Source organism: Leiobunum rupestre, chromosome 1 (genome assembly GCF_980474605.1).
Source record: "Leiobunum rupestre chromosome 1, qqLeiRupe1.1.hap1, whole genome shotgun sequence".
NCBI classification, from domain to species: Eukaryota; Metazoa; Arthropoda; class Arachnida; order Opiliones; family Sclerosomatidae; genus Leiobunum; species Leiobunum rupestre.
The window spans coordinates 12,543,400-12,615,488 of NC_143384.1; the positions used below are offsets into that span (position 1 = coordinate 12,543,400).

Genomic DNA, 72,089 nt, shown 5'->3' on the forward strand with positions numbered 1-72,089 from the left:
CCGTAGTAGCCTAGAAGCCAGCTCCCCACCCTTTTCTTTAAACCATCCCCGTCCTAGCCTAGAAGCCAGCTCCCCACCCTTTTCTTTAAACCAACCCCGTCCTAGCCTAGAAGCCAGCTCCCCACCCTTTTCTTTAAACCATTCCCGTCCTAGCCTAGAAGCCAGCTCCCCTCCCTTTTCTTTAAACCATCCCCGTCCTAGCCTAGAAGCCAGCTCCAAACCCTTTTCTTTAAACCATCCGCGTCCTAGCCTAGAAGCCAGCTCCCCACCCTTTTCTTTAAACCATCCCCGTCCTAGCCTAGAAGCCAGCTCCAAACCCTTTTCTTTAAACCATCCGCATCCTAGCCTAGAAGCCAGCTCCCCACCCTTTTCTTTAAACCATCCCCGTCCTAGCCTAGAAGCCAGCTCCAAACCCTTTTCTTTAAACCATCCGCGTCCTAGCCTAGAAGCCAGCTCCCCACCCTTTTGTTTAAACCATTCCCGTCCTAGCCTAGAAGCTAGCTCCCCACCGTTTTCTTTAAACAATCCGCGTCCTAGCCTAGAAGCCAGCTCCCCACCCTTTTCTTTAAACCATCCCCGTCCTAGCCTAGAAGCCAGCTCCAAACCCTTTTCTTTAAACCATCCGCATCCTAGCCTAGAAGCCAGCTCCCCACCCTTTTCTTTAAACCATCCCCGTCCTAGCCTAGAAGCCAGCTCCAAACCCTTTTCTTTAAACCATCCGCGTCCTAGCCAAGAAACCAGCTCCCCACCCTTTTCTTTAAACCATTCCCGTAGTAGCCTAGAAGCCAGCTCCCCACCCTTTTCTTTAAACCATCCCCGTCCTAGCCTAGAAGCCAGCTCCCCACCCTTTTCTTTAAACCAATCCCGTCCTAGCCTAGAAGCCAGCTCCCCACCCTTTTCTTTAAACCATTCCCGTCCTAGCCTAGAAGCCAGCTCCCCTCCCTTTTCTTTAAACCATCCCCGTCCTAGCCTAGAAGCCAGCTCCAAACCCTTTTCTTTAAACCATCCGCGTCCTAGCCTAGAAGCCAGCTCCCCACCCTTTTCTTTAAACCATCCCCGTCCTAGCCTAGAAGCCAGCTCCAAACCCTTTTCTTTAAACCATCCGCATCCTAGCCTAGAAGCCAGCTCCCCACCCTTTTCTTTAAACCATCCCCGTCCTAGCCTAGAAGCCAGCTCCAAACCCTTTTCTTTAAACCATCCGCGTCCTAGCCTAGAAGCCAGCTCCCCACCCTTTTGTTTAAACCATTCCCGTCCTAGCCTAGAAGCTAGCTCCCCACCGTTTTCTTTAAACCATCCGCGTCCTAGCCTAGAAGCCAGCTCCCCACCCTTTTCTTTAAACCATCCCCGTCCTAGCCTAGAAGCCAGCTCCAAACCCTTTTCTTTAAACCATCCGCATCCTAGCCTAGAAGCCAGCTCCCCACCCTTTTCTTTAAACCATCCCCGTCCTAGCCTAGAAGCCAGCTCCAAACCCTTTTCTTTAAACCATCCGCATCCTAGCCTAGAAGCCAGCTCCCCACCCTTTTCTTTAAACCATCCCCGTCCTAGCCTAGAAGCCAGCTCCAAACCCTTTTCTTTAAACCATCCGCGTCCTAGCCTAGAAGCCAGCTCCCCACCCTTTTGTTTAAACCATTCCCGTCCTAGCCTAGAAGCTAGCTCCCCACCGTTTTCTTTAAACCATCCGCGTCCTAGCCTAGAAGCCAGCTCCCCACCCTTTTCTTTAAACCATCCCCGTCCTAGCCTATAAGCCAGCTCCCCACCGTTTTCTTTAAACCATCCGCGTCCTAGCCTAGAAGCCAGCTCCCCACCCTTTTCTTTAAACCAACCCCGTACTAGCCTAGAAGCCAGCTCCCCACCCTTTTCTTTAAACCATTCCCGTCCTAGCCTAGAAGCCAGCTCCCCACCCTTTTCTTTAAACCATCCCCGTCCTAGCCTAGAAGCCAGCTCCCCACCCTTTTCTTTAAACCATTCCCGTCCTAGCCTAGAAGCCAGCTCCCCACCGTTTTCTTTAAACCATCCGCGTCCTAGCCTAGAAGCCAGCTCCCCACCCTTTTCTTTAAACCATCCCCGTCCTAGCCTAGAAGCCAGCTCCCCACCCTTTTTTTTAAACCAACCCCGTCCTAGCCTAGAAGCCAGCTCCCCACCGTTTTCTTTAAACCATCCGCGTCCTAGCCTAGAAGCCAGCTCCCCACCCTTTTCTTTAAACCATTCCCGTCCTAGCCTAGAAGCCAGCTCCCCACCCTTTTCTTTAAACCATTCCCGTCCTAGCCTAGAAGCCAGCTCCCCTCCCTTTTCTTTAAACCATCCCCGTCCTAGCCTAGAAGCCAGCTCCCCACCCTTTTCTTTAAACCATCCCCGTCCTAGCCTAGAAGCCAGCTCCAAACCCTTTTCTTTAAACCATCCGCGTCCTAGCCTAGAAGCCAGCTCCCCACCCTTTTCTTTAAACCATCCCCGTCCTAGCCTAGAAGCCAGCTCCCCACCCTTTTCTTTAAACCATCCCCGTCCTAGCCTAGAAGCCAGCTCCCCACCCTTTTCTTTAAACCATTCCCGTCCTAGCCTAGAAGCCAGCTCCCCACCCTTTTCTTTAAACCATCCCCGTCCTAGCCTAGAAGCCAGCTCCCCACCCTTTTCTTTAAACCATTCCCGTCCTAGCCTAGAAGCCAGCTCCCCACCGTTTTCTTTAAACCATCCGCGTCCTAGCCTAGAAGCCAGCTCCCCACCCTTTTCTTTAAACCATTCCCGTCCTAGCCTAGAAGCCAGCTCCCCACCCTTTTCTTTAAACCATCCCCGTCCTAGCCTAGAAGCCAGCTCCCCACCCTTTTCTTTAAACCATTCCCGTCCTAGCCTAGAAGCCAGCTCCCCACCGTTTTCTTTAAACCATCCGCGTCCTAGCCTAGAAGCCAGCTCCAAACCCTTTTCTTTAAACCATCCCCGTCCTAGCCTAGAAGCCAGCTCCCCACCCTTTTTTTTAAACCAACCCCGTCCTAGCCTAGAAGCCAGCTCCCCACCGTTTTCTTTAAACCATCCGCGTCCTAGCCTAGAAGCCAGCTCCCCACCCTTTTCTTTAAACCATTCCCGTCCTAGCCTAGAAGCCAGCTCCCCACCCTTTTCTTTAAATCATCCCCGTCCTAGCCTAGAAGCCAGCTCCCCACCCTTTTCTTTAAACCATTCCCGTCCTAGCCTAGAAGCCAGCTCCCCACCGTTTTCTTTAAACCATCCGCGTCCTAGCCTAGAAGCCAGCTCCAAACCCTTTTCTTTAAACCATCCCCGTCCTAGCCTAGAAGCCAGCTCCCCACCCTTTTTTTAAACCAACCCCGTCCTAGCCTAGAAGCCAGCTCCCCACCGTTTTCTTTAAACCATCCGCGTCCTAGCCTAGAAGCCAGCTCCCCACCCTTTTCTTTAAACCATTCCCGTCCTAGCCTAGAAGCCAGCTCCCCACCCTTTTCTTTAAACCATTCCCGTCCTAGCCTAGAAGCCAGCTCCCCTCCCTTTTCTTTAAACCATCCCCGTCCTAGCCTAGAAGCCAGCTCCCCACCCTTTTCTTTAAACCATCCCCGTCCTAGCCTAGAAGCCAGCTCCAAACCCTTTTCTTTAAACCATCCGCGTCCTAGCCTAGAAGCCAGCTCCCCACCCTTTTCTTTAAACCATCCCCGTCCTAGCCTAGAAGCCAGCTCCAAACCCTTTTCTTTAAACCATCCGCGTCCTAGCCTAGAAGCCAGCTCCCCACCCTTTTGTTTAAACCATTCCCGTCCTAGCCTAGAAGCCAGCTCCCCACCGTTTTCTTTAAACCATCCGCGTCCTAGCCTAGAAGCCAGCTCCCCACCCTTTTCTTTAAACCATCCCCGTCCTAGCCTAGAAGCCAGCTCCCCACCGTTTTCTTTAAACCATCCCCGTCCTAGCCTAGAAGCCAGCTCCACACCCTTTTCTTTAAACCATTCCCGTCCTAGCCTAGAAGCCAGCTCCCCACCCTTTTCTTTAAACCATCCCCGTCCTAGCCTAGAAGCCAGCTCCCCACCCTTTTCTTTAAACCATTCCCGTCCTAGCCTAGAAGCCAGCTCCCCACCGTTTTCTTTAAACCATCCGCGTCCTAGCCTAGAAGCCAGCTCCCCACCCTTTTCTTTAAACCATCCCCGTCCTAGCCTAGAAGCCAGCTCCCCACCCTTTTTTTTAAACCAACCCCGTCCTAGCCTAGAAGCTAGCTCCCCACCGTTTTCTTTAAACCATCCGCGTCCTAGCCTAGAAGCCAGCTCCCCACCCTTTTCTTTAAACCATTCCCGTCCTAGCCTAGAAGCCAGCTCCCCAGCCTTTTCTTTAAACCATCCCCGTCCTAGCCTAGAAGCCAGCTCCCCACCCTTTTCTTTAAACCATCCCCGTCCTAGCCTAGAAGCCAGCTCCCCACCCTTTTCTTTAAACCATTCCCGTCCTAGCCTAGAAGCCAGCTCCCCACCCTTTTCTTTAACACATCCCCGTCCTAGCCTAGAAGCCAGCTCCCCACCCTTTTCTTTAAACCATTCCCGTCCTAGCCTAGAAGCCAGCTCCCCACCGTTTTCTTTAAACCATCCGCGTCCTAGCCTAGAAGCCAGCTCCCCACCCTTTTCTTTAAACCATTTCCGTCCTAGCCTAGAAGCCAGCTCCCCACCCTTTTCTTTAAACCATCCCCGTCCTAGCCTAGAAGCCAGCTTCCCACCCTTTTCTTTAAACCATTCCCGTCCTAGCCTAGAAGCCAGCTCCCCACCGTTTTCTTTAAACCATCCGCGTCCTAGCCTAGAAGCCAGCTCCCCACCCTTTTCTTTAAACCATCCCCGTCCTAGCCTAGAAGCCAGCTCCCCACCCTTTTCTTTAAACCATTCCCGTCCTAGCCTAGAAGCCAGCTCCCCTCCCTTTTCTTTAAACCATCCCCGTCCTAGCCTAGAAGCCAGCTCCCCACCCTTTTCTTTAAACCATCCCCGTCCTAGCCTAGAAGCCAGCTCCAAACCCTTTTCTTTAAACCATCCGCGTCCTAGCCTAGAAGCCAGCTCCCCACCCTTTTCTTTAAACCATCCCCGTCCTAGCCTAGAAGCCAGCTCCAAACCCTTTTCTTTAAACCATCCGCGTCCTAGCCTAGAAGCCAGCTCCCCACCCTTTTGTTTAAACCATTCCCGTCCTAGCCTAGAAGCCAGCTCCCCACCGTTTTCTTTAAACCATCCGCGTCCTAGCCTAGAAGCCAGCTCCCCACCCTTTTCTTTAAACCATCCCCGTCCTAGCCTAGAAGCCAGCTCCCCACCGTTTTCTTTAAACCATCCGCGTCCTAGCCTAGAAGCCAGCTCCCCACCCTTTTCTTTAAACCAACCCCGTCCTAGCCTAGAAGCCAGCTCCCCACCCTTTTCTTTAAACCATTCCCTCCTAGCCTAGAAGCCAGCTCCCCACCCTTTTCTTTAAACCATTCCCGTCCTAGCCTAGAAGCCAGCTCCCCACCCTTTTCTTTAAAGCATCCCCGTCCTAGCCTAGAAGCCAGCTCCCCACCCTTTTCTTTAAACCATTCCCGTCCTAGCCTAGAAGCCAGCTCCCCACCCTTTTCTTTAAACCATTCCCGTCCTAGCCTAGAAGCCAACTCCCCTCCCTTTTCTTTAAACCATCCCCGTCCTAGCCTAGAAGCCAGCTCCAAACCCTTTTCTTTAAACCATCCCCGTCCTAGCCTAGAAGCCAGCTCTAAACCCTTTTCTTTAAACCATCCGCGTCCTAGCCTAGAAGCCAGCTCCCCACCGTTTTCTTTAAACCATCCGCGTCCTAGCCTAGAAGCCAGCTCCCCACCCTTTTCTTTAAACCATTCCCGTCCTAGCCTAGAAGCCAGCTCCCCACCCTTTTCTTTAAACCATCCCCGTCCTAGCCTAGAAGCCAGCTCCCCACCCTTTTCTTTAAACCATTCCCGTCCTAGCCTAGAAGCCAGCTCCCCACCGTTTTCTTTAAACCATCCGCGTCCTAGCCTAGAAGCCAGCTCCAAACCCTTTTCTTTAAACCATCCCCGTCCTAGCCTAGAAGCCAGCTCCCCACCCTTTTTTTTAAACCAACCCCGTCCTAGCCTAGAAGCCAGCTCCCCACCGTTTTCTTTAAACCATCCGCGTCCTAGCCTAGAAGCCAGCTCCCCACCCTTTTCTTTAAACCATTCCCGTCCTAGCCTAGAAGCCAGCTCCCCACCCTTTTCTTTAAACCATTCCCGTCCTAGCCTAGAAGCCAGCTCCCCTCCCTTTTCTTTAAACCATCCCCGTCCTAGCCTAGAAGCCAGCTCCCCACCCTTTTCTTTAAACCATCCCCGTCCTAGCCTAGAAGCCAGCTCCAAACCCTTTTCTTTAAACCATCCGCGTCCTAGCTTAGAAGCCAGCTCCCCACCCTTTTCTTTAAACCATCCCCGTCCTAGCCTAGAAGCCAGCTCCAAACCCTTTTCTTTAAACCATCCGCGTCCTAGCCTAGAAGCCAGCTCCCCACCCTTTTGTTTAAACCATTCCCGTCCTAGCCTAGAAGCCAGCTCCCCACCGTTTTCTTTAAACCATCCGCGTCCTAGCCTAGAAGCCAGCTCCCCACCCTTTTCTTTAAACCATCCCCGTCCTAGCCTAGAAGCCAGCTCCCCACCGTTTTCTTTAAACCATCCCCGTCCTAGCCTAGAAGCCAGCTCCACACCCTTTTCTTTAAACCATTCCCGTCCTAGCCTAGAAGCCAGCTCCCCACCCTTTTCTTTAAACCATCCCCGTCCTAGCCTAGAAGCCAGCTCCCCACCCTTTTCTTTAAACCATTCCCGTCCTAGCCTAGAAGCCAGCTCCCCACCGTTTTCTTTAAACCATCCGCGTCCTAGCCTAGAAGCCAGCTCCCCACCCTTTTCTTTAAACCATCCCCGTCCTAGCCTAGAAGCCAGCTCCCCACCCTTTTTTTTTAAACCAACCCCGTCCTAGCCTAGAAGCTAGCTCCCCACCGTTTTCTTTAAATCATCCGCGTCCTAGCCTAGAAGCCAGCTCCCCACCCTTTTCTTTAAACCATTCCCGTCCTAGCCTAGAAGCCAGCTCCCCACCCTTTTTTTTAAACCAACCCCGTCCTAGCCTAGAAGCCAGCTCCCCACCGTTTTCTTTAAACCATCCGCGTCCTAGCCTAGAAGCCAGCTCCCCACCCTTTTCTTTAAACCATTCCCGTCCTAGCCTAGAAGCCAGCTCCCCACCCTTTTCTTTAAACCATTCCCGTCCTAGCCTAGAAGCCAGCTCCCCTCCCTTTTCTTTAAACCATCCCCGTCCTAGCCTAGAAGCCAGCTCCCCACCCTTTTCTTTAAACCATCCCCGTCCTAGCCTAGAAGCCAGCTCCAAACCCTTTTCTTTAAACCATCCGCGTCCTAGCCTAGAAGCCAGCTCCCCACCCTTTTCTTTAAACCATCCCCGTCCTAGCCTAGAAGCCAGCTCCAAACCCTTTTCTTTAAACCATCCGCGTCCTAGCATAGAAGCCAGCTCCCCACCCTTTTGTTTAAACCATTCCCGTCCTAGCCTAGAAGCCAGCTCCCCACCGTTTTCTTTAAACCATCCGCGTCCTAGCCTAGAAGCCAGCTCCCCACCCTTTTCTTTAAACCATCCCCGTCCTAGCCTAGAAGCCAGCTCCCCACCGTTTTCTTTAAACCATCCCCGTCCTAGCCTAGAAGCCAGCTCCACACCCTTTTCTTTAAACCATTCCCGTCCTAGCCTAGAAGCCAGCTACCCACCCTTTTCTTTAAACCATCCCCGTCCTAGCCTAGAAGCCAGCTCCCCACCCTTTTCTTTAAACCATTCCCGTCCTAGCCTAGAAGCCAGCTCCCCACCGTTTTCTTTAAACCATCCGCGTCCTAGCCTAGAAGCCAGCTCCCCACCCTTTTCTTTAAACCATCCCCGTCCTAGCCTAGAAGCCAGCTCCCCACCCTTTTTTTTAAACCAACCCCGTCCTAGCCTAGAAGCTAGCTCCCCACCGTTTTCTTTAAACCATCCGCGTCCTAGCCTAGAAGCCAGCTCCCCACCCTTTTCTTTAAACCATTCCCGTCCTAGCCTAGAAGCCAGCTCCCCACCCTTTTCTTTAAACCATCCCCGTCCTAGCCTAGAAGCCAGCTCCCCACCCTTTTCTTTAAACCATCCCCGTCCTAGCCTAGAAGCCAGCTCCCCACCCTTTTCTTTAAACCATTCCCGTCCTAGCTTAGAAGCCAGCTCCCCACCCTTTTCTTTAAACCATCCCCGTCCTAGCCTAGAAGCCAGCTCCCCACCCTTTTCTTTAAACCATTCCCGTCCTAGCCTAGAAGCCAGCTCCCCACCCTTTTCTTTAAACCATCCCCGTCCTAGCCTAGAAGCCAGCTCCCCACCCTTTTCTTTAAACCATTCCCGTCCTAGCCTAGAAGCCAGCTCCCCACCGTTTTCTTTAAACCATCCGCGTCCTAGCCTAGAAGCCAGCTCCCCACCCTTTTCTTTAAACCATTCCCGTCCTAGCCTAGAAGCCAGCTCCCCATTCTTTTCTTTAAACCATCCCCGTCCTAGCCTAGAAGCCAGCTCCCCACCCTTTTCTTTAAACCATTCCCGTCCTAGCCTAGAAGCCAGCTCCCCACCCTTTTCTTTAAACCATTCCCGTCCTAGCCTAGAAGCCAGCTCCCCACCCTTTTCTTTAAACCAACCCCGTCCTAGCCTAGAAGCCAGCTCCCCACCCTTTTCTTTAAACCATTCCCTCCTAGCCTAGAAGCCAGCTCCCCACCCTTTTCTTTAAACCATTCCCGTCCTAGCCTAGAAGCCAGCTCCCCACCCTTTTCTTTAAAGCATCCCCGTCCTAGCCTAGAAGCCAGCTCCCCACCCTTTTCTTTAAACCATTCCCGTCCTAGCCTAGAAGCCAGCTCCCCACCCTTTTCTTTAAACCATTCCCGTCCTAGCCTAGAAGCCAACTCCCCTCCCTTTTCTTTAAACCATCCCCGTCCTAGCCTAGAAGCCAGCTCCAAACCCTTTTCTTTAAACCATCCCCGTCCTAGCCTAGAAGCCAGCTCTAAACCCTTTTCTTTAAACCATCCGCGTCCTAGCCTAGAAGCCAGCTCCCCACCCTTTTCTTTAAACTATCCCCGTCCTAGCCTAGAAGCCAGCTCCCCACCCTTTTCTTTAAACTATCCCCGTCCTAGCCTAGAAGCTAGCTCCCCTCCCTTTTCTTTAAACCAACCCCGTCCTAGCCTAGAAGCCAGCTCCCCACCCTTTTCTTTAAACCAACCCCGTCCTAGCCTAGAAGCCAGCTCCCCACCCTTTTCTTTAAACCATCCCCGTCCGAGCCTAGAAGCCAGCTCCCCACCCTTTTCTTAAAACCAACCCCGTCCTAGCCTAGAAGCCAGCTCCCCACCCTTTTCTTTAAACCATTCCCGTCCTAGCCTAGAAGCCAGCTCCCCTCCCTTTTCTTTAAACCATCCCCGTCCTAGCCTAGAAGCCAGCTCCAAACCCTTTTCTTTAAACCATCCGCGTCGTAGCCTAGAAGCCAGCTCCCCACCCTTTTCTTTAAACCATCCCCGTCCTAGCCTAGAAGCCAGCTCCAAACCCTTTTCTTTAAACCATCCGCCTCCTAGCCTAGAAGCCAGCTCCCCACCCTTTTCTTTAAACCATCCCCGTCCTAGCCTAGAAGCCAGCTCCAAACCCTTTTCTTTAAACCATCCCCTCCTAGCCTAGAAGCCAGCTCCCCAACCTTTTCTTTAAACCATTCCCGTCCTAGCCTAGAAGCCAGCTCCCCACCCTTTTCTTTAAAGCATCCCCGTCCTAGCCTAGAAGCCAGCTCCCCACCCTTTTCTTTAAACCATTCCCGTCCTAGCCTAGAAGCCAGCTCCCCACCCTTTTCTTTAAACCATTCCCGTCCTAGCCTAGAAGCCAGCTCCCCACCCTTTTCTTTAAACCATTCCCGTCCTAGCCTAGAAGCCAGCTCCCCACCGTTTTCTTTAAACCATCCGCGTCCTAGCCTAGAAGCCAGCTCCCCACCATTTTCTTTAAACCAACCCCGTCCTAGCCTAGAAGCCAGCTCCCCACCGTTTTCTTTAAACCATCCGCGTCCTAGCCTAGAAGCCAGCTCCCCACCCTTTTCTTTAAACCATTCCCGTCCTAGCCTAGAAGCCAGCTCCCCACCCTTTTCTTTAAACCATTCCCGTCCTAGCCTAGAAGCCAGCTCCCCTCCCTTTTCTTTAAACCATCCCCGTCCTAGCCTAGAAGCCAGCTCCAAACCCTTTTCTTTAAACCATCCGCGTCCTAGCCTAGAAGCCAGCTCCCCACCCTATTCTTTAAACCATCCCCGTCCTAGCCTAGAAGCCAGCTCCCCACCGTTTTCTTTAAACCATCCGCGTCCTAGCCTAGAAGCCAGCTCCCCACCATTTTCTTTAAACCAACCCCGTCCTAGCCTAGAAGCCAGCTCCCCACCGTTTTCTTTAAACCATCCGCGTCCTAGCCTAGAAGCCAGCTCCCCACCCTTTTCTTTAAACCATTCCCGTCCTAGCCTAGAAACCAGCTCCCCACCCTTTTCTTTAAACCATTCCCGTCCTAGCCTAGAAGCCAGCTCCCCTCCCTTTTCTTTAAACCATCCCCGTCCTAGCCTAGAAGCCAGCTCCAAACCCTTTTCTTTAAACCATCCGCGTCCTAGCCTAGAAGCCAGCTCCCCACCCTTTTCTTTAAACCATCCCCGTCCTAGCCTAGAAGCCAGCTCCCCACCCTTTTCTTTAAACTATCCCCGTCCTAGCCTAGAAGCCAGCTCCCCTCCCTTTTCTTTAAACCAACCCCGTCCTAGCCTAGAAGCCAGCTCCCCACCCTTTTCTTTAAACCAACCCCGTCCTAGCCTAGAAGCCAGCTCCCCACCCTTTTCTTTAAAACATCCCCGTCCGAGCCTAGAAGCCAGCTCCCCACCCTTTTCTTTAAACCAACCCCGTCCTAGCCTAGAAGCCAACTTCCAACCCTTTTCTTTAAACCATTCCCGTCCTATCCTAGAAGCCAGCTCCCCTCCCTTTTCTTTAAACCATCCCCGTCCTAGCCTAGAAGGCAGCTCCAAACCCTTTTCTTTAAACCATCCGCGTCGTAGCCTAGAAGCCAGCTCCCCACCCTTTTCTTTAAACCATCCCCGTGCTAGCCTAGAAGCCAGCTCCAAACCCTTTTCTTTAAACCATCCGCGTCCTAGCCTAGAAGCCAGCTCCCCACCCTTTTCTTTAAACCATCCCCGTCCTAGCCTAGAAGCCAGCTCCAAACCCTTTTCTTTAAACCATCCGCGTCCTAGCCTAGAAGCCAGCTCCCCACCCTTTTCTTTAAACCATTCCCGTCCTTGCCTAGAAGCCAGCTCCCCACCGTTTTCTTTAAACCATCCGCGTCCTAGCCTAGAAGCCAGCTCCCCACCCTTTTCTTTAAACCATCCCCGTCCTAGCCTAGAAGCCAGCTCCCAACCGTTTTCTTTAAACCATCCGCGTCCTAGCCTAGAAGCCAGCTCCCCACCCTTTTCTTTAAACCAACCCCGTCCTAGCCTAGAAGCCAGCTCCCCACCCTTTTCTTTAAACCATTCCCGTCCTAGCCTAGAAGCCAGCTCCCCTCCCTTTTCTTTAAACCATTCCCGTCCTAGCCTAGAAGCCAGCTCCCCACCCTTTTCTTTAAACCTTTCCCGTCCTAGCCTAGAAGCCAGCTCCCCACCCTTTTCTTTAAACCATTCCCGTCCTAGCCTAGAAGCCAGCTCCCCTCCCTTTTTTTTAAACCATCCCCGTCCTAGCCTAGAAGCCAGCTCCCCACCCTTTTCTTTAAACCAACCCCGTCCTAGCCTAGAAGCCAGCTCCCCACCCTTTTCTTTAAACCATTCCCGTCCTAGCCTAGATGCCAGCTCCCCTCCCTTTTCTTTAAACCATCCCCGTCCTAGCCTAGAAGCCAGCTCCCCACCCTTTTCTTTAAACCAACCCCGTCCTAGCCTAGAAGCCAGCTCCCCACCCTTTTCTTTAAACCATCCCCGTCCTAGCCTAGAAGCAAGCTCTTCTCCCTTTTCTTTAAACCATCCCCGTCCTAGCCTAGAAGCCAGCTCCCCACCCTTTTCTTTAAACCATTCCCGTCCTAGCCTAGAAGCCAGCTCCCTTCCCTTTTCTTTAAACCATCCCCGTCCTAGCCTAGAAGCCAGCTCCCCACCCTTTTCTTTAAACCAACCCCGTCCTAGCCTAGAAGCCAGCTCCCCACCCTTTTCTTTAAACCGTCCCCGTCCTAGCCTAGAAGCAAGCTCCCCTCCCTTTTCTTTAAACCATCCCCGTCCTAGCCTAGAAGCCAGCTCCTTACCCTTTTCTTTAAACCATCCCCGTCCTAGCCTAGAACCCAGCTCGTTGGAGAAGAATGAAACTTAAATTAACCTCATTTTCTGAATACGAAGCCTTCAATATACGATGTTTTTTCAGAAATTTGCTCCGATCCCGTTCCATTACGACGAGATTTCGTAAATTTGCTCTTATTCCATTCCGTTCCTCTACTTTCTTATAAATTAGCTCCGATTCCGTTCTAGCGCCACGGAACGGAACGGAGTCCGCGGCAACGGAATAATTTCCGCTCTGTTGCAGCTCTCTGAACTTAACGACCTTGCATTTATCATTGCCAAACGTGAGCCCATAGTTTGTAGCATACTCCTAACAGATGTTCAAGAGGCTTTGAATTTCATCAAGAGTCTCTGAGATGGTGTTCGAGTCTTAGGCTAAGCCTTGCCCTGGGATAGCGTAGTCGGTACAGGACGGGTGCTTTAGGCGAAAACAGCGGTTTGACTTGGAGAGGGCACGATTAAGAGGCTCCAGCTACAGATCAAAGTAGGAGCAGAGAGAGGGAATCCCTGCTTCTGAGCTACCATAGACCGTAAAAATGCCGTTGAAATAGATCAAAACCAGCTGTTGTTGCCTAATGGCACGTAGGTGATCAACGAATTACGAAGGAAAGCCAAGATACAGGAGGGTGTTCCATAAAATATATCGATTATCGTAATCTCACAGTAGATTAAAAGCAAACTACTTTTCACTTTCTCATTGAAACTTTTTGTCGGCAACCTACCAGTGAAAAATGCGATTTTTTTAAACCATAAAAAGTTGACCCAATTTTCGTGTCATCGAAAACCCCCTGAAAATTCCGTACTTCTTCAATACAAAGTTTTTGCGAAAACCTCTTCCTCTTCTTTCGATTAATATCAAACACGCTTTATATTTTATGCATTTTTGTTTGATAACGTACCTGTTACAACTATAAGGGTTAAAAGGACCCTCGTTCTTCATAAATTTTAGTGTCAGCTAAAATTAACTTTCAAAAGCTCTAGTCTTATTTGAGAGTGACTAGATTCTTCAAAGATGTCACGTCATACACAAATCAAATTTAAAAAACTTGCCATTTATTCTTATAAAATAATAAAGTCTTTTTTTGTTTTGTAAGCTTACCGAGCGAACGTTTATTGCTCGATTGCAGTGCAATTAATCTAGGCATTGCTCGCTTCGCTTTAAATAAACTGCAACAATGGGAATCATAAATACCTCATAAACACATCAAACCAAATCGTATCTTCACCCTAACAATAGCGTAAATGTTTGTTAAATTAGCGGGAAAAGTATCAACTGGTTGAAAGGAAGAGAAAGTGTCAGTCATGTTAGCTAACAACTATTGAAGGGTGACTCAGAAAACCATTTATGCAATAGCAATGTTGATCATCCATCTGTTTTCATAAAATTCAGTTGGACTAATAATACTACCTTAGGCCCCAGTCATTTGGTGACTTTAAACTCCATAAATTCAGGTGTCCGAGTTACACGCAGAAAGTTCTTTATGGTCAGCTTCTTTACTGCGAGTGGTAAATGCTAACCACCCCGCCACCCAACCCCTTTAAAGCGAAATCATCCCAAATGCTCTAGTTTAAGATTTTTTTTTTATTATCAGTCAGGATATCACAAAAGAATATAATTAATCACCATAATCTTAGTGAAGTTTGTATCTATTCTCTGATTTTAAATTCAGTCCTTTTTCAATATTTCAGCACCGTTTTGCTACTTTTGGAAGGATTTGTCTTTTAACTATTATGTTTATCCTAATATTGAAAGCGGCCTCTAACGATACTGAAGGTAAGGTATTTTTGAATTTAAATTGAAAAAAAGACGATTTGCTATTTTATTCTTATTTCATATAAATTTAAAAAGGTTATCAAAACCAACGAATTTTGTTCTATAATTAAGCAATAATATTCTATCTAATGAAATAATTGAATATGTTCTAAATAACACTGGACCGTGGACAAAAGGAAAAAAGGTTGGACCATTTTGTTCAGTTAAGCTTATATTGAATTCTTTTAAAATATTAAATGGTGACTTACTATTTTTGCGAAGGGCCTAAAATAAAATTCAATAAGCGATTTAGTGAACCTTAATAAAAAGTCAACCGCAAAGAAGCTATTTCACAATAATTGCTATATGGATTTAATTTCCATTAAAACAACCTCATTCCCTGAAATTAGTGAATTTGACCGTAACCTTATTATTAACCAAGTCATCGTCATTTAAACTAATTTGCTAGGAGCTCTTATAAGTGATGCTCTGACGTCACTTGTTACGCTTTAAAATAACCTTTTCAGACAAAGCTTATAAACCCGTATTCGCCTTTATTAATATGTGAGTAAAAATTTTACAGAACGAGAATGACTCAACTGAGCGAGCGGATTGTAACCCGGCCTCCTGTTTAAGACATTAAAGTTGCTAGATAACTTTGGCCTACGGTGTTGCCTTGAGTAGTAGCATAGTGATAAAACAATAACATATAAAGCTTACTATATAAACAAATATTTCGCTTTATCGCCTAGTGTTAAAAAGTTGTCGTTCGCAATCTTCCATACAAACCAAATAAAATTCTAAATAATGTATTAAAAAATGAATTAAACTCGGTACTAAATGGTGTCTTAAAAGGGCATTATTATACCACTCTTTGATGCTGTCAGGAATCCAAACCTCTAATTGGAAAGCTTATCCTGGCGTATCGCGTATGGTAAGATGACTCTGAAGGCTTTGGCCCCGCCTACGATAAAAAAAATCCCATTTGCGTGCTCTCCCCTCTCCCGTTGTTGTTTTTGTAAGTTAACATCGTGACGTCGAAAAAACCGTGAACCACATCGACACGAAAATCTGCCGCGATAAGCATTCCAAGTAGATTCCTGATGCTGTTTTATATATAAGACGTAATGTTAAATATTGACAAACTTTTATAAGTACAGTATATAAAATCAAATTATTTTATCTATCGGTTTATCAACTAATAAATTACTTTTATTTTTTTTAATAGGAAATAGTTCTCTAAAAAGTGAATCCAAAGATTGTAAAGATGTCATAAAGGAGATGCAAGTTAGTAATAATTTTAATCATTCCATATTAAAACTAAAAACCCACTGAAGTGGAAGTTTTATTTTAGAAAGAATTAGGCGATGGAATTCCCAAGGAATGCACGGTAAGCTAATTTTTAAATATTAGAAGATCAAAGATTTTAAACAAGGTTTCCCAATAGCCTATTCCTTTTATATTTTTCCGAAATTTATTTTTCGGTTAAAAAACGGGGCAAAAAAACGTATACTATGAATATTGATATAATTCAAGATTCATTCATATCGTAACACTAGTTGACAATGAACTTTGACTAAGATACCTTACCAGAGATAATTTACCCTGAAAATGTCGATTACGCAGCAAAAGATCTAAGTTATTACGCATGATATCTTGAACATTTTCATTTTTAACCTTTGGTTTTTGGTGTTTTTGTTTGGCACCAGGTGCCACCACGGGCACGTATTCTACGATCTTAAAATATCAAATTCTTAACAAAAATAGCTTTTCAGTTATTAGCTTTAGATCATTTTTAGTGGATACTTGGTATATAAAATATATTTATATTTCATTTTGTTTTACAGAATCTTAATACAGAATGTGTAAAGGTATTAGTATTACATTTATATTTGATAAAAAATAAGTAAAATAAGTAAAAATTCATATTCTAGGTCGAATTTCTTGATCTTCATAGTAAAACATGTATTGTAAGTAATCATTTTATTATTGCATAATAAAAGCTTATTTTGGTTAACGGTAATAGGAAGTTGAGGGGGTGAGGCCAGGGACGCCATTTGCAGGGTTTTAGGAGGGGGTAGAGCAATGGCCGGGGCTGGGAAAACAGATTTCCTTAAAGGGCAATAATATACCCAAAAAACTTCCTTGGTGTTGGCTTGTGTTAATTATTCCGCGTTTGAATTGGGGTATTTCAATGTTTGTATCATCATAATTATGTATATTTTGTTGTATATATATTTTAAGCCGAGTTTCAGGCACATTTAGATTATATATTTGAAAATGTACCGTGAGCGGAGCGTAACGCGTGACATGAAAAAAAAGGTAGATGGAGAAGGCGCGCTCGCTCACGTGAAAATTAATATAAAAAGGGATATGTTAACCGAAAAATATATTTAAATGTTAGGCTAGAGAAGTTGTCTTGGAGCCGAAAGGTCCGTCTTATTCCCCCGTATAGAACATAATTGTATTTCGTTTAATAAATAGTTTTGTGTTTCACTTTTAAAGTTCGTAATAGCAATTCCACAATAATTCGCGCTATATAAACAAACCCGTTAGTTTTTCAGTCGGCTGACGCGGTTTAAGCTGTAGTCGCTCTCTCAAATTGATAAATCCCGATCCAATCGCGGAAGGAATCCACAGCTTGCGTGGCATGAAGGGCATGCGACCACCTTTCTAGGCCTCCTGAAGAAATAACTTTAACTAGTCGCTTGAAGTGACTTAGGACTAAGGTGTCGGAGGTATTAGGTTAGCTGATAATTTATGATTAATATTACTAAATCTTTAATACCTCGCTTAACTCAGTTACGTTCAATCTCACATTAAACATTAAATGAGTAAATTACATTACGAGTGAAATTTCGACTTTTACCTTAAAACAAAGTGTGAAATTGTAGATCCAGTAAAAAACGATATTTAATTGAAGCATTATTTGTAAACATTGTTATTTGGGTGAACGAGATGTTTGCTGGTAGTAACTATTGGCAACATAAGACAAGATTTGAGATTGAAAAGAATAACAATGCACATGGTAAAATTTTAAAAAAGCTGCTACTTCATGACTTAGAAAAAACTTTATTTTATTCGGAGCTTTCTTCAGCGAGTGACTGTTACAAGTGATTCCTTAACACGAATACAAAACCAAAAATATTTCTACCATTGGGCAATGAGCTTTAACCCTACTCTCGGACTTTCATCGCGTGTTGCAATACCGTGCCAGACGATCGGTCGCCTTTCTGGGTTCTCCGCGAAAATACTATAAGACGCTACCGTTAGGTAACCCAGAAAAAAAACGTATTTACAAGAATCGTTCAAAAATTATACAATGCTTAAACTTACACAATTACATATATGTAAAAAACAACAAACATTAGTAATTAATTATATTTATAACAGTTACCTTATGGGCTAAAATAAAGTTTTTTCTAAGTCATGAAGTAGCAGCTTTTTTAAAATTTAACAATTTATAATAAACCATGGCTAAAAGTTTTAATATTTATAACAATACACATCTCTTACTACACTGTTAAAAAAAATTGTTCTAATTTGAACAAATCGCCGTTCAGAAGGTTGTCCCTGTAACAGAACGCCATTTTGTTCTAATATGAACAAAAAATATTCGTTCGATAAAGAACGATGGTTTATGGTTCAATATTGAACTTAAATGTTCTATATTGAACAAACCTTCTTTGTTCAAATTAGAACGTTTTGTCGTTCGCGGTGGAACGCTTTGTCGTTCGCTGTGGATCATTTTCTCGTTCGACTTGGAATGTTTTATCGTTATCCAATACAAAAAGTACATTAAGTTATTGCTTTCAAAATCATAGCTCATGTCTCCTACCGGTGGTTCATCATGCTAAATTAATTAAAGTAACCTAACCTAACCCATAGCCCACCGAAAAGGAAAACCAGGTCTAAAACTAGATAATTTGAATTTAGTTCCAAACCTCAACTACAACCATCTTATTAAGCTTAAAATATCTAAAACGAAAGTGATATGCGTTAAATGAATTAAACCTTTTCATAACGAAATTACTTTCTAATCTCAGCCGAGAGGCCGAGAACTGGTAACAAATGATTTTAGAATTTATTTCTATGCTGAAAGCGTCAAACCAAATCGCAGTATATTACGATATATTTTCTGTAAATTTTAATTCTGGAACTTGGGCAATTACATTTCCGAACGAATTTCGTCTAACTTGCCAATCAAATAAAAATATACTTAAAAAAAACGGTGCGTGTCCTATAAATTCGGACCTTTCACAACCATTTTTCGTTTTCCACTTCGTTAGGACACGGAGGTTATTTATATCGTTATTTGCGTGAAGTTTCTTTTCAATAGGTGCATGGGGTAGTTTCTGAGAAACTGCGTTACAGACCAAACGCCATTTGAGTCGCTAGTGAAGGAGCTACGCTCCAACAATGAAATTGAATCTTCGGTAAATTTCCGAAGACACTGTACATACAATTACAAAAACAACTTCATTACAACATGTTCTTACTCACCCTGTAAATAAATTACTACGAGTAATAGTTTAACCAACCAGTACACTAACTTAAAACTACATAATAATGTACGAAAAACTACCTATAAAAAAGCGCACTCTAAACCACTCATTTATTACTTTATGGATGTTATACTTGTTTGTTACTTTTGGCCATACGAAGTTTTCCGCAAAATAGTGTCACTTATTTGTTCCTTTTGGCCTTACGACGTTTTCCGCAAAATAGTGTCACACTTATTTGTTACTTTTGGTCATAAGTTGAAAGTGCCACGCTTATATGTTAGTACATGTACATGAAATCAATACAAAGAAATCCATATAGGATTGTGTGTAAAACCTGTTCTAAGGGGAACGATCTCCTAGCTATTGGACCGAATCTATTCTATTGTGTAGTTTACAAGCCTTCCTCCAGAGGGCGAAAGAGCATTCGTTCTTATTTGAACGAAATAAAATATCTTGAACACACCGTTCTCTGTTACATACCTTTAGAACGCTATCGTTCATTTTTGAACAGACTGTTCTAGTTGAACGTCTTCTGAACGAATTTTTTTAACAGTGTAGATAGAGGTTGGGGATGGTTAACTTTTATTCAAGAGATAAAGCTCTCAAAATTATTCGTAAAACGTTTCTTTTTTTTTGAGATACACAAATCGCTGTCGACCAAAGGCCTTAGACACCAGCACACAATAAACTGATTAATCAGGGTGAGATAAGAGTAACGGCCACTGGCCAACGGGGGTATACGTGGAGACACTGGTTGCGGAAGTATTCCGATCACCCGTTGGGGGATTGGTGGTCTTCCTCACACGGCCATCCACAAACTCTGCCTCCCGGACACCTGGGATTACAGGAGAACGCCACTTTTCCCGGCTTCGTAAAATGTTTTGATCAAATAATTTAAATTTGTTTTATCCAATTAATTTTTTGATAAATTTGTAAAATTAATCGGAAAAACGACGTTTTTTTTCGATAAAAAGCTCCAATTTTACGAATAATACACTTTTTTATTCATTTTCCCAAATAATGATCGGTAAATTTCTTTGTTAACATTTTTATCCCGAAAAAAATCAATTTAAACATGGATAATGATTAACCGTCCCCGACCTCTATTACTAGATCAGAAACAATAAAGGCACAGTAAAAAATCAGTATTACTTTGAAAAAGTAAATTTTCTGTGGGTCCCTTTAAACTGGTATATTCCTTATTATTTGGACAATGATACCTTGAGACAATTTTCCACTTTGTTCTTTGACATATTTCACTTAAGCCATTGTTATATCAGAAATAAAAGTAATAATATTTCCTTTTTCGAAAAGTAGTGTTACCATATACGCGGAATTTTCATAAAACAGAAAATCTTTCATTTAATTTATCTTCTATCTTTTGTACACATAAAAGGCACGCGCTGAAATCGCGAGTATTCCTGGATTTTGAATCACGTCTGCTGAGAGACAAAGTCGAAATAAGGCCTCGGGAATCCGATAAAATCATACTGATATATTTAAAGTTTGGTTTTTATTTTGTTTACAATAATTCGAAAAATGAAAAGGAAATTCTGTTAGTAAACCATTTTTTACGCTAAACTAATATTAAGAAGTAAAAACATATTTTAAACAACTCCTTTTAAAAAATGCTTAGGGCGCTAGGGTGAATGAGAACTGATAACATAAACTTTGTTTTCAGAACCCAATGGAAACTGAAGTAAGTATAATTTATTTAAAAATTCATACCAATATTTAAAAAATAAATGATTATGGCTTTATCAACTTATGGGAACGTTATATTATCTTTTTAACGAAAGTGTTTGGAGGGAATTTTGAATGAAAGGCGATACACAATTAGCTTCATTATACAGTAAGAAGAGTTAATTAATGTTATAGTAGTTGGTACTACCTAAGGATCGGGAAACTCAATTATCTAAACTTATAAACAGAGTTGCCAGATGTACGATCTGGATCGTATTTCTACGATATTTAGACGCTCGGTACGATATAGGATCCGAACTCGGGATCGTACGTCTATAATACGATCCCGAGATAAAATACGATCAAAAGTACGATCCGAGATTCAGGGCCGTATATCCGCCTAGGCATAATTAGTCGACTCTTGTTAAGAGCTTTTATTTAGTAATATATCCTCAGAGCTCCGACTTCTACGCTGAATTAGGGAAATTCAGGCACAGCCTAGTTCCAGGGATCAGAGTAAGTGCCAGCGTGGGAAATAAGGCGGTGGCAGTGGGCAAATGACCAGTTTAAAAATTGCCCTGACCAATTTATTAATTAAAACGGAGGGGGGTTAGTGGTCCACTGGAACACGTAATTAATTCGAGGTGTTTTAAATTTTTTTAGTGGTTCTGCTTGAATATTTTGCAATTGGTAGTTCCAAATATTATATTATTAGTCTTTGGATTTAGAGGTCTGTGTAACGGCGGCTGGAATAGCGTATGTACTACATACGCTATTCCAATGTAGCAGACGACCTGCACTGGTCATGGACCAGTTTATTTATTTTAGGCCAGGGGGGTCACTGGTCAAATGTCCACTTTAAAAAATCTTTATTTCCCAGCCTGGTAAGTGCAGCTCGTGAAAGGTAGCCCTATAGTCGTCGCTAATTTAAACGGAAGCCTGTCTTCACTTCTCGGTTTAGAGGAAAAGAATGCCAGAATACCGTCCGATTAGAAACGTAGGTTTTGCTTTACTAAAACTTGGCGGAATCCGGCCGTTGCGGCCTCTCCCGCTAATTTAACTAAAAAGGTCTACCTTCGTTTCGAATAAAGGATATTGTTAAAAGATGGCGTTACTGACTAATCCCCCAGTTTCAAATCGGCGCGTGGAATACCATTGCAAAAAACGTTCTACTTTCTGATTTCTATAGTGTATACCTATTCGCGACCGAAAACTATGGATACGCCCTCATTCGGCAGCAGACGGAAGCAGTAACAGGTCGCGCATTAGCAGACGGTACTAACAATCAAAGTTTTAAATCGCGCTGAAATATATAAAAATATATAATATTTTCCTCAGAAGTTACTAGTTTTATTATTAGAATTCAACACAGAATGTCATAGACCCCAGATGTATTTATTTTCGGCTCTAGCAGACGCTACACACACAAGAAGTGGCGGGAAAACTAAGGCACCGCATCGCCACCTAGAGCTGTTTCGGTCGCGAATATCTGACAAAACTAATAAAGCCATTGGTCTATAATAACATAATTACTCATAAGTATGCCTCTGTATAATATTTCCATTGAAAAAAATTCAATGAGACCTTGTTTCACGCGGAACATACATTGAGCGGACCCAAAAAGGCAAAAATGCTTATAATCCTTGCGCTATTGAAAAGGTTACCATGGAAATGAATTGATGAAATCATGTGATCGCGACTCACGAGCTAAACTTGACATGGGCAAAGCCAGAAACGCGAGAGGAATTCAGACTAACTTCCGTTTCCCATCAGTTAAGTTGATGACGCGTATTTGATCACGGAGTTCTAAGTGACGTAATTTACGTCATATCCCGTGAACAAGGTTTCATTAAAGAAAACGCTTTTATGGCATACTTATGAGTGATTATGTTACATATGATAAAACTAATAAACCATTGGTTTATAATAAAACTACTAAAACCATTGGTTTATAATAAAACTAATAAAACCATTGGTTTATTATAAAACTAATAAAACCATTGGTTTATTATAAAACTAATAAAACCATTGGTTTATTATAAAACTAATAAAACCATTGGTCTATAATTTACATACGTTTCCTTACACCGTACATCGTAAAATTTATTTATTTTTAAATCTTTTTATATAAATTTAAAAGAAAAATTCCTGGTCACAAAACATTTGTGCCTATTTTCGGGGAGTTTTCATCCCAATTTTGAAAATACTATCCATATCGTAGCTATGTACGATAACCGGGCTTTCAGAATCTGGCAACGCTGCTTATAACGTTAAGAAATAAGGAGCAAAGAATGAATTTTTTTAAATATGTATCACTTTTATTTTATTCTGAAATAGATGTAGTTGTATTAGCTAATTGTATAAACTAACTGCTTATAAGAAATATGAGGCTTACAAATTAACCACCACGTCAAGTTTTAGGTCTCACACGCGTACTGCACTAATAATTTTTTTATTGAGATTGCCTTGATATTATTCATTTTTTTGATAATTTGGTTATATTAGTTGCATTTTGTTTAAATTTTTGAATTTGGAAATAACTATTTGATTTTGTATTTCCAGCGGTGTTTGCGCTACAACTCGGTAAGGTTTGAGGCACACTCTCAAGATGACTCTTATCTATCGACATTTTTAAATCTTAATTACTTTTCATAGCTCATATCAAGGGCCTATACAAAAAAAAACCAAAATAAGAAGTCCCAATGAACCGAATCCGCCCTTCGGGCTATATTTCGGAAACATATTGAATTCGGTCGAATAGGATTTCGATCGAATGGGAATATACCGTTTGAGGCACACTCTCCAGATGACTCTTATCTATCTTAATTACTTTTCATAGCTCTTATCAAGGGCCTATACTAAGAAAATAATATTTTATACATGAACAAGTTCTTGAAACTGAAAAACTGTGTTAAATATATTAAATTATACAGCTTAGAAGAGACGCATTTGAATAGTTACGGTATTCCCGAGACTTTAACAAACAACCTAAGCGTGAAATTATACTTTTTATGGATATTGGATATGTTTGTTAAGTTTTAAATTATCTCTATCCGAGCAGATAATTCCAATTATAATATATAAACTACAAAAATAACAAAAATTTCAGAATAAAAAGGCACCACGAATCCGACGAAAATTGGCTCGGACACAAGTTTGTAAATCCAGACCTCTTTCTCCCAATTTCGACTATCGTGATCTAAATTAATCTGATCCGACTAGCTCTTTTTAAAGAATATTTGTCTGCAAGAATGTGTAACACATTCAGTGGAGTTCTTTGATTATTTAGATATCTTAAACGACAACTTAAAAAATAAACACGGTGTTTTCAGTTACGGAGACGGTTTTAAATATTATATGTTAACATATTAAGTTTTTTAGAATCCAGGATTTAATGAGAGCTACAGTACAGAGTATTAAAACTAAATTTATGTTTTTTGAGACAAATGTTTTTATTAATGGAGTCGCGAATCGAAGAAATCAAGCTAGATGGATTTTGTGGAGCTCTTCATTAACTTTGTAGGCAGCGTTTAATTTTCAGGATTACTAATAACATGAAGTTATATATAATGTTAACCCTCTATTCATATTTTTAGATTATTTAAAAAAAAGTAATGTAGGAAAACTTGTAAATTTGGTGTTAGGAATTTATGACACGTTTTATTGTATTGGAAAAGAGCGCGTATTAATTAACTTCCAAATATTGTCCGGCGACGTGGACTTGCCTCTCGTTGTTGGTACGCTTCATGCAATATTTAATTTCCAACTCTTTTAAAACCACCGACCTCTTTCATTAAATTAGTGTACAAATTCTTTAATGGTTTTACCAATTTACTTTACTTATTTTATTTTGGATTATTCTCATTAAATTTAATTTTTACACAGATCTCTTAATAAATTATCTAGGATTTGTTCTCTGACATCATCTTTCAGAAGATTTTAAAAAGGGCGTTTTGTCTGGCCTTTATAAATATTTTACAGTCAGATGGGATATCTGAGATTATTATGTCTATCAGATACAGGTGAGCACGAAGAAACAAAATGAACCTTTCGGATTATATAGACTTAAAAACAATGCTACCAAACAAAACCTTATGAAGAAATATGATTTATGATTTCTTAATAATGCCAAAAGATAAAAATTAAAAAATTCATAATACAAAATTTTATTATAGTCCATTTAAAGAGAACTTACCAAATTTAAAAGATATTAATGACGGACCAAAAGAATAGAAACAACAATAAAAGATTACGACTAGTTATTATGGAAAAAAGAAAATTGAAAGTATTGATAGCTTTTTGTTATCAAAAAACCAAGAAATCGAAGAATTGCTTATTATAACGATGCGATTAAAATTCTACGTGTTTATTAAACTTAAGTCTTAACAAATAATTTAAACTGTTAAGATTCATCGAACCTTTAATAAATTGTCTAACTAATGAAAGAGAAAATTTTGTACCTAAAAGAAAAAAAAAACCAAAGTAGGACATAATAATACGACAGTGGAACTTTTTATAGAATTACAGAATAATTTCCAAAATTTAAATATCACTGAAAACGACGAATGAACTGGCATGAATGAAATAAACATGTAACCCGTCATACCGGTTATTAATCCTTTCAAGTTTTAAAATGAAAATTTATTGAAGATACGAGGCGTCCTGTTTTTAAGCACAAACAGAACTGAAATGCCTCATATTTCGTGACGAATGAGCTACATAAAAACTAGTTCAGGAAGCGTATAGTTTATTTTGTAGAAAGGTATATTATGAAGGTCCGAGCTCCGCGGGTTTCTTACCGGAAATTTCAAAACCGGCCATAATTACTTCAGTGTCTCATTCCAAATAAGTGTGGCACTTACTTATCGAAGCCGTGTATGGCCAACGCAATTCGCGTGCGATATTTGAGGTATAACTTTGAAACTTGATGTATTTATTAGATAGGGTATTGCGGATATTTTAGCAGACTTAATTTTAATTTAACGAAGGCAAAGCAAGTTTTGGCCTAATTTTAACGCTATTCGCGTGCAATTTGAGGTATAAAGTTGAAACTTGTTGTAGTTATTAGTCTTGGTATTGCGGAAATTTATCAGACTTAATTTTAATTAAACGAAGACATAGCATGTTTACGCAGTGTTATAATTTTGGATACGATTGACTTTTAAATTCCGTTTCATTTTCAATCTATATTAATGCTATACCTCTTTACTTTGTGCACGTTTCAGCTCTGTCAGGTAGACAGGGTACACAACAGCCCCCAATTTAAAAAAAAAAACATTTACGCAGACTTATAGTTTTGGATCCGATTGACTTTTAAATTCCGTTTCATTTTTAATCTATATTACTGATATACTTCTGCACTGTTCGCACGTTTCAGCTCTGTTAGGGGGCGCAACAGCCCCCCTTTTCCGATTTGGAGAGTACGAAAGTTCCCAAAAATCTCCCGGAAAAAGCGTTATTACTAGATTATTTTCTATTTTATTTGAGGTGCGGGACCCAAACTTAGAATACAGATAAAGAAGCTGAAGTCTAAACCTCTGCTAACCCCTTTTAACACGCACCGAGGCTTATTAAGCGTACGCGAATTTTCGTCGTAGTTTCTATTTGAGATACGGGGCTTAAACTTTGAATATAGTTAAGAAGCTGAAGTCTGACCCTATGTTAAACTCTTTTAACCCGCGTCAAGGGCTAGTGCGCGCCAACGCTTATAAATCTTTCACGATTTTTCTTCGTAGTTTGGATTGAATTTGAGATACGGGGCTCAAACTTTTAATACAGTTAAGAATCTGAAGTTTGACCCTATGTTAAACTCTTTTAACCCGCGTCAAGGGTTAGTGCGCGCCAACGCTTATAAATCTTTCACGATTTTTCTTCGTAGTTTGGATTGAATTTGAGATACGGGGCTCAAACTTTTCATACAGTTAAGAAGCTGAAGTCTGACCCTATGTTAAACTCTTTTAACCCGCGTCAAGGGTTAGAGCAAAATTAATTTCACCCCATCGATGTGGAACTAATATTACGACGTTGGTCGACTTGTATTTCTTTCTACATTTAATTAAAAGGATCTAGTAAAGCTTTGGCGACATTTGAATACCCAAAAGATTCTGTAACGGCACAAGGATAATAGTTAACAAATCAAAAGGTGAAGTATTTTACATTCCAAGAATTAATCTCGCTCCAACCGATTTTGAGACGGTAGCAATCAATAAGACCCAGGATCAAACACCTAAAAAGGTTTTGGTGTTTTTGCCCACGTACAGTAGCTTAACGTGCATTTACAAGAGTTCATTTGGTCATTTAACTCAAAGTTAAAATTTTGCAATAAGACTACTTAAGTGGCAGAAAAAAAGGGTTGACAAAAAATATCGTGAACAGGGAAGTTTTATAATAAATTTGCCGTAATCATAATTCGTTTCATATAATTTCCAAAACTATTTATACGTAAGGAATGTATTTCGGTATGCATTGTATCTGTTCAAGTATTTCATATCATTTATTAAGGGAATATAAGCTAACCTCCAAGTAGTCCCGAAAATTTCAAAAACATTAAAATGAAGCGATCAAAATTTCAAAAACCGTTATACCTAGTGACCAATATTGGAACTCTTGGAGGGCGACAGAATTACCAAAGGTTATATTCCCTTTAAGCGAACACATTTCGTTTTTACGTTTTTGTTATATAAATTAAACTTTTAAATTAGGTGGAGCCTAGGCTTCCCAGCTAGTATAAAATTAAAAGAATAAGTGGCGAAGAAAAAAACTTTTAGAAAAATTGCATAAATGTTGATAAACCAATATAAAAATAAAAAAATAAAAAATTATGACGTATTTGAAATCTATATCAGTGAAAATATAAAACGTATTAAATTAATATAAGCTTTGGAAATCTTATGTCGACTGGTTTAAAAATATTAGCGAACAAGTAGAAAAGATAATTGTTATATTAAATCCCATGTGATTGTTATAGTATTTCTAAAGGCCAGACTAACCAAAGAAATTAAGAAACAACAAAACAAACACAAAGATGAAATTTGAAAAACCAATTTAAAAAAATAATCCAGCGTACCACTTGAGTGAAAATTGTGAAAAAAATCTAAAAGAATAATCCAAATTAACATCAATTGGTCAGAAAAAATAAATAGAATCTTCTTACAAAAAAAAACAAATAAGACGTTCGAAATTAGAGAATTTTTATTTGGGAAATTGTTCGTCGAGCGTCCATAATTGTTGAGTTATTTTCAAAATATAAATATTTAAAATTATTTGTTGGTCGTGAAGTATCTTGTATTAAATACATTTTAAAATTGAAAATTACTTTGGCGATATCCCGAAAAATAGCTTATTTCCCCCCGTTAATTTAATGTGATATTTTATTTGGAACAGGTTTTATTGTTGGGTAGGTGATTTTAAAATTAGGTCGAGATTGTCTTTATTTATATATCATAATTTCCTTGAGTTTAAAATATTTTTAATGCGGTATTGGGAAATTCTTCCGCTTGAAAAAGTAGTTCGGTTTCGTAATTTGGAATTTGTTTTACCTTTTTAGTCTGTTCTACTTTCGAAACTCTCATGAACTTAGACCTCCCCAAAATTAAACTACAATGTAAAAATATTTTGACATTGTATTTTCGCTTACATAATTAAATAATACAAAATGGTCATCTTGAAAGTCAGGCCGCCAATTTCTTATTGAATTTAGTTATATTTTATTACTGAAGGTCGCATTCAGTAGCCACTCAAAATTCACTGATTATAAAAAGCTCAAAAAAAACTTTTATTGAATTATCAGTTCTGCTGAATTTAAAAACTTGCTATAAATCATCGAATTTTTAATTAATAGATTAAACAAGCTTCTGTCAAGTGCTTTCGTGAACATGAAAATAGATGTTTAATGGAATTTAATGTATATATTTTACACTATCTAAAGAGTTTAACCAAAGAATTGCTTTGATAAACACAACTAATATGTAATGTTATCTGTTTGGTTTTAGTGAAATTATTCACCTTTAGAACAACCAGTCAATTAACGAAACTTAAAAAATAAAAAAAGTAATTTAAAATTTAGGAAAGGGAATTTCTAAACGGAGTTTAAGGTTTAATTAAATATCGTATATTACGATTTGGCTGGTTTAAAAGCAAAACGTTAATAATGGGCTATTATTTAAGCTGAGCTGTTTAAGTCATTGCCATCAAGCACGTAAAATGGAAAGTGGTAAAATGAGCATCTGTATACTAACGCCATAAGTCGTGGATCCTCCCAATGTGAAAATTTGATAATTTATTAATTCCGATAAAACGTTTGAATACATTATTCAAAATATATACCGGAACACACGTTAGCCTTTTTAATATTAAATATTTAAAACATTGTTTTTCACGTAACCAAAAAGGCAACTGAATGCGCAATTTAGTTAATTTTTTGGTTTGAAATTAATATTACTATCTTTAACAGATAATCGATACCTTGATTGAAAAGGTAATTTTTTTAAAAAGCAAATATATTGTTTGATTGCTTTTTAATTGATATTTTACATTTTACTAGTGCGAAGAAATGGAGTAAAAGAAAACTACTTTTGAAATACAAAAATTATTAAATAGTTAACTGATATTAAATGCTAAATGATACATTTAAAAGTTGTCATTATTTAAAAACCCATTTGAACTTGGATATTGACCTCATAAATATATTAAAATCTTTATAAAAAGAACATTATGAACAACAAGATTTCGACTTTAAAAATGGAAATAGATGAGTAAATACAAGGTAAGGGGCCAACTGCGCAATTCCCATTTGCGCAGTTTCCAATACCGCATATGCAATTTCGTGGTTTTTCATTTGCGCAGTATCCGATTTCCGCAATTTTCCATAAACGCGTTTTTCATTGGCTCATTTTTCATATGCGCAGTTTTCCACTTGCGCAGGTTTTTCATTAGCGCCCGTTTTTCATTGGTGCGGTTTATCTTTTTCCCGGTTTTTCACTTGCGCACGTTTTCCACCTGCGCAGTTATTTTCCATTTGAGCCGTTTCTCAATGGTGCGGTTTTCCATTTGCGCAGGTTTTTCAATTCCGCAGTTTCTCACGACTTATATTAAACCTTTTTACCTTGAAAAAGGTTTTTTTCTGGCCGATTATTTTTAACATAACTTTGTTTACCATCCAACTGCGCTGCTGGTGTATTTTTAGTTACCGGTCGCGCTGTAAATACCAATAATTTTTAAGTTTTTCTTAGTTGAAATATCGTTTGGTTAATTATTCTGTTGGGAATATGTCTTCAGTCAAAAAGCTACTCCTAGTTTCTCAGATTTTGGGCTAAGATAAATATGTAATATCTGGAACGCTGACGGAATTATTCTGGCTCTCGCCATGAAAACGTTTTATTTTATGTTAACCAGGCTTAGGTAAGACAAGTTTTAGCTTACTTTGGCGTTGGTTCAGCTTATTAAGAATTTTTCGTTTTAAAATTTAACAATCTAAGCGAATGCCTGTCACACATTATTGCTTAGTGCCTGCCACAAAAAGTGTCATTTTTTCGAAACATTTCAATTTAAATTTAGTGGTAGGTACCAAAAATACACCTTTTCCAAAATATTGCTATTTAAATTTAGTGTTTGCCACAAAAAATACACCCTTTCCAAAATATTGGAATTTAAATTTAATGCCTGCAAAAAATTTTTTTTTTTTTAAATATGTATAATTAATTTTAGTGCGTGCCACAAAAAATACACATTTTAATGGCATTGCGTGTTTCTTAGGGGTCAAAAAGGTTATATAAGTGGTAAAAGTGGTTGTTAGGTTAGGTTATGTTAGAATAATTTTGGTTGGGTTAATATCGGGAAGGATACTTCTTGATGCGTTAGGCTTGGTGCTGTCCTCTAGGTGGCGTTATAGACGGCCCGTCGCTTTTTTAGAATGGGGTTGGGCGCCGCACGAGTGCCGAGCGAGGTGAGTGCGTGGCGCCATCAGGCGGCAAAACATAGAATACGTCAACAAACTAAAACAAAGTACAGGCTAGTGTACAGGCTATAGTTCTGGTTATAGTTCTGGCTGTAGTTCTGGCGGTTTGGGTCCACTTGCGCAGTTTTCATTTGCGCAGTTTTCATTTGCGCACTTCCCACTTCCGCAGTTTTCGTTTCCGCACGTTCCCAATTGCGGAATTGCTATTTGCGCAGTTTGTCATTTGCGCAATTTAGCATTTACGCGCTTTTTCCCGATTGCGCAGTTTCCCGCTTGCGCGGTTTTCTCGTTTGTGCAGTTTCCCGTTTGCGCAGTTTCCCGTTTGCGCGATTTTCCTGTTGCGCAGATTTGTGATTTGAACGGTTTTCCCATTTGCGGGGATTTTTATGACTTAAATATTCACTATTAATCCTTTTTCCTAGAAAAAGGGTTATTTCTGGCAGGTAAATTTTAACATTACCTTGTTTACCATCCAGCTGCGCTGCTAGTGTTTGTTTAATGTCCGGTTGGGCTGTAAATACCAAAAAAAAAAATAGGTTTTTCTTAGTTAAAATAGCATTCGTTGAATTAGTCTCTTGGGAAAATATATATAGTCCAACAGCGACTCGAAGCTTCTCGGCCTTTAGGCTAAGATAATAGTGTAGTAACTGTTTACTGACAGTTCCAGCTCTAAGGACGATTTTAATGATGGCCATACCTCTTAAACAATTGTAGGCGGCACAATAAAAACGATACAATAAAAAATGATAAAAAATAAAAACGATGTTTAAAATCTAAAATAAACAGGATTAAAAAATGTTTCGATTTCAGATAAAAATGCTGCTAATACCTTAGCACCACTTTTAAAATGGCTTCTGTCGTAGGACAATATACGTCCTCTGTAGTAGAACACCTATATGAAAACGGTGCCTACGCGCCTGCGGCGCGCCCGGCTAACCTAACCGTTGCGCGCGCTAGCCTTGATATAACTACCTCTATATAAAAACTATTTCGTTGAAATGGCCTCCAATATAGGACAGTAAGCGTCCTGTATTTCGTAAGAATGGCCTCTGTCATAGGACAGTTACGTCCTATGTGAGAGGCCAATACCATGATATTTCGTTAGAATGGCCTCTGTCGTAGAACACCTCCTATATGAAAACGGTGCCTACGCGTCTGCGGCGCGCACGGCTAACCTAACCGTTAAAAATATTCTTTCTGACCCCTAGGAAACATGCAGTGCAGTTAAAAAGGTGCATTTTTGGTGGAAGGCACTAAATTTAAATAGCAGCCACTATACTGTCCTCAGTGTTACAGATACTACATTGTCTTTTAGCCTAAAGGTTGAGAACCTACGATTCGCTTGTCGACCGAAGATTTATTCCCAACAAAATAATTCAACAACCGATATGTCAACTTCAAACAACTTCAATTATTGGTATGGACAGCGCGACCGGTTATTAAAAATACACCAGCAGCACAGTTGGATGGTAAACAAGGTTACGTTAAAAATAAACTACCTGAAAAAATCTTATTTCAAGGAAAATTGCTTAATATAGAATATTCAGGTCGTGAGAAGCCGCGGAATAGAAAAACCTGCGCAAATGGAAAACAGCCCTATTGGGAAACCGCGCAAATGACAAACCTGCGCAAATGATAAACCGCGCAAATGGAAAATATCTGCGCAAGTGGAAAACTGTGCTTACGGAAAAAGCGCAAAAGAAAAACGCGCTAATGGAAAACTGCGGAAATGGGATACTGCGCAAATGGAAAATCGCAAAATAGCATTTGCGGAAATGGGAACTGCGCTAATGTTAACTGCGCAATTGGCCCATTACCGTTCTGGCTGTAGTTCTGGTTATAGTTCTGGAACTAGTCAGTATACAGTTAATACAATTCGATCTTAACCTAAAGACTGAGAAACTACGAGTCGTTGTTTGACTGGCGATATATTTTCAAGCGACTAATTCAACAAATGATATTTCAATTAAGCAAAACATGAAAATTTTGGCTTCATAATGAATATTGAAGTCAGGAAAATCCTTGCAAATAGGAAATCAGCGCAAATGATAAACCGCGAAAATGAGAAGCTGCGCAAAGGGAAAACCGCGAAAATGATAAATCCGCTCTAACGGAAAACTGCGCAAACGGGAAAACTGCGCCAACCGTAAAACCGCTTAAACGGAAAACCGCGCAAATTGGAAGAAACCCGCTAATGGCAATTCCGCAAATGGGAAACGCGCAAATGGAATAATTCGTAAATGGAAACTGCGTAGTTGGGAAGTGCGCAAAATAAAACGGCACAAATGGAAACTGCGCGTATGGGAAGTGCGCAAATGGAAACTGCACAAATGAAAACTGCGCAATTGGACCCAAACCTAAATACAATATGAAAGACATTTAGTTTCTTTATCAAAAAAATATGTTAGATACTTAAACAGCTGATATTTATTTCAAATTTGGTTCAGTATGTATTAATTGACCAAATTATAGTTTTCTCCAAATAGCTCCGACTAGTCATGTTATTGTTTGACGTATTGCCCCATATACCAAAAGCAAAACTTAATTTCGAGTGAAACGTAGCATTATAAAAAATTTTTTGAGATTTTTATGAGATATTATATTTTTTATTTTATGCGTTACTCTACATATTTTTTTCAAGGAGCAGCATAAATTATTATAAGTATGTTCCAGTTTAGGGGTTGATTAAAAGTAATGCCTAAATATTTGAGGGATGTGACCCATTTTAGTTTATAATTCTCAATCAGTGAGTCAAAGAAACTCACATGTGAAAACTGTTTGATCACTGCAACAGCAATTTAGCTTTAATATCTTGTGTGGAATTGTTCGTAACACTCTACTTGGACCCGTCTTTCTTCAACCCTGGCTAACTGGTGTGGATTATTTACGGTTTCTACGAGATAAATTGAGAGAATTACTGCACCATTAGCAAGGTTGAGGCACATGTGGTTTTCACACGATGGAGTTCCACCACTATAAAGCTGAGGAGTAAGAGCTAACCTTGATGAGGCGTTTCCTTTAAGATGATTGGTCGAGGGGGAACGTTGCGTAGCTCGCTCGGTCTCCCGATTTAACCTCTCTTGACTTTTATCTCTGGGGAGATATTAAAGACTGAAGTTCGCGACATTGATGACCAACGACATCGAATAATTAATGCTTGTGACCGTAACACACCTGGAATCTCCCAACTGGTTCAATTATTATTTATACGACGAGCCCATGCGGGTATCGAAGCCATAGGTTGTAATTTTGAACAATTTGTGTAAATAAATTGAAATTGTGCATGTTTCATGACTTTTGTGAAGAATAAAAATATTCCATTCAATTAAAAAATTTCATTTAAACCACGGTAATACTTTAAACTATTCTTTTCGATTTAAAACCAAATCTTTGTAAAGTGGGGTCCATGGAATAGTATAAACTGCACATTGCCTGTTTTTCGACGTTTTGGAGGCCGATTTTTAGTGCGAATAACTCGGAAGCAATGCATTTTGGGACCCATGTTCATTAGACATTTTCTACTCAATATGACCCACAGAACACGTCACTTAATTTTTGACATGATTTCACATTACAGCCTGTATAAAGGGTCGTTTTTTTGGAAAAGTAATGTTTACAAAAACTATTTATACTACTGATTTTAAATTTGGAGGGTAAATTTACTATACTGGGCCCATTAGTTTGAGGAATTTCACCGTTTTTGGTAATATGTTTTACCAATTTTGAAAATATTTTTTTCACCGCTAGGTGCGGGATTAAAAAATAATTATAAAGTTCTAGTCTGTCATCGAAAACTATTAATAAAGGGTGACTCAGTGTAAAAAGACTTATTTTTCAGCCAAATTACCATTGTTTGAAACGATAATTAACAAGTTGGCAAGCCAAAATATACCTCTCCTCGGAAGAATGGTCCCTAGTGGTATTAATTTCTCGACACGACCCCCAAAGATATCTCCGCAATTCAGAGTTATTTACGAAAAACGTATTCTCGGTTCAAACCCTGCCCGGTATAAAATTTTAATTTTAATTTAAATAATTGAGACGAAACAATCGAGTTTAATTTATTCTGAATATTATAAATTAAGTAGTTACAACAGCGAGTTAGACTTACTAAAACAATGCACAATTGAATTTAACCCTTTTTACAGTACATGTTTATCAGTTGAATATAATACTAAGCAAATTTTAATGAAAGAAATATCTACAGATGGTAATTGTATTTTTCTCGCTTACGAAATACTTGCCGCTCATTTTATTTCAACACTCCTAAACTTCCAGTTGACGTTCTGACACATACCGCATGGAAAAGACCAATGCCGTCCAATTTCCAATATCATATAATGACTCGCACACCCAGGGAATCATTGACTGCGTTAGAAATCGTAGATATCCAAATATCCACACCAGATATATTTACAAGAAGCAAAAACCTTACCATCAACAAAGCACAGAGAGCCACTTGACTAACCGCCAGCTCTTAAAGCAATAAACGTTAAATTATCGTCTTTGCATTAACACAACTATATATAGGTCGTTAATAATACCCGTAAATAAATAACAAAAAACTAACAAAGTGGACCACCCACAGGGTCTACCCTTTAACCCTCTTATCTCGGCTGACTGCGCTAAAACAAGATTTAACCTTTAAAATTTCATTCGTAAAAAAACCAGATTAGGCCTTCATAAATTCATTAATAAAAAAAGACTTTATTACCTATTATGCTTACGATGCGTGTCTTAATTTCAGTGAATCTAAGCAGCTATCGGTGGTTCTGTGGTAGAGCGCTCGACTGCCAAGCCGAATGGTCTGGGTTCGAAACCTGGGTGGCGCGTTTGTTTTTAATCAATAGAGAAACGCTAAATTAGAATTTCTTCGATGCAATAATTTCAATTTCAATTCTACTTAAATTAAACCACAATTTCGTACTCTATTAAATACGCTTCCGATAAAGCTGGAGGTCTAATTTTTTATAAGGCGTAACAAGTGTCGGTGGTTCTGTGGTAGGACGTCCGCCTGTCAAGCAGGAGGTCTCGGGTTCAAATCCTGCCCGATGCGATCGCAAATTGATACTAAGACGAATACCGTGTACAACTGGTGGAAACCCTGCCATTGGACGTTGAGAGGTAGCATTACACTCAGCACTCGGTCCGTCCCAAAGTCATTAAGAAGAAATTGGAGAGAAAACGCCCATATAAACACAACAGACTCAACATGCACAACCATCAGAACACAAACACAACAAATTCAACACTCACAACCTACGAATAAACATTACAAAAACGTAATACACCAAACCGTCACGACGGTGAGCGAAAAAACACCATCCAAACCAAGCCGCAGATGAATCCGTTAACGCTGACCGTCACGCGGTGGTTTTGCCAACCCTTCGAGAAACTGCGAACGCAGTGATTACACTTTGCACCGAAAATGCGAACGCGTTCGCAGGCCTGACAGACAGACCCACAGACCCACAGACAGACACGGTGGTTGTATAACCCCTCCTAGGGGACTTTGTCCCCTCGGAGAGGTTAAAACCGAACAGGTCTAATACAGACGTATTAGAGTTTTTACACTTAAAAAAATATACATGGTTGGTTTTTAAAAAATAGGAGGGTATAGGTTAATTCGAAACATGCATTCGACATATTTAAATTGTTAAATGCTCATAAAATATTTGAACAAACCAAATTGAATCAAATATTTGATTCACAAATTTCTTCACAATTTTCAAACATTACTTTAAAAAATGTATTTTATAACAAGTTGGCAAGCCAAAATACACCTCTCCTCGGAAGAATTGTCCCTAGTGGTATTAATTTCTCGAGGTAACCCTTAAAGATATATCTCCGCAATTTAGAGTTATTTGTTAAAAATGTTATCCCAGTTGTATCCCGCCCGGTATAAAATTTTAATTATAATTAAAATAATTCAGACGAAACGACCAATTTTAACTTATTCAGAATATCATTAGTTAAGTAGTTACAACATTGAGTTAGACGTACTATAACAATGTACAATTTAATTGAACCCTTTTTACAGTACAAGTTTGTCAGTTGAATATAATACAAAGTTAATGAAAGAAATATCTACAGAGGGTATTATAACGACCGTTCGCTTTTTGGTTTATTATTTTAACGGAATCGGGCCGATTTTAATTAAACGATAGTTTATCGAAATTTTGTTAAAAGAATATTCTCTAAGGCCGCGCGATAAATTTACGATAATAATTTCCCGTCGCCGTTATATCGAAAATTTATTTGATTCGGGATTGCCAGAACTGTAATGTTGTGGGCGAGTGATTAGAAAATAAAATGGCAACCAGAATTATGCAAAATTATAAATGTTTATTTTTATTCAGAACAGTCTATGGAACATTCTAGATTTAACTTCCATCAATAACCCAACAATATATATCCCTCCTACGTAATTGTGCAGAACTGGTACTCAAGTGTCCAAGACTAGATTTGTCTTAGTTCATCGTGATTGAAAAATAAACCAAAACATACTTACACTTAAGTAAATATCATAAATTATACTGAGTAATTTTTAACTAAATTCAAACTACCTAACTATAAACTCTTGTCTTAATTAACAGCTGAGAGCTGTTCGCTACTAATTACTTACAATCTACTTAATTAGCCTCACAGGTTGAGTTGATAATTTCAAGGGTATAATTAGGTTATTCCAATTCAAAAAATAAAAACAATCAATTTTATCTTACAGCTGACTTGAGTTAGTACACAATTACTTTAACACTTTCAGTCTTAAACACGCACTGTTCATACACTTAAGTCCATTCACTCACGTTCCAAACGCGAAACACAATTTAACTCTTTTCTTGACCGAAGACCGAACATACTAATTAAAACCGCAAAGTTACCTCATAACTTTTGACCGACACCAGGACCCCGTCCTGTAGTAGTTCGTCTGACAGCCAAGAACTAAGAAAGACTAAATCTTCTTTATTGACGGCTACGGCTTTATATACGTTAATTTGGCGTTTTTTAGACCCGTCAAGATTTGACTAAAGATCGAAAAATTAAAGAGATTATATTTTTTACCTGGTTTGATTGATAGTTCTCCACACGGTGGCGCTATATTATTACTTTGATATAGTTTCCGCGGGAGTTTTGAATAATTCAATAAACAATATATACAGATATTGTATTAATCCGTTTAGTTCATAATCATAATTGTTGCTTTACTTGAATATTTTCCCTAAGGAAGTCAATGGCTAGGCGGTGAACTATCCGCATTGTAAAAATGCGACCCGAGTTCAATTCCTGATCGCGATCACATTTTTCATTAAAATACTAAAATATTTAATTAAATATAAGATTAATATAATCTATAAATATTTAATTAAATATAAGATTAATATAATTTATAAATATTTAATTAAATTTAAGATTAATAAAATTTATAAGTATTTAATGAAATATAAGATTAATTTAATTTATAAATATTTAAAATGATGTAGAATAAATTATAGTACCTAACTTTATAACTTTGTAAAGGACATTCGCCAAAGCTGTTTTTTAAAAAAACACCGTAACTTAACAAGCGTTGGTGGCTGAGTGGTGATTCCCGGCCGGCGCCAAAAATTCGCAAATTGATACTTAGACGAATACCGAGTACAACTGGTGGAAACCCTGCCATTGGACGTTGAGATGTAGCATTACACTCAGCACTCGGTCCGTCCCAAAGCCATTAAGAAGAAGTTGGAGAGAAAACGCCCATACAACACAACAGACTCAACACTCACAACCGTCATAACACGTACTCAACATCCACAACAATCATAACACAAAATCAACACCCACAACAGTCGTAACACGAAATCAACATTCACGACAACATAACAATAACGAAATATCCGGTGAGCGTTGACGAAAAAAGGCCAACCAAACCGCAAATCAATCCGTTAACGCTCACCGTCACACGGTGGTTTTGCCAACCCTTCGAGAAACTGCGAACGCAATGATTACACTTTGCTACACAAATGCGAACGCGTTCGCAGGCCTGACAGACAGACCCACAGACAGACACGGTGATTGTAAAACCCCTCCTAGGGGACTTTGTCCCCTCGGAGAGGTAAAAATCAATTTTTGTTATTCGGAGAAAAGTCTGTAGGAATGGTAAATAGGTGAGGAGTTTTCCTTTCCGAAAGAGGGTTGACGAGCCCTGGGCGCCATCCCTACGCAACTATAGACAACTCTATCAAAAATGTAATTATCTCCACTGGCTTCATTTGCCAGTTAAGGCAGGGCTGCAGCTGCCTAGTAGCTATTTTTAATATTGAACCATCACTCGTCCGTTAGTCCTATAGGCCACATTTTTTGCTAAGTTAAAAATTACTTCCATGAAGAAAAAAAATTCTACACTTAACGGGTGCTTCACGAAGTTCTACTTAAGTTTTTCCTCTCTAACTGAGTGGTCAAAACTAGCTGTACTTTTATGTAAATTTATTTCAATAAATAGTACGTAATAAAGATAATGTAAGTTGCAACTAATTTTTTTTTTCTGTTTTAAATTGAAACAAAATCAAAAGGGACGGTAGTCCCTATGCAAGGTCCGGGTATAAGGTAGAACACCCACCCGAGCACTTGCTATATTATCTCGAGTCAGAATGAGCTGATTTTACCCCCTCGTATCTCAAAACCTATAGGTCGTATCAAAACAAGTGAGGTATCATTTGAAAGGTTACAGGAACGCGACAAACATATACGAATTCCTTCGAACAGGGTTGAGGCGACGTTTCGTAGTAATGGGGCAAAGTAAGGTCTAATTCTACTTCTTCTTCCATCTTATCCTCGCAGACCGCTCTAAAGCAAAAACTACTGAACCGATTCAAATGCAATTTGGTATACAGTTTTAGATTATGCTCCCATTGTGTCCTTCCAAAGGAGAAGTTCATATCTTGTATAGTTCTTGAACTACGGCGACAAATGTACATTTTAGCGAGTCGGTAACGAAACCATGGAGTAATAAACACATAATAACTACTAAATCGGAGCACCAGCGATTTAAAAAAATTAATGCAAAAGGTTTGAGGGTTGATTCTATGTGAAAACGTGGCGCTTTGTTCGAAAAAATAGTCTTAAAGGTTAAAATGCCCGCTATGACGGATACACTTGAAAACTATGTATGCAACATATTTATAGATGGATTGAAGGAAAAACGGGCTCTGAGTTCGACAACAATAGTCTTGCGAGTGTCAGGGTGGTGGTTGTCCGCCATAGGGCTTGTCGATAAATAAGTCCAGTTTATGACGTTTATGGGAATATAATTACAGAAATAGATTATGCTTCTGATTTATAGGTTGTTTCTAAGTGAAATAAGTGAAAGAGGTGCCGTGAGTTCAAAGTGTCTCACCAGTGTCAGGGTGGGCAGTAGGGATGCAACGGATAACCGGAACCGGCACCGATAATATAAAAATTTGATAACCGTATCCGGAACGGGAACCGATATTTGTAAGAAAAATGATAACCGACACCGGAACCGGAACCGAGTTATTCATAACTTTATTTACCAACATTTAGCGCATGTTGAAATTTAGTTATTAAACTTACTAATTTAATATTAGTTCTTGTTATAAGCTCATCTTATCCTATCTCAGATAACTCTATGTGATAACTCGACGTATTCTCGATTGAAAATGGGCCCGTCCTCCAAATGTTTGCCTTAAAAAATGGCATAATCCGGAAATCCGCGATAGTTTTAGTTTTATTTTCTTCGGTCAAAAAACTCGACACAATTTCACAAATGTAGCAAAGACCACAAAAAATATTTGTCGTCTACTGCTACTAGTGTGCCTTCCGAGCAATTATTTAGCGCGGCAAGTTAATGTTATGCTTGCTTCAAATGTTTCTTTATGTTTCAACAAACGCGCCCAAAACTTTATAAATTCAACCACAATAACCGTCGCATAAATATCCAAACAACGTACATAATGAAAGTAAAACACTAAAGTTTGAAAAGTATCGAGACACGTGTTTTATAGCAAATCGTTAAACCTTTTAAATTAATAACTAAGTTGTGTTTCTGAATTGAAGGTTTTTAAGGTAAGGCTAATTCATTTGCATAATATAATAGCTGGCCTGGGTAGATTTTGTCTAGAAAATCAGAAATTTCAACTTATGCATTTGCTTACATTTCACAAATGCTTATTGCACGAAATAATATGGACTCCATTTAGAACGATATACTCAACTGAAATCAAAACGAGTCATAGAAATCCCGTCTTTATATTTTTAAACGAAATGAGGCAGGGGGGCAATGCTAGGAGGGGCAACTAATGTTATTGCCCCTTCAATTTTTTGGTCAGTTGAAATCTTTAAAAGCTCAAATTTTCAACGGTGTCTTTTCCCGCCAATTTACATAGTATTCAAACAGTAACACATGCATTCGGTGAAGCTACACTCTTTTAAAAATTCAAAACCATTCTCATTTTATTATTGTGGATTTGTATATCTTAAAGTCATAAACGACTCTAAAGACTAAAATACACTTCGTATGATAACTGTTGTTACTGTTAATGCCTTAATGGCATTCGCGACCGATTACTCACTCTACATCGGGGGCTAAGCTACTAGACCCCCGTTTCATTTTCTCTTTGCCCCCTCCAACTTCTAAAACATTCCTACGCCCCTGAAGTGAGGAGCGGAAGGGAGGGCAATGTCTCCCCAAAACTTGAAAGTACATCATACCCCCCCCCCCTCCCTCCATCTTGAATCGATGAAACCGTGGGAATTTTCAAACAGATGATTTCATTTTTACCCTACTTTATTGAATAAACAAATAACGCGCTTACGTGAGTTCCCTACGACAGTATAGAAGCAATAATTTGTTTTTATTATTTTACAATAAGTCATCTACATCGCGATTCTGGTCGGACTTGGGAGTCTGAACTCCATACTTCCGAGTTCTACCAGAACCTTGGTTTTTAATGCTCCAGACGATGATTGCCGTGATTTGTCTTAATCGTTTCACTTCGGGCTTAACGCCATTTTTAACCGTTTTATATATTTAACAAGTAAGTACGTGTTAAATCTAATTGTAGAAGGCGAAACATGTTAGCCCTAACTCTAGATGGCGATAATCGCGACTCGGCCTTAATGATTATAAGGGACCCCAAAAACAGTCTCGCGGGAGGACTCCGAACCAATAGCTACGTCACCGAGTAAGCTACTATTTTTAAAATATAATTTATCAAAAACAAATTTTATATTCTAAATAAATAAATGTGGTGGATTTTATTTAGCTTTAACTTCATTAGAATTGCTTGTGTATTTAACACTTATTATTACTAAACACACTGGAACCGTATAGGAACCGTTTAGGAACCGGAACCGATTGGTTCTAAATTTTGAGAACCGGAACCGAAACTGGAACCGATAATTTAAAATTTTAAGAACCGTAACCGTAACCGGAACCGATAAAGCAAATATTTAAGAACCGGAACCGGATCCGGAACCGAGATTGTCCAAAAAAGTGGAACCGTTGCATCCCTAGTGGGCAGTTTGCCCCTAGAGAGCGGTAAACCATGCCAATGTATTATAAACACAGTACAACACGTGTAAAGTTTAAAAACAATCGTAAAGCCTTTTTATTAACATTAAAAAATGAATTAAAGACCATAATGACGTCACGTTTTCGAGAAATTAAAGTAAACAATATCTAAATGTACACAATGTTGGCGAAAGAGCTAGGCAGTTCTCAATATTTTAAATAGGTAAAAGTTCACTTTCCAATTTCGTTTATAAACATTATTTCCGCTTTGTTACGATTAAAGGTAATATAGTAACTTCACTTCTATTGTTATAAACAAAAAGGCGTAAAATCCACCCAAAAACCATTCGGTTAAAAATTGCAAGGTCCTTTAAACAAAAACGTCACGTCCTATATTACTCTAGGCCATAAAAGTAGTGAAATCAAATAACGGGCAAGATCTGTTATTATATTCCCATAAACGTCATCAACTGGACTTATTTATCGACAAGTGATGTGCTCGGAAGTAATATGCTAGACCGTGTGCCTCCTAAGTGTTTTACTGAGTTAAAATCCTTTGTACAACCATAAAACATTTCAAAGAGAATGGCTAATATTAGAATCGCATTGTATCAAATGCACCGTTAAATAAATTGGTTTGAAAATTTTCAACGGTTCTTGGGATGTTCGCAAAGCATTCTGGGAAAGAAAGAAACACTATTGGCTGAAAATGCTATCTCTCGCTCATGCGCTAGAACAAATTTTCGGCTCGATGACCGAGACGAGTTTTCTTAGCTTAGCTGTAACGATTCTAATGATACAATATCAGTTATATAATTTACCAAGTTAATTAAAGAAAAATTTCAATATAAGACATAACATTTCACAAAATTTACAACGTAGCGGACGAAAGGCAAGCATAAATATCAAGAATTAGTTCCTAAAAACGCTGTAGATGGCAGCATTACCTAATCACGGGACCATTTCAACCTCCCGACTTTAAAGTTTTCTTTCGTTCTCGCAATACGGGCCCGGCTCGTTCATTTTACTTATAGGGGCATATATTGTTTAGATCGAAATATATTATCTACTCTGTTTAGATTTACTCTTTTGAAACTGGCATATTACTGAAAGCAGACAAGTTGTTGACTGCAGTGACGTAATTACTGCATTCAACAACTTGTCTGCTTTATTTAATTATGGTTTTAAGGTAAAAGAGTAGATTTAAACAAAGAAGATAATATATTTCTATCTAAACAATATATTTGATACACTGCGATTCTAATATTAGCCATTCTCTTTGAAATGTTTTATGGTTGTACAAAGGATTTTAACTCAGTAAAACACTTAGGACGCGCAAGGTGTAGCATATTACTTCAGAGCACATCACTTGTCGATAAATAAGTCCAATTTATGACGTTTATGGGAATATACTTACAGATCTTGCCCGTTATTTGATTTCACTACTTTTATAGCCTAGAGTAATATAGGACGTGACGTTTTTGTTTAAAGGACCATGCAATTTTTAACCGAATGGTTTTTGGGTGGATTGGGATTACTAAAATTGCTTATTTTTAATTATTGTTATTTTAATTAAGCAGGTGGTGCTCTGTGGACCGCACGCCGGTGCTCTGCAGCTCTTGTGATGGATGCAAAGTAGATACCGCATGTACTGCAGCATCTCTTTCTCTGATCACCACGTACACTTGGGCAATAGAGGTCATAGGGCATGCTGATGAAGGTGTGCAAGGGTTGAATTACTTAATTTAACCCAGTTTTATCGATATTTTACACTGTTTCTTGCGGTAAACCAATTACGTGATATTGGCCGAAACCCCCCTCTCCTCCGCGTGAGATTGGGTGAGATTCAGCTCAATCCCCTCCCTCCCCTAAACGCCTCACGTAATTTATGGACGCTCCCAAAGCTCTGACATAAGAAATTACCATAAAAGTATTGGAGCCGGCTCCTTTAATTCGAAGCCGGCTCCTGGAGCCAGTTTAAAACACTTGGAGCCGGAACCGCGGCTCCAGATCCGGCTCCGCCCGGAGCCGACTGGAGCCGATAGGGTTTAAGTCGGAGCTGGAGCCGGAGCCATGCGGAGCACTAATTGTAAGTGGTGTTAGTGCAACTATTTTCTCCTGTCAAACATTACAACAGCTCTCTTCGAAATAGAACTTTTAGAGTAAGTTTTAATATACCGGGTGTTTTGAATTGCTCTGACTTTACTAGGCATTTGTTTTTCAGAAACTGCAAGAGATAGAGTTCCGAATTTTCAGGGTATTGTTTCTAGTGTGGGATCGCTTTAAATCATAAATTTCTGAAAATCAGAAATAATTTCGGGTTTTTGTAAAAAAAATATTTTTTCACCGGTAGGTGCTAGAAAAAACGTTCCAATGAGAAAGTTGTAGAGTGTTGTCGAAAATGTTCAAAAAAATTGGTTGCATTGGAAAAGAACACTTTTCTACGAAAATATGAGCTGATGAAAAAACAAATTGTCCATAAGGGCCAATAGCCTTCGCATTTTTGTACGTACATGAAAGAAATGTCTGAAATATTTAATTGAACATTTTATTCGAATAAACATAAGAATTTTACAAGTGAGGTTCAATAATACCTACGTTTGCCGCCATACATGTTTAGGCATGATAAAGCATGTTTTGAAACGAGCGTCTTATCATCTCAGAAGTGACAGGTTTGAAGGCTGCAATGATTCGGTGACGCAAATCTTCGATGTTCTCAACGGGCGTCACGTAAACTTGTGCTTTGATGAGCCCGCACAAGAAAAAGTCCACAGGGCTTAGGTCCGGAGACCTCGCAGGCCATCGAACGTGACCGTTCCTGCCAACCCAACGCTGAGGGAACTCATTGTTAAGATGCTCTACTACATCTACTAGGTACGTGGGGTGGTGCGCCGTCATGTTGGTACCTCATCTGTCTGTACACTTCCAGCAAAATATTTTCTAACGCGTCTGCTATTTCGTTCTGCAAAAGCGCCAAGTTGCGAGCTGGTAGGAAAGATGGACCGATAACTTGATCCACGAGCAAACCCGCCCAAACATTCAGAGTTGTTGTTGGAGATGGTGATAATTTTAGTCACAAAACATGCGGGTGTTTTGATGGTTGAAAGGTCCATCTCTCCCAAAGAAAAAAATATTTTTTACCGAAAACCGAAATTAATTCCGATATTTTAGAAGAATTCGCGGGGTTATTTTAAACCTTGACACAGTAGAATCTACGAGAACAGGAGCACTAGGAGAATCTGACAGCAGAATCCACGTAGGAGATGCACAAGAAGATCCTAACACATAGAAAGCGTATGAATAAGTCACTATAAGACCCTAGCAGAGCAGAATCTGCGGAGAAGAGACATAAGGAGACACTTATACAGCAAAATCAGCGATGGGCACAAAGAGACCCGGACACAGAAGAATCTGCGAATGAAGTGGCACTCGGAGACCCTGCCACAGAAGAATCCACGGGATCAGTACTTATAGACTCTGACTTAGCTGGATCCCTGGAAAGAGGGTACTAAGAGACCCTAGCACAGCAGGATCTGTGGAAAGTGGTGCAAGGACACACTAATACAGCAGAATATGCGGGGATAGCGTTCCTAGAAGACCCTGACACAGGAGAATCCGCAATGAAAAGGGCCTTAGGAGACACTGACCAAGCAGTTTCCGGGAAAGAGGCACTAGTAGACCCTGACTTAGCAGAATCCACAGGGGGTTAGTAGGAGAGTCTGACTTAGCAGAATGCCTGAATCCACGTGAGGGACACTACCAGACCCTGAGACAGCAGAATCCTATGGATACGGGGCACAGGGAGACTCTGACACAGCAGAACTCACGGAAAAGGGGTAATTAGAGACCCTGGCACCAAAGAATCCCTGGGTGAGGTGCACTACAAGACCCTGACACAGCAGACGGAGTGAGGAATTCTAGGAAAATTTTAAATTTCTAGCCAATATAGTTTTTGAGCAAAATGCCGGGGGTGATCAAATTAAAACACCCTGTAAAGCTTTGAGCATAGCATTGGTACAAATGCACTCCTGGTTATTTCCTATTTCAAAATCATCGTAAATTTACTTTGACAGACTCCAACCTAAATAAACGTATATATAGTAACCGTTTAAGTGACTCGTATTTTTAAGCAAATATATAATAAAAAGCGATCATGCTGACAAAATGCTTTATTTTTTTCATATTTTACACAAATTCCTGCGATTAACACTGATCCTGTGGAATACAATCTCCAATACTGTTGTATTGTAAGCCTTCTTTACAAATGCATGCGTTTATTCGGCATTCCAACGTGCAAATTGTCTCTCCGCATGTTCTGCATCTTTTATTAGGAGCACACTCCAGCCTCTCTTCTCCAGGTTTCGCACATGGCTCACTTAAATCTAAAACACACGCTTGTTTACTGTTTTTACTATATTTAACCTTAATTTAAAATTAAAACTAAAATGTAAGGACTAGAGTACTTTCAGAAATTGATTATTTGGGTGGGTTGGGGGGAGGCAGGGAAGTTTCTTTTTTCCACTTTTAAAAGGACCAAACTTGTGCCTAGTTTAATTTAGAATCTTCTTAGATAGTATATTTTCACCAAAATCGAACAGGGTAGAGGTTAACTCTAATAGTTTGTGTAGGGAGCTGTTGGCTCGCGTGCCATGAAAGGCTTGCTTCAACCCTCCTACGTGTAATAACCCGGCCTCCTGTTTAAAGGCCTTATAAGACGCTAGATGACTTGGGCCTAAGGTGGTGCCTTGGGTATAAGGCTAACTTATTATTATGTTATTATGTAACCACCCTCGAGCTGAGGCCGAGGCTGATGTTTTTATAATGATTGGCCTTGCAGTCGGTAACGAGGCCAACAGTTAAAATAATCGTGTGAAAAATTAAGTAACAAATTTAACGAAGGGAAAATTGTCCAAAATTCCAGGTCGTGAAATTGGTTAAGTTTCAACAACATGAAAATAATGCAACACAAAATGTAGATTTGTTTAGAGCCCGACAAAGGGTATTTAATTTGTCTGAGAAAACTTCAACCAAAAAGTGAATCAATAACCTTTATAAGAAACCTAAGATGATTCTAGGAAACTAAAGTTTGACTATTCAAATTAAGGCCATATTCACGATTTTAAAAAGCGCGAATGATCCTCGGTTACTCGGCTTCATTTAGAAGATCCTGGTTCCAAGGTCGAGAGTCTTCTAATTGGCTCGGTTGCATCCTTACTTTTAACATTTGTTTACGTAACCAGAGGTGTTATCAGAAATATCTAATACTCAGAAAATATAGTGCTAGGAAGCCGTAGAAGGTGAAATAACTTATTCCAAGATTTTCACCACAATAAATATTTGAATAATAATATTATTTCACAAATCGCTGGCCCTGCCATGAATAGTCAACTTGCATATTGTAATTGTGTAAGTGTAACTAATCTTATTTGAAATATTAGATTAGCGTTGTTGGCTTTCAATAATTTTCCACCCAACAAAAATTACACTGATCAGTAATATTTCTAAGCCTTTTGAATTCAGCTCTTAATAAAATTTTAAATTATCCAAATTAATAAAAAACGTGGCTAGTAAGTCTGGATATCGTTTTATAAAATTAAACTGGAAAAGGTTAATTGCTTATCACTATCAATGGATATTAATTAACTTGAGCTTACCAACGCTTTCCACAAATTCACTTTGAATTAAAATAACAACGAGCACCGCCAGGATAGGCAACCAAACCAGACACGTCTTCATGATTTCATCAATCTACCCCGAGTAGCGACGTAGTCTCTTGTGATTGAATTTTTTATTCTACGCAGCACCTGGTTTAACACACGATGACGTGTTTAGGTATTGCGCCAGAGTTACGTTGGGAAAATTTCAAATGAACCGTTAACCTGTCAAACATTTTTTTGCTTTGTGGATTGGTTTACTACCTTACTCATTCTAAACATATAACATGATGCAACTCAAATACAAATGTCTGACTCTCTACATAAATCTACACGTAGTCAACACTAGAAAATCCGAAAGAAACCCATTAAAACCCAACATTTCAGTTGGTTGTTTTGTGTTTTTAGGAGAATTTGTACGGATAAATATGTTAAACATTCAGGGATGTTTCAGAGTCTCAAATGAATAGAAATGTACAATGAAATTGGGTCTGAAATTGTTTCGTTTCAGAGATACGAATTCCCAAGAAATATCGTTAAAACTGAGGACATTTATTTTGGCCCAGACCAAATTGTTTACATAATCTATGAAGTTTTTTTAACAAACAATACAAGGCATTTAAGAACTAATTTATGTATTGGTTTCACGTAGTGTCGCCGTGTTGTACATAACTCTTTACCAGTAAGGTTGATAAATTTCAACGATATCTAGTTGGTCGCTACATTTACCGCCCTCGGTATCCCAATATATATTTTTTATAAATCTGAGCAAAAGAATGTAATAATTTTTCCATTTAAATGGTGCTTCGTTATTTATGATATGGCTAACTTATTTCCAAAACCCAGTAACTCTAAAAATTATGTTCATCTAAAAATTAAATTAAAGTAGCGTGTTAGCGTTTCGCTACCATATTTCCAAAACAAAGTAACACAATGGGTACTGACGATTTTTGAGTACAAGTAATAAGCAAGTTAAGCAGTAATTATGGGTTAATAACGTAATGGCAATTCTGCCCATACCACCTTCAAAAACTACAAGCTTTAAACTTAGCTAACTTTCCACGTCGAATTGACTTATGTCAGTGGTGTGTAGACAGTAGGCAATAATCTGCTAACATTCGATGGTGCCAATTTAAACAGTAACGGAATACTTAAATAACATAACCATCACCAGGCTTTGGTGTGTACGCAACAAAAGTACGTGACCTAGATGATTGGCGGCAATACATAATTGAAGGTTGTGAGACTATTTGCAACATGCTAATAAATCTCCAATAAGTCACAAGCTGACTTCGGCACTTAACTCTGTCTGGATTTGAATGGGAAATGATAGTAAACTTCTGACTCATACTGGCAAGAGCACGGATAGGCGCTGCTTGCTTGTATAGGTGATTTAGTTTTAAACTTTGAAGTTCCCATTCAGCCACATTTTAAAGTTGAAAATAATTACAATTAAAATTCAATCCTATCCAATTTTCATAAATTTAGGATCATCACCATTCATAGAAAGTGATTTTCTTTAACTTACTATGGTTTTCAACCGGAACACTAAAATAAAATAACCAAAATTATTTTATATTTTGTCGTGCTAGAGCTAATTTTGATTTCGTCGGTAACAAATAAATTTTAAATTTTGTCTCCAAAAGCTACGCCTTACCAGTGAATAAACTTAAAACATTTAATTTTTTTAACGTCAATGTAACCGTTTAAATAAAATCTGGATTCTTAACAAAAAATCTATACATTATTTATAAGTGTTTTATTTGGTGTAATTAAAACCAACTTTGCGCATATACACACGTTTAGTGTTAAACATGTTGATCGTCAATATAAAGAGCGTACTCTATATAAAAATGTTTAAAACAACAGGTTAGAAATAAAAAAACCTGAAATTTTGCAGGTTATGTTCGCCCAAATATGTGAACATTTTTTTTTTAATTTTGGAATGTCACCTCCTTTCTGCATTGTATTTGGTTTATTTTAAAACATGTGTGTTATTTAAATGCACTTATTGTGAAAACTCTTTCGTTATCATCATAAATTTACTTTACCTTTTGAACTCAATTCAAGCCGACCCATCTTCAGAAATACAATACTAATTAGTCTAACATCAGAATAAAATTAAACGTATTCTATAAAGTTAAAAAAGATGACCGTTAATCTGATTTTACTGATACAGAATTATTTGTTTCGGCATTAATATATTTTTCTTATTTTTAGCTTGGAAAAAAAACTTCGTTAAACCCAATGTTACAGATAAGAATAAGCTTTTGTTTAAATTGTTTCACCACATCAAACTAAAAATAATTTAACGGTTATGGCTTCTTCTGGATATATTTTAATGAAACTAACCATAGCTTTCAACTGGAGCACTTTGAGCTTTGATAACTAAGAAAATAGCAAGGTAACAGAACTGAATCAAAGTCAACATAATCGTTTTCGGCTACACAGAATTGGTAGAATGCATTGACTGAATTTGTTATCTACACATGGTGTGTCATTCAAGTACGGCGCGAAAGTGATTGCGAATTGCATTTGTAGTGGTAGATTTACCTGTCAAAACACATTTTACGTTGTTGATCTGTTTCAATATATTACTCAATTTCAAGAAATAATATTTCGCAATATTAATATTTATACGAGCCCCAAGTGAAACAACGGGCAGCCTGAAAAGAAACCACTCACCCGGATTAATTGAGGGACATCAAAGGTTTGTAGGTCAATGTGTAAATCAGCTGGGTTAATTACCAGACGTTTTATTAGAGAGGCTTAAGGTGGCAATCGTAATAATTTGCAACGTCTTTGAACTTCGAAGACGTTGCAAATTATTACGATTCGAACGTGTTCGATATGGACAGCCTGTTAATTTCGGCAAGACATCTTCACCTGAAAAATCAAGTTATTATTTTGGTCAAAAGTCGTTCGCAAAAGGCGACCCCACATGCCTCCCATGAAAACGGCGAACTCCTAACGGAAATAAATAACATCTCGGAATTTATCCAGACATCCATAGAAGAAGCCGATTTGAAGTTAGCTACGTACCACAAGTCCCTGGGATTTCAACTAGCGATAGAAGTAGAAGAACCCGCTACGAGGAACGAAGACGACGAGTATCTAATGCAGCACTTCACCCCTGGAGAGGTTAAGAGAGCGATCAAAAACCTTCCAAACGGCAAGGCGACGGGTAAAGATTTAATTCCGAAGGAATTCCTCAAGGCGCTAGACCCCGCATCCCGCTTCCGTCTGTGTCAGCTATTCAACGAGGTTCTCGACACCAACCGAATTCCCGAGTCATGGAATATGACAGAAGTCAAGTTGATATTCAAGGGGGGGGGAGGATGATAAGCTCTTAGAATCGTATCGACCAATAGCAGTCTCCCAATGCCTCTCTATTCTCTTCATGACGTTATTAAAGAATCGTCTTGAACCGTTTGTCGAAAAAAAGAAAATCCTCAGCAAATACCAGAATGGCTTTCGAACTGATCGGCGTGACTCGGAGGACTTATTCATTATTACGCAACTCATAGAAATTTCCAGAATAGAAAACAAACAAATCCTGCTTGCCTTCCTAGATTTGAAGAAAGCCTACGATACGTTCAACAGACAACGGCTCTTTCAATGCCTATTAGAGCTCGGAATCCCACCAGATACCAACTGGGCGATGCAAACACCGAGTATGTCTCGAGTTCGGTAGGCCTTAAACAAGGATGTCCGCTCTCTCCCTTGCTGTTTGCACTATACCTGATTCCTCTGGAACGACGTCTTTCCCAACTCGAGGGCGGTTTCCAGCTGAATCGTACAGCTCGTATGGACATTCACTGCTCCGTAACTGCACTATTCTTCGCGGACGATATCGCGGGGGTTGCGAGTTCAGCGGCTATATAACAAGAATTATTAAACACCTGTGGCGACTACGCTCCTGAAGAAAACGAACAAGTTTCCAGGAGTAGTGTGCCATCTGGGATATCAATCGTATAATATTTACTCCACTACTCGAACAATTTGGAAGGCCGTGGGCGTAACAGCCCTGACATATGGGAATGAAGTTATCAAGATTGACCCCGAGGTCCAAAAACACCTTGACCGGACCCAACATCAAGTTGGTCTAACTGCCGTTGGTGGTAACTTTATAACACCGAAGGCTTGCGTAAAAGGCAAATTGTCCTGGTCCTCGTTTCAGGAACGTGAGGCAAAGAGTAAATTTAATTATTTGGGCCGCCTTCGTTACATGTCGCAAGATCGACTGGCAAAACAAGTCTTCGACTACATTCGCCTCACCGGCACCCACACCAAATGGCTCAAGAGACTAACGTATATTGATCAGTTATACGGACAGGACACTAACAGAGGAGCGGCGACGAATGAGAGAGAGTGGCGCGCCAAAGTTGGCAAGGGTGTACTGGAGAAGGCCCGAGCGGACTGGGTGTCCGAGGTGAAGAAACACCCCAGCCTAGCCCTGTATTCCTGCAAAGAATCTCCAGCCACTGAAGGGTTCTATTCCAATGGCCTAGGAGGTCGTTTGTTTTTCCAGGCCCACTGTGGAGCCCTAACCACTGGCCGACGATTTCAGGAAATATTCCAAGAAAACCCGGCTTGCCTTCTTTGTGGTGCGCCAAATGAAGACCTCCTCCAAATTATCCGGGATTGTCCAGAATTGGATCGCGCCAGAGTGGAAGACCATCGACGGTTAACGCTTAAATCTCTCGTCGCGTGTGATAATGAGCCCGATATCCGGCTGATTGATAATATTAAAAGGCTTCTGAAGCTTTGGTGGACCGTCCGCGGTGAGAAACTAAAGGCTACGCCATAGTGTTTGCCCCCTCTGATCGTGGTATACGTATCATTTAATTTTATCATTTCACTAATTTCTATATATTTTTATATATCACTTGTTCATTTAACTTAAGTCTTTTTTATTCCTTTTTATTTTTTTATTCTTTTTTATATTAACTCGAAACTTATTATATCGAAGTTTCTTATTGTTTTTTCTGTATTACTTTGTACCTGAGAGCCTTTGCTCCTCCCTGATTTAAAAGGGATCTTATGGGGCAAATAAAATTCATGCATTCATTCATATCAGGTAAAATAATCTGTAGCGACGAACAATAACGCGTGTTCTATTCACAGTGGAAAGGTTTAAATTTATTATCATTGTCTTCCATTTTCAATTGTATCGTACAAGCTTAATATCTGAAACAAATCGTAATCATATTTAATGGCAGTTTTTTATCTAAAAGGACCACCTCAATTCTTTATTCCTAGCTCGCACATACTTACAAAAGCTCGTGAGATGTATAGGGCACCTAATGGATAGAAGCTGCTTGCTCGTATAAATGATTTCGTGTAAATTGTTTGAGCTTCAAGTGTCGAATAGGTGAGCTTCTAATTCTGCAGTTGTTTGGTCGATTTCTATGGTTGCCGTGAAAACACCTATAAATTCTTATTTACTCCGGATCCATAACCTTCGATCACTGCTCCATCCTCCGGTGGTTGCTATTTGATGCCTAGTCGGTCAGCTTCGGCAACACACTTGCTACCAAGATCTAGATAGGATCTTTTTTCTTGACCATTTAGTAAAGCGTCTTGAAAATACTTTTCGTTAGTTTCGTTGCCTGTTTTGTTATCTACATGGGCGATTGTGTAAGTGTTGGTGCGGCTACAGTCTTTCGTATCGTGTCCAGTCTTGCCACATTTCGTACAGCATGGCTTTCTCTGTGGCTTCGCGCATTCCTTGGATCAGTGTCCATACTCTGAGCAGTTCTAACACAAACTCACCTTTCTCGTTAACTCGTGGCTTTTTCACAAATTTCCTTGGGCTTTGATCTTTCCCCGTCGTGCTGTCGTTACGTGGTTGGAAGTTGCATTGCGTGAAATCCCTCTTCTCCTTGCCCGATCTTTCAGATTTATTCATGACCCTACTTTATCGCACAAGCGTTAGTCATTCTTCCATAGTTTTAATGCACTTAAGCAGTTCTTGGGGTGTTCGATAATCTCTGTCGCTTATTGAAGTAATCAAACGTTCGTCATCTTAACCGGTTATGATATTGTCAATCATGTCAGTCTCTTGCAATCTACTTAGCCGGGCCTTGGCTACTTTATCATGATAGTAGGCTTCAATGGTTTCGTCCGGCTGCTTGATCCTGCGTTCCATTTGTCAGTGGATATTTTGTTTACCTTTACCAACTGCAAACCACTCCCTCAGAAGGCATGTCCACTCTGCCCAGGTATGATTACCATACCTTGGCCGTTCCTTGCAGTTTTGGTATCACGTGGTTGATGGTATCAGTCCAGATGTATGTGGAACCAGTGTCGTCGACTTTCTTTACCCATGAGTCGAAAGTTAGATGAGGGGACTAGACTGGATCAAAGTCGGGAATCAGTTTACTTCCGTCATTGTAATGGTGGCGTTGTGCCGCATTTCCGTCATCTTCCGGTTGATTATCGTTCCTTTGGATCGCTTCCAGTGGTCGTGGGCGAGCCGCGAGGTGTTAGTTTTGTTGTTCTAGATGCCCTGCAGCCATGGCCGAAATCAATTTCTGAACCGCAGCATTCACTGATCTTTGAATTGATGCGGAGAAATCATTGATGGATATGAAACCCATAGGCGCAACTTTTTCGTCCGCTTCGTCATTGGATCGTGGCATGTTGTCATTTCGCTGTTCGTAGTTTTCGTTATATTCCGAAGGGTCTTCAGGTTGGTTTTCGTGTGCGAAGTCTTCTGGCGTGTTATTCGTAGCGTTTCCGTTGGTTGGTTCGTTTAAGGAATCTTTAGACTCAAAATCAGCGTTGGGGCTTGATTGTCTTTCCTTTTTTGTTTGCTTTTAGTCTTCGGCTTCTTCGCGTTGTCATCCAAAAGTTAATGAGGACGAGCTTTTTCTTTCTTCTCGGAAACGTGGTTATCGTAGCGTTAGGCTTAACGTTTTCGAGCTTAGTGATCGCTATTTTTTATTTTTAGGCGTTGATTTTGGTTTAATCATACTTCTGAATTGTTAACGCTGATTTCTTAGTCATTTAAGAGACGTCATTCGTAAAGTTAAAATTCTTTTATGGTTATTAAAAGTAATCATTCTATTCATTCGATTAGACCTTGCCATCGCTCGTCTCAACGCTTCTTAACTAACCCAGGGTTGCCAACCGTACGTTTCTCCGTATTACCATCTAAAAGGGGAGTCCACGCGTTGCTGGGGTCATCTAGGTTCAAATATGTAGTATCGAGAGATAAACGAGGCTTATGTTATTGTATATTTGTCTGGCGTTAAAACCATATTATCAAAAACACCCAAAACAACCAACTTAAATGGGTTTTTTCTGATTTTCGTATCTTTTGACTACCCATAAATTTTATGTAGATAGATAAGCCTTTATATTTGAGTTGCGTCGTGTAATCTGTTAAGAATAAGAAATGTTACAAACAGATCCCAAAAGCGTAAAAATGTTTGACAGGTTAACGGTACATTTGACATTAGATATTTCCGAGCGTCGCTTTTGCGCAACGCTTAAACACGTTATCCTGTGTTCAACCAGCTGCTGCGTAGAATAAAAATTCAATCACAAGAGACTACGGCGCTACTCGCTATTCGGGGTAGATTCATGAAATCATGAAGACGTGTCTGGTTTGGTTACCTATCCTGGTGGTGCTCGTTGTTATTTTAATTCAAAGTGAATTTGTGGAAAGCGTTGGTAAGTTCAAATTAATTCATATTCATTGATAGCCACGTTTTTTATTACTAATTACATTGTATTTAGAGCTGAATTAAAAAGGTTTAAAAATATTTCTGATCAGTGTAATTTTTGTGGGGTGAAAAATGATTGAGAGTCAGTAACGCTAGTTTTATTGTTCAGTTAAGATTATTTACACTTACACAATTCCACTGACGCTACCTTAGTTAAAAAAATTAAAACGAAACAGAAAGGCTTAGGACATAGATTTTCTAATATATTTACCTCACGCTCACGTTTCCCTAATTTCCCATGTCTACGGGTTTTAATTGTGCCAGAAATATCGATCATTTTGGTATATAATTTTGCCCACGATTATTTCCACTCTTGCCTTAGCATCGGCAAAATGAAAGTTTGGTGAACATATTCCGGTATTTGAAAAATTCCGTCTTGAGGTTTCACCGCTAGCAATACTACCCTACATTTCAGAAACGCGTTATCGACAATTTTTAAATTTTCAGTTTGTTATTTTTGGAGATAATGCCAGTGGCGTAGCAGATGGTTCGCAGGGCCCGCGGTGCGGGGGGCCTCGAGCTTCAGGGGGGCCCCGAGCTTCGGAGGGGGGTCCCACTAACCATAAAAAAATTAAAAAGGGGGGCTACATGGAGTTTTTTGTGGGGGGGGGCTCTTAGTTCTCAGCTACGCCACTGGATAATGCGTTTCTGAAACGTTTAGGCAGTATAGCGTCATCACCCTTAATGAGAGTTGGTTCAGTAACACTTATCAGAAAAGTGGATGTCATGGTTTTCAACTGTACGGTTTTTAATTTTTCCCGTTTTGACGGTATGGTGGCCATCTGCTACCTTTCGCTTCTAGCTGTCTTTTATTTATGGCGTGACGTTACATGCGCTGTTGGAAGATATAATCACCATGTTTCGAAACAGCGGTGACTGAAAAAAGTGCAACTACCTGGGGCGACAAAAGTTGGCTAGATCGAGTCTAGTTAAGTTTGGTGTAAACAAATTCAGTGTAGTAAAGTTTGGTGTAAGGAATTATCTGTAAGTTCGGTGTAAACAAATTCAGTGTAATAAAGTTTGGATGTAAGTAATTATCTGTAAGTTCAGTGTATAGGAAAATTTGGTGTAAAAAATCTCACTTTTTTAAAATCTCTTCTATAAAATTTTTTATTGTTGTTTTGTACTGGCTGGGATAGGTGAAAAAAGCACGATTTTATATAGATATCTGGGTACGTCTCCGATCGCTTTAGGCACAGTGATTTCGAAGGTGCATGATTCCTTTCTTAGCGAACTGAGCTTCTATCTCTGCAACATTTGGAGCATGTGTGTGTTAATTTACTTCGTGAACTACCTTCATATCAATGGTATGCCGCACTATGATATATAGGATATTATAATGATCACTTTTTTTGTTCCACATCGAGATATATATATATCGAAGTGGGACTATTGCTATGGACGGATTGTCGTTAAGTGTTGTTTGTTTGTTTGTTTGTTTGGTGTGGAAAGCAACGACACGGCAGATGGCGCTGCGAAAATAATTTGCAGTTTTGGTGAAACTGGGATTCGGACTCACAGTGAAAAACTCTGATTAATGACGCCTTTACGCTCTCGGCCACTGGAACTTCCCAAAATTTTTTCGGAACTTCTACTGTATTCTTGTCAATTTTAGCGGCGCGGGGGGGGGGGGGGTTGGCTAGTTAAGTTGTCGAAATTCTAGTCCGTTTTTGTGCCTTATTTTACGTATATTTTCGGAATTTAAGGTCAAGTGAACCTCAAACTTCGCGTCGGGTGGTGGGTGGTGGGTGGTGGGCACACTCGCTTAAGATGCCTCGCTCGGAAGTGAGTACTCGAATAAACGAGCTCGAAAATTTTAAATGTTCGGGTGGTGAGCAGTGGTAGGTGGGCACACTCGCTTAAGATGCCTCGCTCGAAAGTGAGTACTCGAATAAACGAGCTCGAAAATTTTAAATGTTCGGGTGGTGAGCAGTGGTAGGTGGGCACACTCGCTTAAGATGCTTCGCTCGAAAGTGAGTACTCGAATAAACGAGCTCGAAAATTTTAAATGTTCGGGTGGTGAGCAGTGGTAGGTGGGCATACTAGCTTAAGATGCCTCGCTCGAAAGTGAGTACTCGAATAAACGAGCTCACGCGTACGCTTAAAAAGTTAAAGCATTGAAGACTCTATTTCCCTTCACACACTTACGTACCGCCATTATTAATTATTGGACTCCCATACTCATCCAAAAACTAGGGGCATTCGGGCATATGTAGTTTTATATCTATGAAGGTAAATTTTTATTACGATAATCTTTGCCGTATACCATTCGCAAAACTTAGGTATATTAACTTACAAGTTCACGTAAAGACTACCCGTTTATAGCTCTACCACAAATAGATCGAAATTTAAAATATAGCTTTTTGTCAAATTACCTTGCAAGTTAAGTCAATAAATGACCTCAACAGCTTATGAATTGGTTTGCCAACCCATGTATCCTGAGGGTGGGTGGTGGCCCCTCTTTAACATAGGATGGTAAAAAGTATATCTAACTATAGGAAATCACATGAGCTCAACAGTTTTTATATTAGTTTGCCCACCCGGGTCTCCTGATGGTGGGCGGCATCCACCCTTTCACTTAGGGTGGCAATTTATATATCCAACGATAAGAAATCACAAATCCTCAAAAGCTTTGTATTAGTTTGCCTACCTGTGTCTACTAAGGGTGTATGGTTTTGCCCATTCGAATACACTGATGTGGAACTAATATTACGGCCTGGGCCGACTTCTTATACATCGAACTTTTCTTACAGAGAATTCCTTACACCAAAACATGCGTACACCGAATTTGTAAACCCCGAATTAACCGGCTCCCGGCTAAATCATATCACTACCCAATACAAACTCTTTGGTTTCATTTGATTTAAAACTACAAAGCCATTTTTATACATTTTGCCTACTTTTCTCGAAATGTCATAAGCTAAATTCGTATAAAATTCTGAAAGTTATCAAGTCTTTTCTTTTTAGTTATAATTTTAAATTAAGATTTTTAAGTGAAAAAGTAAACCAGTGTGCTTTTTTAATTGTTTTAGATTTAAGCGAGCCATGTGAGAAACCTGGAGAAGAGAGGCTAGAATGCGCTCCTAATAAAAGATGCAGAAAATGCGGAGAGATAATTTGCACAAAGGAATGTCAAATAAATGCATGTATTTGTAAAGAAGGCCTTAAATACAACATTGATGGAGATTGTATTGCAGAAGATCAGTGTTAGTTGCTGGAATTTGTGTAAAAGATGAAATAAATAAACTGTATTATCAACATAATCGCATGTGATCGTCAAAAAAATAAGCTTTACTTATGCTGTAAGAGTCTGTTAAAAATGTGGGGTGGCGGAGTTGTTAGCACTTTCGCCTCGCAGCAAGAGGAGCCGGGTTCGATCCCAGCTTGTGGCACTGGGTGATAAACTCGGAACAGCTCCTTCTGCGTAGAGTTTGCCGTTCTCTCCCCACTGGTTTAAGGGGTTTTCCCCCGAGTCCCCTTCCACAAAAACTTGTTGAGGTTAACGGTAAAGTTAGTGCAGGGAGCTGTTGGCTCGAACGCGTGGCATGCAGGGCTTGCCACCACCCTCCTACGCATTGTAACCCGGCCACCTGAATTATTGGCTTAAAAAGTCGCATGATGACTTAGGCCTATACTGGTGCCTTGGGTATTAGCCTAGCTGATTATTTTTTAAAAAAAGTTAATTTACGATGGTTTCGAAATATAAAATAACCATAAGAACATTTGTAACCATTCTGTGCTCAAAGGTATATTTTTACTATTTAAAGAAAAATAGACGTCGTTATTTTTTCCATGAACCTGCACTTCGCTGAGATTTCTTGTTGCATAACAGATTAATTTTAATTCTTTACCTGATATTTTTCAATCTTTTTTCCTAAAATTATTTTATTCAGACCTTATTTGCGTCTAAAACTTCATTTTATTTTGCCATAATTTATGTGGAATTTTAAATAACCAAACAAAATGAAATTCCAAAACATAACATTTGAGGAAAAAAACTATATTTTTATCTAAATTTCGGAAAACACCCTCTTCGACCAAGGAAATCTTAAGCCCCGTTTTCAATTACGATAAATTTCAGGCTTTTCGCTTTTGGTTGTACCTATTGACTCTGTATTTATCTCCCCATTTTGCAACTCTGCAACAGAAGTGGATGAAGCAACGGTAATTTGTTTTTTGGCAGCATAAGCAATCCGCATTTTGAGATTTTGTCGATCCCGGAAAGCAGGGTCTTTGTCTTGGCTTTTTGCAGCGTACCTTTCCCTATCTGTATCCCTCTTTCTTTGAGTATGGTCAATTTCTGAACCCGTTGGTGATGCACCTATCGGCAAAGAGGTTGGCCGAGTGTGTTTATTTGGCGGTTCAGCTAAGATTGTTGAAGTTTTTGGTTTCATGGCCGATTTTGCAATTGAATCGAATCGCATAAAAGATGAAAATTCCAAATTATTTCCTAGCAGAAATATCAATTGAATTCCATAAAAATACAAATTCAAAATCAGAATGCTATAGCAATACGAATAACAAATTAAGACAAATCCAAAAAAAAACAAGAATCCAAAAACAACGAAAAACAAATTAAGAAAAATAGAAATATGAATAAGAAATTAAAATATAAAAACCAAACTACCTGAAAAGGGAAATTATTATCGTAAATTTATCGCGCGGCCTTGGGGAATATTCTTTTAACAAAATTTCGATAAACTATCGTTTAATTAAAATTGGCCCGATTCCGTTAAAATTATAAACAAAAAAGCGAACGGTCGTTATAATACACTCTGTAGATATTTCTTACATTAAAATTTGCTTTGTATTATATTCAACTGATAAACTTGTACTGTGAAAAGGTTTAATTCTATTGTGCATTGTTATAGTACGTCTAACTCACTGTTGTAACTACTTAACTTATGATCATCAATTTTAAATGTTTGAGAAACCATGGCGTTAGAATTTAAAATAAAAACAACAAATGCAATATACCGGCGTACTGTCCATAGGACGCCGAAGGGATGATGTTGGGTACCGAATAGGCGATCTTTTGAAGCTGAAGACCGGCGCCTACGAGAGAGCGGGCAACTTCAACCGTCTCGGGAGATACTGCATAACACCAATTCTTCCCATACCAACTACTACGCGTACAAGCTTCAACAAGGCTGACAATCGTCGTAGAATTGACGTTTGTCAGTGCTCCAGCAAACTTAACATCATCCCTCCGGCGTCCTATGGACAGTACGCCGGTATATTGCATTTGTCCGGATGGGGATAGAGATATTGACGTAACTCGGAGGTTAAAAGACAAGCATATGTCTGATTTTCTCAGAGCCAAAGTACGTCGCGAGGACAAGTACTAAGAGGTTTTTAGTGAACATACCGAGGATGAGTGTAAGTTAAGCCTAAAGACGTCCGAGAGTATTAGTATGGTTAAATATCAGCTTAATCAGGACGTATCCTGGACGTCCATTGGATGACTTGTATTTCTCTTAGCCGTCTATCTACAGACTCAAGCGCCAGTCGATCTGACACCAGTCTTTTAGGAATCTACTGCTGGTTGAATCTTTGAGCTTCTAACCCATTTTTCTTGAGCCCGTCCGTGCAATAAGCGTTCCTAGACCAATGTGCCATATTAGCTACAGAACGAATTAGACAATTTTAAAACCATTCCATTAGAATTTTTATGACATTTGTATCTTTAAATTAAATAATTAAAATCGGATCACTAAACTAAAATGGCTTTGTCTTCAAACTTATTTTACTTCTAAAACGACATTAATGAACTTTTGCCACTTGTTATTAAAGTTTCTCACCTCACGGATAAAAACCATTGATAGTTTAATGAAAACAATTTGGTTCAAGGAAGAATATTGTTTGCCAGATTTAAGGCTGTGTCCGGTGTTTTGGGGTATTTTTTTGGGAGCCCATACCTCTAGCCAGTATTACTCTAAGGTGTTACGTTTACTTTAGTGGTCATCAAAAGGTTTCCTGAAAACAATGTGTGATCGCTCTCGATTGTCAAGTAGCTATTGTCAGCTATTCTCTCATGATGTTTATCCTTGAATCTTTTAATTTCCAAAATGTCTGAAACTGTTCGGAAAACAACAGCTGCAAATCAATCAACGGTGTTTACACATAATTTTTCGGATAACCATTTATAGAAATCATTTTCTAGAAAATAAACTAATTTTATAAAAATCAACTGCTGTCTTTCGGTCCTCTCGTGGCCGGGAGAAACTCGACTCGCTAAATATAATGATCAAATTATTTTTCATACCTTTAGATGTCCTTTATATTGTAATTTGAGTCAATTAATTGCTGCAATAATAAAAATAATAATAATAATAATAATAATAATAATAATAATAATAATAATAATAATAATAATAATAATAATATAACATAACGATTTATGCTTCCTTATTTACATTACACGATTATAGAATATAGTCATAATTGCAATTATCATTCTTACGAGCTACTAAGATGGTTATGGTTTGAAAACCTATATATGTTCTTTACCTAAATAAAATATTTAATTAGATAATAGGAGTTTCTTGTACTTCATTAAAAGCCAACTTGGACACAATTACGGTACGTAGACTCCTAGCAGTGCAATTTTTGTTTTTTAATCACTTTCAACTCACCTTTGCAAATACTAAATGAAACTATTTTCAATGTATATTGTATTTGGAAAAATTATCGGTCGCGTAATTAAAAACCAAAAAAGGTCATACGTTTACCTTTTGCGTTACACTTCATCTGACTTATTTTCCAAATGCTTTTCACAATTAGAAATACAGAAGCAATTTTCAGTTTTAAATTAACTACCTGCTTAATTTTGTTAAGAGTTGTATCCATGACTTAGAGGCTAAGCTACCGACCATCGATTCTTCAAGCATAAAGTGGATCAAATATGAGACAGAAGTTAATATTATCCCCCAGAAAAAGCAACAAACAAAGTCCAGTTTTCCAGTTATAAGTCGTGGCTGCTCTCTTAGCGAGGGATCGGGTAATTGACCAAATATCGTACAAAATTTAGGAAAAAAATAACATTTTCAAGAATTTCGCAGCCATATAACAAATTCACAATAAAAAATCCAGGATTTAAATAAAATCCAAAATTCCTGACACCTAAGAGGCAAATGTCTTAGTTCAGGCTACTGCTCTTTCAAAACCACATGTATTCAAAATATCTCGAATTCGGGGTTAAAATCGATATATTTGGCAGCGACACGTTAGAGCATTAGAGCCTGGCCACCCACAGCTCATACCAAAATATAGCAATTCAAATGCTGATAAAAATTGTACTGAAGTCTTTGTTTAATTAAATTAATGAGGTTACTTAGCGGATCAATGTCGGTATCTAAAAGTCCGCTATACATTAGCAAGTTTATACAGAACAGAATCCATAATAAATATTTAATTTGGAAGGAATACTGAAAGCCAGCCAACAAGCGACCGTTCGTGCTCTTCTATCTTAAGTGGAAAATGGCACGCATACGCTACACGCTAGAAGTGTTGTTGGCCGAGAAATTCATTTATGGAATAGTATTCTTATGTGTCAGATACACTTTAAAGCCGTTGCAGGCTTCCCTTCAAATATTTTAACACCAGGTAAGTTGTTAATTTATTATAAATAATTATAATTGCATGATGAAAAAATATTTAAAATAAATATTTACGCTGTAGACGGTCTTAATTTAAAATTTATATTTTCTCAATGTCGTGATACACTTTTCAGTCTAACAATTATTATGAAACATTACATTTAAAAGTCAATTTTTCATGATATAATTGCAAATAGAATAACATACTTTTTTAATTTCGTGTTTAATATTGAAATTGATACGATAAAGAAGAATCATTTATTTTGTACACCTAGGCTTAGCTGGAAGTCCTACACATAGTAACCCGGCCACCTGAATTAAAGGCTTCAAAAGTAGCTTGATGACTTAGGCCTAAGGTGGTGCCTTGGGTATTAGCCTAGCTGATTATTATTATTATTATCATTATTATTATTACCTAACCGTTGATATGTTTTAATATTTTTGAATAATGTATAAGTTTTAGTTAATTCGAAAATGTGGTTTTTTTTGCAAATAATCTTATACAACGCTTTCTAATAACTCTTTTTTGCAAACAAAATAAAATTTTATCCCATTTTATTTTTAAAACATATACATATTGGTAGCTATTTGGTTCTGATTAGATACCACCCAACATCGAAAGGCGGGAATTGCCAATGTTTTTAAGTGTCAGCAGCCCAACGCTAACAACACAATGTTTGGGAATAGGGAATAAAGGGCCAAGTGAGAAATACGTTTAAAACTCTTCTTTGCGACATTCAACTTTGTTTGAAGTGATACATCCAATCTTAGAATATCATTGAATTCCTCGAAGCTTAATTAGACAATAAACTTAACCCATATAATTCTAAAGTTGAGTTATTCGCAAAAGCTTCAGTGTTATCTTTCTGTAAACGCCTCGCAAATGGCTACCCCACTTTAAACAATCTATTTTATTTTAATACTTTACGTTGCCCTTTAGAAAAAAGGCTTATAATCTTTTAGGGGTTTTTGAGAGACATAGGCTCTGAGGAAGCTTATGTGCAACCGATTTGATATCCATTTAATCATCTTCTGGCATTAACTCAACTATAAATGGTCACACACATTTAAACCAGCTTGCTAAACATCACATTCTATATTTCGTACAAAAAATCTTATTGCATGAACAGAATATAAAATTGAAAAGCGAATAATTTAAATCCGAATTATAAAACTACATAATGCATTATGCTTCCTTCCCGCTCAATTCTTTTGGTAATAACTTTTTTCCCTTGGAAAGATAATTTAGTCTTTGACTAAAGTTCAATAACACCTGATCTGATTATTCAACTCTTTTGTTAATAGGGGCGATGCTAGACTGATCAAAAACGTCCTTAGTGCAACCCTAAACTCACCATTTAATTCTTTAGAGATTTCCATGTAGGAGGTCTTGGAAATTAAGTAACAATGAATAGCCAGCCATACAACAGGCCTATTTTCAGTATAAAACAGTAGTATTACTAGGGTTTTTTACATAAAAACTTTATAATTTTGTAAATTTTGAAGAATTGGACGCTTATAAATGTCAAATTAATGGACTGTTAAAAACAATTTCGGAAATAAAATGTATTCAGTTCGTTAAATGTTTTGTTAACAAAAAAAGGATGCTGGAATGCCCCGGTGAATTAGTTTCTTTTAAAAAGTGGAAATACACTAGATTCACCATCGCTTATGGTTTTAGTCGCACCCCTCAAAAGATTAAATCCGATTTAATCCTGATTATGTCGATTAAATCTGATTTAATCATGATTAAATGATTAAATCTGATTAAATCCTGATTAAAAATGATTAAATCCTGATTGAAACGATAAAATCATGATTAGTATGAGTAAATTGCGATTAGAAATTAGAATGATAATCAAACACAATTGCGATAGAACCATGAATATTAATAATTAATATTAAATTATCGTACTTTAGTTTTGATTTTAATTATAAAATCTCGATTCAACCGATTAAAATGATTAAATCGTGATTAAAATTATTAAATCAGAATAAAATGATTAGATCATGATTAGAATGATTAAATCCTGATTAAAAAGATTAGATCATGATTAGAATGATTAAATTTCGTTTAAATCATGATTAATTTTTAATCTTGATTACCCTAATTTAATCATGATTACCCTGATTTAATCACGATTACCCTGATTTAATCACGATTACCCTGATTTAATACATTTTACTATGATTAAGTCGCATCCAAAATGGAAGTGACCTGCTCCTTGGTTTTAGTCACCCTAAATTTCAAACCCTAGTGCTACCTCTGGCCCGAAGAAAGAAGCTAAGATATATAGGTTCTTTCAAAATGATCGATGCAAAAAAATTATATATGACGTTAAATTATGAAATTCTCATAGTATATACAACGCATATAGTAATCAATTCAATTTTAAAATTTCCTTTTAAAGGGTTTCGGAAAATGTATGTGTTTACCGGTAGGTTTTAAACAAAAATTTTCAATGAGAAAGATGAAGTGAAATTGTAAAAAGTAATAATAACAATTGTTTTGGCCGAAATACGCTTATTTATCCCTGTGTTTGAGGTTATGACCAAAACCAATTGTAGTAGGAGGCAACAACGTTTTCCTTTAAGTATTTTAAACCACGATAAGCAATTGACTTAAAAGTATGTTTGTTGGAATTATTGCATCACATTTCAGAAAAAAGAACTTTTTAAGTTTACTGTTTGTAATTTACAAAAAATACACAAACAGCCTTTAACGATTATATCCCGTAACTCTTCGATGCTCGTCTGAAAAAAAGCGCCTCAAGAAAGTGTTAGGCCTAGGAGGCAAACGTAGATGTCCATTCCTGTTAATCACTCTATTAAAGAACTATTTGCTGACTTGGTCGACGTACTCCATAACGTGTCGGTGCTGGTAATCTGGTGCACCATCCTGCTGAAACCAAAGAGATCTGTAATCGTCCAAAGAAATGTCATCCGATTAGTCCGATACTTCGTTTGGAAGAAATGGCAAGAAATTCCGTCCATTAAGTCGAGCCAGAAGAAAAATGGGACCAACAAGTATTATCTCCTAAGAGACCTGCCCACATATTGACCCGAGACTGTTGTTGGTGGTGATGAGTGAATCCATATACAGGGTGTCTTAATTTGATCAGCCCGCGGGTTTTTCTCAAAACCTATAGTTGCTAGAAATGTGAAATTATCAGGATATACTCTCTCGGAGAGGACCCTTTTCTTTTGGAATTTTCAGAAAAATCGTGAAATTTTTCATCGTTTTGAAATTTTTATTTTTTGAATGATAGGTGGAGACGAAATTTTTCAAACAAAAAGTTGTAGAGCGTACTCGAAAACCTCTAATGAAATTGGTTTGGTCAAAAACGGACAATTTTTCATTGATTTTATACGTTATGAAAAAAAACAAGTTGGTACTACCCAAAAAGGTTTACGTCTCATGAAAAAGAAAGAGAAACCTATCTAATTTGAAATGATCATAGGTTTATAAAGATAAAAAAAGTGTTATTTAAGACAAATCATTTTAAATAATGTTTTAGAGAAAATACAATGTTTCATTGAAATAATACGTCATGACAAAAAAACAAGTTGGTACTACCCAGAAAGGTTTACGTCTCATGAAAAAGAAAGAGAAACCTATCTAATTTGAAATGATCATAGGTTTATAAAGATAAAAAAAAGTGTTATTTAAGACAAATCATTTTAAATAATGTTTTAGAGAAAATACAATGTTTCATTGAAATAATACGTCATGAAAAAAAAACAAGTTGGTACTACCCAAAAAGGTTTACGTCTCATGAAAAAGAAAGATAAACCTATCTAATTTGAAATGATCATAGGTTTATAAAGATAAAAAAAAAGTGTTATTTAAGACAAATCATTTTAAATAATGTTTTAGAGAAAATACAATGTTTCATTGAAATAATACGTCATGACAAAAAAACAAGTTGGTACTACCCAGAAAGGTTTACGTCTCATGAAAAAGAAAGAGAAACCTATCTAATTTGAAATGATCATATGTTTATAAAGATAAAAAAAAAGTGTTATTTAAGACAAATCATTTTAAATAATGTTTTAGAGAAAATACAATGCTTCATTGAAATAATACGTCATGACAAAAAAACAAGTTGGTACTACCCAGAAAGGTTTACGTCTCATGAAAAAGCAAGTTAGAGAAACCTATCTAAATTGCAATGATTGTAAGTTTGTAAAGATAAAAAAGGGGCTGTTTTTTTAAGCCGAATCAATTTAAATAATTTTTTACAGAAAATACAATTTACATAGTAGAATTCCAGAATTCACGCGTCTTATTTGGGGCAACAATGTTGCAAGAAGTCCATGAAACCGTCTTATTTTTGCCAACTGAATTTCCCGCGTGTTTTTATTTTGCACTACTCTTCGTTTTAAAATCATTCTCAGAACGTACTCCAGTAAAATAAAAAGATGCCTCGTTATACCTGTGAACAGCGGTCCAGGATGGTCGAATTATACTACGGAGATGGTCAACGAAATGCACGTGAAGTGCGTCGATTATTTTAAATGTTGTATCCTGACAGTCGTCCAAATCACCATACTGTTCTCCGTGCTGTCCGTGACTTTGAAAACGAAGGCAACGTGAATCGCAGATTCCATGGACCTGGCCATGAGAACATCAACATGACAGACACAGTCATCACCTACTTTGTCGCCTACCCTCGAGCAAGCATAAGAATGGCTTGCTCTGATTTGCACTTGTCAAAGTACTACGTTTGGAGTGTCCTTGACCGTCATAACTACCACCCATTTCGACCACGCTCCACCAAGCACTTAGGCCTATCGATGGTGATCAGCGACTTCGGCTGGATTTCTGTAACTGGTTTTGTACTATGGCCGACGGAAACGAAGATTTCCTCAGTTTGATTCTGGTGTCCGTCGAGTGCTCCTTTCGAAGAGACGGCCCGTTTAACAGCCAAAATAACCACATGTGGAGTGATGAAAATCCGCACTGGGGATTTCCTCACCACAATCAGGTACAATTCCGTTTAAACGTCTGGGCTGGTCTTCTGGGAGATCACGTTATTGGGCCATTTTTTCTTCCGCGTCGACTCAATGGGCAGAACTACCTGGCCTTTCTACAAAATGAAGTCGCAGACGAGTTGGAAGATGTGCCATTAGTCGACGTCCCACGCCTTTGGTTCCAGCATTACGATGCACCTGTCTACCAAGAAAGACACGTCGTGCAGAACCTTAACAACGAGTTCCCTGGGATATGAATAGGCAAGAACAGTCCAGTATATGGCCTCCGAGGGCCCCAGATTTCGCGCCGCCGGACTTTTTACTGCGCGGATTCGTCAAGAAGGAAGTGTATAAAACGCCTGTTAATAACGAAGAAGATCTACGGCAGATAATCATCGCAGCGTTCCAACTCATAACTCCCGAGATGGTCCGTGCTTCGTTTCAAAATATGCTTCGCCGCACACGGATTTGTATTGCAATCATTTCAAATTAGATAGGTATCTCTTTCTTTTTCATGAGACGTAAACCTTTTTGGGTAGTACCAGCTTTTTTTTTCATGACGTATTATTTCAATGATAAATTGTCCGTTTTTGACCAAACCAATTTCAATAAAGGTTTTCGAGTACGCTCTACAACTTGTTGCTTGAAAATTTTCATCTACAACCTATCGTTCAAAAAATAAAAATTTCAAAACGATGAAAAATTTCACTATTTTTCTCAAAATTCCAAAAGAAAAGGGTTGTCCCCGATAGAGTATATCCGGATAGTTTCACATTTCAAGCATGTTTGAGAAAAACGCCGAAAAAATTAAGACACCCTGTATGATTGTCCTTGTAGTAAAATAGTCCATCCCTTAAAAAAGACAACTCATCGGTCTTAAGGATTAGACGATGGTTATCCTGATTTTCCTTGGACACGTTGCTAAGGCAGTTGCAAAATTTGAAACGGCTTTCAATGTCTCTATCATGGTGGAAGTGTGTAATCGGTGGCATTTGAAATATCTCCAGATATAGCGCATTGTTAATCCCGGTTCGTTTCTAACAATACTAATACTCAATCGATGAAAAGTAACAACGTCTTCCATGTCGAGGTAATTTCAGATTAATGCTAACAGTATTTTTAAGTCGTAAGAAAATTAGAGAAAAATCGTGTGGCTAGGTAAAAAGTTAGGATATCGATTTCTAATAACTGACTTACTTATCGATAGTTCCGATACCCTTCACAAATATTTGATGATTTAGAAACCTTTATTTTTGTTAATTCTTTTAAACTTTTCCGCGATATATTTAATTTAGAACTTTTCAGTTATTGATTTTCACCATTAAATAAATGTTTTAAAGTTTATTAAAGCTAATTAAACTTAAAATAGGTTTCTTAAAGAGCAGTGTGAACATATTTTCATATTTTTAGTTCATATCATGTGCCTTATTCACTTTTAAAACGTAATGTTTTTGGACGGATCTGTTGTGGTTGTTTGTAACGGATTACAAAAGTATTTTTCGGTAATTCCAAAACATATTTTAATGATTCCATATTAATACTAATAATTTTAATTTATTGTCTCAAAATCTACTCCAATTTTATATAATTTCCAATAGATGTCGATAAGAAGTCTTAAGAATTTCGTGTTAGGTTTTCATTTAACTTTTCCCCAAATTTTCAATTTTCTACCAAAACAATGTGAAGAAGGAGAGTTTTCATCATAAATGCCGTTATTTTTTTGTTCGTAGATATCATGAGAGTGGTTAATGAAGAGAACCAAAGTCATAAACAACAATGAAATAATTATTTGACACGTACAATGCATCTTCGAATTGGATTTTACCCGGTAAATTTTCTGTTTCAATTGTATTTCAAATTTTTCGATATTAATTTGGTTAAATTTTGTTAAGCACAATCTGTAACCGTTTTTAGATTTTCTTATTGATATCACAAGCTTTAAAGACCAAATAAGATATTTTATTTTTGTATATTTCTCAAATGATTTTTTTTCAATAATTTGTAAATACTGAGAATTTTGTTGATAAGTTTATAAAAATAATGTGTAATATAATATGTATCACACATAACAGAGAAAAGGTTGGGCAACTATCCAATCAGAAACTGTGGTAAACGGAATAACAACGTACAAAATAAATGGACTATCGGCTCAAGTGACGGAGTACCTTTCTAGATCCCTAAACTTCAGGTGATTTCAAATTTATTAAAAAAGGAGGTGATCACTGCTTCGTACATTGACAAAATATTTCATTTACTACAGCTATGTGTACACATACTCCCCGGACCGGATATTTGGAGTAGAACTTCAAAATGGATCATGGAGTGGTACTCTTGGTTTGCTACACAGAAAAGTATGTTACATTTAGCGATGGGGTTCTATATTACAATTTTTGCCATTCTATTTATAAACACTGTCTTTCTCTAAATTAAGACACTGTAATTAGATATTATTTTATTGAGATTTAAAACTAGTAACGACGAAATATTTACAAATATCAGAATATTTGAATCAAGTTTCATTAATAAATGATTATATCATCAGTTGGTGAACAAGTATTTAAAAATCGTTTAGCAAAACGAGGAGTAAAACTCGGTTTGGTGATAATCTGAGTTTTTATCTTATACTGTGAATCAGCAGGGAGCAGTTGTCTGTCGGTTTTGAAGTTCTAAAACCGGAAAATTTAAGTAAGAAGTCTAATTTATAAATTAAGACATTTCAGCTACAAAACATAATTATCAACTTTTTTACAGAAACTGTTCGCTTTTAGATCATGTACGTCTAAATGCATAGTATCATTTTCATTTTGGTTAATTACGGTTAATTTAAAGGTTTATGCGTGTCAATTTATACAACGTAGGATTCAAATTCTATAGCTATATTTCGAAAGAGATTAATCGATATTAATCAAGTTTTCTCGGATCTTTCGTCAAGTTATGTGCCAAGAAATTCATTCAAAATTTGATATTTTTTACGGATTTACAAAATTTTAATTAAATTGGGGATGTTAAGGCCTGAAAAGTTGAGACAAAACACGCGTAATAAGAAGATTTAAAATATCTGGGAATTGCAAAAGCTGAAACGCCAGTTTCTAAGCCTATATATGATAAAAACCAAACTTTAAAATTTCCAAAGAATGAATTAGAAGCAAACGAACAAATAGCTGAAGATAACAAACGAAGTTCGTAATTTAGTGATTGACTTAATTACTCTAGTTGTCAAAGAAAAAGAAGCAAAGGCTAAAGTCAACAACAAAATCGAGATCGATTGGCAGATAACCACAGAATAACAATAAACATTAGAATTCGTCAATTTAACGTATTCTGATTTTCAGTTAAAAAAAAACCAAAAGTCCATAAATTTACTTTTAATAATTTTATATAAAATTGACAGTAATTGATCAGTTAAGACTAACTTATTGAATTGTTAGTTAAAGTTTAAACTATCCACTATGTAAATTTCGTTCCACTTTTCCATGTTATGATAGTGATGGAAAAAGTACCATAAAACAGGAAGCATTGCGATAGTAACGTAAAAATAACAAAACATTGTGATAATAAGGAAAATATGCCACATAAATAAGAAAGCATTGCGATAGTGATCGAAAATGTGCCATACAAATAAGAAAGAATTATGATAGTCAGGAAAAATGTACCATACAAAAAAGAAATCTTTATGATAGTGAGGAAAGGTTTGCCATATAAATATATTCCCTGTGAAGCGTACATAATCATTAGTTATGGACTGTAATGAATTAGAAAAAAATCCATAGACTACTTCTTTTATCGGGTCTGTATTTTTCAAATTAATTAAAATAAATCGATTTAACCAGTGACAACCAGACCATGGAATATAACAAAATATTATTTCTATAGTTATTTTTCGAACTTTACCTCCAGGGTTTAAACTTCAGTTTTCAGGGTTCAATAGTTTTATTATCAATTAAATTTCCATGTGAAGAAGAATCGTATTATTTAAAACTTTAACCGCAGATACCCCTTATGAAAAGCATAAAATAAAAGTTTAGGAAATATTTGATTATTCAAAGACTAGGACTAATTTACGGATTCTCGCGTTATTGTCCTCTAGTGGTGAAATAAAATACCACAAGAAGTATGATAATTATATTTTTATTTATTTTTAATCTTATTAAATTAAAAATATTGAAGAATTAATTGTGTTTGAAAGGAAATTATATTTCCAAAATGTTTTGAGAGATACCTTAAAAATAATAATATTAAAGAAGGGTATAATTTTCGAATTAGTGTGACGTAAATTTCTTCAAAATACATGAAGGTTAGATAATAGTATTGTTTTTATCTCATACTATTATTCTCGCTAAATATAAATAAATGCATTATTGCTATACCATTTTGAATATTATTAAATCTAAACCCAAATTTTAGTAATTGTAAGTGCTTGGTCTT

General features: G+C 38.4%; 2 long non-coding RNA genes across 3 annotated transcripts; one reads left to right on the forward strand and one right to left on the reverse strand.

Moving 5' to 3' along the window:
* Window positions 1–13,942: 13,942 nt before the first annotated feature.
* On the forward strand, window positions 13,943–58,318 carry LOC149961107 (uncharacterized). 2 transcript variants are annotated; one of them, XR_016479790.1, is made up of 2 exons: window positions 13,943–14,071; window positions 58,125–58,318. It is a non-coding gene; the product is annotated as an uncharacterized LOC149961107 (long non-coding RNA). The 2 variants fall into 2 exon arrangements; XR_016479789.1 differs by lacking the exon at window positions 13,943–14,071 and adding an exon at window positions 54,956–55,039.
* Window positions 45,860–47,487, reverse strand: LOC149961108 (uncharacterized). The gene is made up of 2 exons (XR_016479788.1): window positions 47,360–47,487; window positions 45,860–46,087 (listed from the first exon to the last, which is right to left on the reverse strand). It is a non-coding gene; the product is annotated as an uncharacterized LOC149961108 (long non-coding RNA).
* Window positions 58,319–72,089: the final 13,771 nt, after the last annotated feature.